The 70647-nt window shown below is 47.5% G+C and overlaps 1 protein-coding gene and 2 long non-coding RNA genes across 4 annotated transcripts; all 3 read left to right on the forward strand.

Annotated features, from left to right (window-relative positions):
- The first annotated feature begins 3134 nt into the window (after positions 1 to 3134).
- On the forward strand, positions 3135 to 11471 carry LOC136565300 (uncharacterized). Of its 2 annotated transcripts, XR_010784850.1 has the most exons (3): positions 3135 to 3470; positions 9003 to 9186; positions 9281 to 11471. It is a non-coding gene; the product is annotated as an uncharacterized lncRNA (long non-coding RNA). The 2 variants fall into 2 exon arrangements; XR_010784851.1 differs by lacking the exon at positions 9003 to 9186.
- A 295-nt stretch (positions 11472 to 11766) lies between these two features.
- ZBTB40 (zinc finger and BTB domain containing 40) lies at positions 11767 to 45733 on the forward strand. Its single transcript, XM_066564216.1, is given in 26 exon segments — positions 11767 to 11773; positions 12086 to 12300; positions 12302 to 12624; positions 12626 to 12846; positions 13445 to 13582; positions 18298 to 18317; positions 19888 to 20089; positions 20611 to 20706; positions 20709 to 20752; positions 29223 to 29311; positions 29313 to 29404; positions 31806 to 31979; positions 32452 to 32616; positions 33577 to 33615; positions 33618 to 33663; positions 37720 to 38121; positions 38123 to 38148; positions 39105 to 39212; positions 40738 to 40800; positions 40803 to 40823; positions 41825 to 41866; positions 41869 to 41913; positions 41916 to 41993; positions 41996 to 42031; positions 42757 to 42892; positions 42894 to 45733. Coding segments are annotated over 26 exon segments (2859 nt in total). The 3' UTR covers positions 42925 to 45733.
- Positions 45734 to 62502: 16769 nt separating this feature from the next.
- On the forward strand, positions 62503 to 65460 carry LOC136565298 (uncharacterized). Its single transcript, XR_010784849.1, has 2 exons — positions 62503 to 64083; positions 64279 to 65460. It is a non-coding gene; the product is annotated as an uncharacterized lncRNA (long non-coding RNA).
- The last annotated feature ends 5187 nt before the right edge of the window (positions 65461 to 70647 follow it).

Genomic DNA, 70647 nt, shown 5'->3' on the forward strand with positions numbered 1-70647 from the left:
TAGGCCCCTGTGAATCACAGACATCAACCAACAAACACCAATTTCAGTTCCAGAGCTGGTTTGAGCAAAGAGCCACCTCTTTATGACCTTTTGCTGCATTGCCTTGATCTGAGCAGGGACTCTCATCTTTTCTCTAATTTGAGCAGCAAGCTGTTCCCACACATGCCTGCTCCAGGTGCTTGTAGGAAGTAGTATCACAATGCCAGACAGGCAGGCTCACAAACCTCTAGTGAAAACCTCACCCATTTCAGTGCCAGAGCTGCAAGTTGCTTGCATAAGAAACAATTCTCAAGATATCAGAGACATCAGGACTCTGACATCAAGGATGGCCTTGCAGGAAAAGTTTTGCTTCTGCAGAGAAAGCACTTACTGCAACACAGAGTTCCTGATCTGCTGTGGCTCAGTGTGCCTCAGACAGCATGAGATGGCCCTGCAGCAAGTGTAGATCTGACAGTGATGCGGATGCTGCTTCTAGTGTAGCAGCCACTGCTCTTCATCTCATTAATACTCTTTGGCAAATGCCAGCCTCTCCCCCAGCAGCCTGGAGCAAGTCATTCTCACAGCTGGGGTGTCATCTCCATGTCAGCTGCTTTCAGCAGCCATAGAGCAAGAGCCACTGGTGGCTTCTCAAGCTATCACTTTGCTGGTGATATCACTGGTGACTTCAAGGTATCACCTTGCTTTGATCACCAGCCTGGGGATAAAAAAAAACAGATCTGGGTCCAGATCTCTCACAGGGATCTCTTCAATACATAGAATAGGAGCACTCAGGAGAAAACTTGTGGAGCAGCAATTGACAGCTGTAGTAAAGACAACTCAGTGCAGGAGACTGGCAAAGGACCATAATCTGAACAGGTCCTCATGAACCTCTCTCCACACCTCCACAAGAAAACAGCCTGCCCTGCTTTTGTTGCATTCACCAAAAGTGACCTTGAAACCTGCTGCTGTGATGTCATTTCTATTGTAACAGCAGAATAGCTGCCATGCCACTCTCGGCTGACAGGCTCACCAAGAGGCATTTCCCTGGAAGAGCATAGAGGCCCCAGAGCAGAACAGGTCTCATCATGAAATTGTGGGTTTCTAATTAATACCCATTTGTCTGCAAGCTGGCCTGCTTCACTACATGCCAGCCTCGGGATTTCATCTTCTTCCCTGAGGACAGGGCTTGGCAATTGCCAGGACCCACAGTCCTAGGCCCTACTGCCTGCCTGCTGCTGGTCACAAGGTCACACACAGACCAGGATATCACTCTTCACACCTCTGCATACTTATCTTGCAATTAACTCTTATTTATGCAAATGAGTCCATTCATTTGCTCTCCTCTGCAATCTATCAATAGATAGAGCAGATAACGCCCTTTCAGGCCTGGGAATGTGAATGGAAACTACCTTGCTTCTCCATGGACTGCCTGGTGAGATAGCATGGGGTTTTTTTTTTTTTTTTCCACATAAATTTCAGCCAAAATCTTTCTGCTTCTCCAATGACACGAGTCAGATAAAACTTCCCCAGAGCTCTGTTAGAGCTGAGGAGACAGGGACCAGCAGCTTTCAGGTGTGCAACCATACAGAGAGCAGAGAATGCCTGCTCGACTTTAGCACGTGGGAGAGGGAGTCTCTCTGAGCCGGCCAGGGCACGGTCCCCATGCAGTTGTGGCTTAGTAAGGCCACCGGGGACACTCGGCGACCTTTGCTGCACTGGCTCCTGGTAGCAAAGCCAGTCCCACTCACTGGGGCCATCTGGAAGCTCTCAGAGCTGCTGAAAAAAATGCTGTCGGAGGCCCTTTGTGAGTCACGGGCTGGGTCAGGTTACCGACAGAGGGACAGGGAACAGAAACACAGCAGGTCTCCGGGAGGAGCAAGAAGCTCTCCTGCAACGGCAGAAATACAGATAGGGGTCTCAGAGAGGAACAAGGAGTACCTCTGTCATGGCAGAAATACAGATAGGGGTCTCGGGGAGGAACAAGGAGCACCCCTGCTATGGCAGAAATATAGACTGGGGTCTTGGGAAGGAAAAAGGAGGATCCCTGCTATGACAGAAATATGGATCAGGGTCTTGTCACCCCTGCCCCAAGAGCAGGATGCCGGCACATGGGCTATGAGAACAGCCTGGTCCTACCCTGCATCCTGTTGCACACAGACTGACACATGGCTGACAGGCACAAAACATGGGCAAGCATTCAACATCGGGGAGCTTCTTAGCTATCTGCATATCCTAGGGGCAGCCACACATGCCAGGGTCCCTGCCTGTGACACACACACCCTTCAGCGCCCCAATTCTAGACCTGCTGCCCCAGGTGACCCTGGTGCCTCAGGTGTCCTCCCCAGCACACCATGGTGAGATGCTGCCAGGAAGGTACAGGGAGCTGTGCCTGCAACATGCAGAGGGAGCCAAAGGCTGGAAACTGGGCAAGCAGGTAATAAAGCAGCAGATCAGGACCAACAGCCAGGGCTGTGTCCACCTTCCCGATGTCCTACAGCCAGCACCCCAAAGTACACCCAGAGTATGGGCTGGAAGGTCCAGCACTGCCCAAGCATTCCCTTGGCCCAGGCCAAGGGCAGGTGACCCTGAGGTAGACATGTTTCCTGCCACCTCAGCCCCACACGCCCCTCACTGCTGGCTGCTTGCCCACAGCCTGCACTCGGCCACGACTACCACCTCCCTCAGGGAATGAACCTCCGTTCTAACACAGGAAGGTGATGTTTTATTACAGAATCACATGCTTCAGAGAACGAGTCCAACCTATGATCTAACACCGCCTTGTCAACTAGACCATGACACTAAACACGATGTCCAGTGTTTCCTTAAATAGCTCCAGAAACAGCGACTCCACCACCTCCTTGGGCAGCCCCTTCCAGAGTCCGACGGCGGCAGAGTCGTGCGGGCACGAGGTGGGGGTGGACAGCAGTCACCTTAGCCAGTGGGTCCCTCAGGGCTGCCCGGGGACGGGGGGCAGTGTTACCGGGTTAAAGAGCTCCCAAAACACAGACACAACGTCTAGTTCAGAAAGGAGACATCATTTAATCTGCACATGGTGTAAGGTGGAGTTTCCACAAATCACGTACACCAAGGGGTGAAAAGCCGTATCTTTTATGCAGTAACATTCAGACGAACCTGCCTATCTAACATATATTCTCCGCCTACCTAATGCATATTTAATTTCGGTGATGTGACCTTGCGCAGTGCTCGAAACAAAGAGTTATATTCTTCATTAAGCAACTTCTGTTGTAGAAGCTATCTGACTACATCAGTTACGTTTACAAAAGATGAGAAAATTCAGCCAGGGGACATAAAATTCGACTGGAAGACAGCAGGACGGAGGCGGCGAGAGGCGCTGCCGCGGCCCTAAGATGGCGGCGCCGTGAGGGGGGAGCGGGCTGGACAGGGACAGCTGTTGAAGTTTTATTGTTCCCGCTGCCGCCGCCGCCCGCCGTGTCCGCCGCGCCGTGCCCGCCGCGCCGTGCCCAGTAAAGGTAAAACCATGGCGGAGCCGGCCAGGCCCGCTCGGCACCGGGGGGTCGGGGCGGCTTGGCTCCCCCCTGACGCCGCCTGGCTGTCCCGGCTCCAGCCCCCCCTCGCTACCCCGCCTCGGAGGGGATGGGGCGCTTCGCCTCGTGCCGGGGAGCCGGGGGACGGGACGGGTGGTGGCTCCCCCACCCGGCAGAGAGGGACCAGCCCCTGCGAAGCCTCTCAGGAGGTTGAGGGGAGCCGAAGGATGCCTCTGTCTTCAACCTGGCTGGGTGCGGGGACCCCCACACTCTACCCATGTTAAATCGAAGTCAGCCTTGTAGGAGCTTCTCGAGTGCCCATGAAACGCCGTCCTTCTCATTTTAAACACTGCCCATGTCCCGTCTGCCATCGTTGCCTCGTGGCAGGGGCCTTTCCTTTTGAAACCTACACATAAAAGATGTTTCCTCTGAAATTTTGTCTCTACCAGTGAGCCAAAGCCTGTCTGCTGGGTTCCATTACCCTCCAAAGGTGTTATATTACCTGTGCATTAGGGTTATGCCCCTGCTTAGGCAGGTGTGACCCTCCAGGAAGTTTTTTAAAGGTGTGCATGGAAGGAGTTTTATCGTGTCCTTTGGTCACAGTAGATTCCTCTCCTTGCTTTGGACCACTGATCACATCTGTTTTTTGAGATTATCCATCAAGACTGACCTGTCAAGAGATAAAGGAACATTTTTTTTTTTCACTACACCAAAAAAATGAGGAGTCTCATTTGGTTTCCTCTGTGATCTCCAGCTCAATTGATCTGCTGCAGGGGAGCAGGGAGAAGAGAGCCTCGGGGCTGTCCCTGTCCCCAGGGCAGGTGAGATATTACAGAGAGGTGCTGTGGGGGGTCCTGACCAGGACCCACGTCCTCCATGCAGAGGGAGAAGCTGCAGTGAGGTGAGGCCTGGGGGCAGTTTCCTCTACTGTGCTGGTCAGGAAGGCTGACACACCTGATTTATGGGCTATACATAGCATAAGGCAGAAGGGTTCTGCAGGGTTCTGGTTAAGATATGCCAAGTGCCTTGTGTTGGAAGAGGAATTTGAGTTTACATCCTGGTTCAAAGACAGAATGGTGCAGGAACAACCTCTTGAAATATGGACCAGAACAGAGAGGTCCTTTCCCAGCCTCCGTGCCCTACTTATTCACTCTTGTTTTCTCTCTTTCCACTGTATTGTAACTTCCTGGACATACCACTTAAAGAAGGTGCCCAAAGTGTCCATGTTGTCCCTCAAAAATCAGCTCAGCAGTTATAAAATTATTCCAGGAGATGGAGGAGGCGTGTTGGCTTTGTGGGCAAACCCTACTTGGCTTTCACAATCTTCCTCTGCTGTTTTGGAGCATCTGCACTCATGTTCAAAGAGTTGTTGAAAGTCCTTTTGTCTTAGTGGAGTTTTGGGGCTGAGGAGGTGCCTCTCTTGACAGCCTGATGCAGGAGGTGGCAGTGGTGGAAGTCCAGGTATCTTGATAGACTCAGCTCCCAGTAATCCTGTGTACTTACAAAGAAGTCTGGGGGAATCAGATCCATTTTGGGGTAACCATGCCTGAGAAGTATAATTTTAAAGGCCTTTGCATCAAGGCACCTTAGGGGTGGCAAAGAGCCATGTCAGCCCTTGGCTGTGGGAACAAATGGCTCCTGTACTTCTGCTGATGCAAAATGGGTCACAAAAAACTGGTCAAAAACTTTGTTTTTCTTAATAAGTCACTAAGCAATTGCAACACACCATCATCTGTGATGCAAACCTACCTTACAAAAAGCAGTTCAGATGCCCAGCTTTTGTTTTTTGAGGATGTTAAGGGAACCTGCAAAATATAATTAGCACTTTTGGTGTTCTTGGGCACGGTGATCCATGGCTGAGCAGTGACTGGAGCAAACTGGCTGTTTCTTTGGGTTTGTGCAGGTTTCCCACTGCCTGATTTTGCTTGCTTTTTGGGGCAGTTCTTTGTTTGAAGAAAATTTGCCTTTAAGAGTTGTAGAAGAGCTGTTTGTTTTTTGATCTATTGTATTTCTATTCAGAGCATCAGTGCAGACAGCCAAAATGTGTGGGGTTTGAGTGGTATATTCTGCTGCCTTTAGAGACTGGGGAGTGCTGAATTTAGTCAAAGTGTTGCTTATTTTCCTCTGTTACTAGTCTGCACTGATGCTCTGAACTGCATCAAAATAGATTGAAAAACAAATTGGTGTGCCCTGGTTCCTTGTGCTGGATTTCACATTATCCTCTGGGTGAGCTGCCTGCTCTGCCCCTTTGGAGCACCCCAGAGACAAGTAATGACCCCTCAGCCTCTTTCAGCACTTCAAAGGCTGAATTACTTTTTGTGGGAGAGGTAAGAAAATTGAATTGCAGTCCTTGATTTTCTGGCTTTCTAATAACCCTCAGTGTAAGATCATCATCTTGGTAACAAGAAAACAGGAAACTGGTAAACAGCCGCAGAAAGTATTCAGATCGTGATTTAAGTCTGTCTCTGCTCTTAACTCCCCAGAGCTAAAAATAGAACATTGCCCCCTCACTCCGAGGCCACTGTCATGCCCAAGGGACTGCAGGCCTGAGCAACACAAGAGATGTATCCCAGCTTTCTATCCTACTTCGTTCACTGATTTCCGTGAGGATTGTGAAATGAGCCTTTGATTGAGTGCAAATGGGCTGGGATATGGTGAGCTCTTCTCACCGGGCAGGGAGCCTTCCTGGGCTGGCAACCACTCTCCTGCAATGACCACTTCGGATTTTAGCTCCCCAAGCAGAGAGCTGAGTGTGGGGAACAGGAGGGTTGTGGGAGTGCTCCTGTGAGCCCCTCTGATCAGCTCCAACAGAAGTGGCATTAAGTGGGGACAGAAAAGCTGGATACTTCCATTTTGCTTATCTCTTTCTGTCCACTTTTTTCCCTGCCTTCTTAGTTTTAGCTTTTTAGATCTTGCATAGGACTCCCTGTCTTATAGTTTTGCACTGGGTGTGCAGGATGATTTTATATAGCTTAATTATCCATGTGAGCACTGCAGGTTCCCTGTCTCTGCATGGCTGCAGCAGAGCAGTAGGCTGTGGGTCTGTGCCACACAGAACTAGTATGCTTGGACAGCTTCATCATTTGGCAGTGAGGCAATAGGTGTTGGATTTTTAACTTTTTTTTTTTTTTTTTAAGCTACAAAAAACCTACTCCATGTGCATCTCTGGTGAGAATTTCAGGCATGGAATACATCCTCAAGCTAGTCACTGAGATGGATACAGGAAGAGCTTTTGTTATATTACTAATGACAGCAGCTGTGTTGACCACACCTTGTAAAAGTCCTTAATTGTATAGCAAGGGATATACAGAATCCTTTTGCTTAAACTTTAGAGGCATTACAATTCTTTCTGTGCCTTGTGATGGATGTTCTGAAGGTGCGGGTAAAGTGGCAGCAGAAACTGTGAGGGTGGGATGGCGTCATCCGTGCACCTTTGGAGCCCCTGTCTCTGTAGAGTCTGATTGCTAAAGTGCTTGGTCCTAAATTTCAGTTATCTTTTGATGAACCTGGTGATATGCATGGCTTTTGAGTCTGTTGGATCTAGATGCAAGTAATTATATGAATAATGAAGAGAAGTGATTTAATTTGGGCACACTTTTCAGTTGTGGATAGAATTTCCTCTTTCATTCTTCCTTCAACTTCCCCCAAAAAAGAAAGGTCATTGCTATTGAGAGATCTTTTTCCTGTTCTAATGTAGTTTAAAGAAAACAACATGATAGCCTCAAACTGTGGAGGTGTGGGAGGACAGAAATAAGTGGAAAAAAAAGCATAAAGAGCTGAAACTGCACAGTAGAGGGTGATGTTTTCTGCAGACACGTTCTGGACCTCCAGTACTTCTGTGGTTCAGAAGGAAAAGAGTCATCTTTGCTGAAGTGGGTGTGCTGAGAGCAGTCGCAGATGACAACTGTTGCTTAAGGGTGACAAAGAGATATTTATCAAAAAGTTGTCAAGTAGAGCCTTAGAAATTGTAGGTACTGTTGAAAATTTGGCTTAAATGGATTGATCTTGCAGTTTCATTGGAAGTCAGTGGAAGGAAAACTCCTAAGCCACCTTGGTGCTTCCCCTGGAAAACTGACAGGAATGAGGCTTAAGATGTCCCCTCAAAGGATTAATTTTGCAAGGCGTGTTGTGCAGCTCGATTGGGCAAATGCCCTGTCTCCTTTGTCCCCTTTCTGACTCCAGTGAGTGGTATTTGGAAGAGGGCAGTTCTCATGTGGCTAATGTGTGAGACAACCCAGGAACAGTCTGCTTAAGCCATGTTTTACCTTAAGTTTGAAGTCCCCAGTGGGGCTGACTCCCAAGAGGAGTCAGAGAAGCCACTTTAAGCTGAAGAAGTGACAATTGGCTTTTTCCTACCAGTGGTGTTGGCAGAGGAAGACAGTGCAGGCTCTGTCAGCACTCATCGCTGCTGAAGTACCAGTTACCTGCTCTCAGAGAGAGATTCCCAGTTCTGCCCAGTTCCCCAGCCAAATCTCCCAAAAGTAATCTAGCGGATGGCTGGGAGACATAGTCACACAAAATTTAACTGTGTGATGGTGGAGGATACTCCACTTAAAAACCAGTTATCATGACTGAGCTTCTTACTGGAAGAGAGACATTAGTCAAACCCAAGTTACTGAGCCTGGAAATCTGTGAGGCAATGATGGATGAGCAATCAGATTGCTGATGGTGGTCCCCTCTGGCTCTTGGGTCCTCTGAATAGGGTGCAAATGCCTTGGGGCTGGTCTTGGCCAACACCCCTTGTTATAAATGCCTGTTCTCTTGGATGGTACTGGATGGTTTGGGTTCCTATAAATAAAGAAATAAAATGTATTTAAACAAATATGTCTGTGCTAATTACTCAGGACACATTTTCCAATACTCCGAGTTGCTGTAATGAAGAAGGGGACATGCTGGTAGGCTGCTTAGAGCTTCACTGTTTTGAGCTCTCATGAGCAAATATGTCTTCTATATTCCTGCCAGGAATAGAGGGAGCAGACGGTGCTGCTGCTTCCTCCAGCTTGCCACGGTGCAAGCAATAAGTTTCATGCAGGAGGCTGTTCATGGCAAAGTGAGCAGACGTCTCTTCCAGGACATCGATTTCTCCTGCTTATCATTTTGTAGGAAGAGCCGTAGCTATTATTATTTAACCAGCAGACTCAGTTTCAACTCAGCTGAAGGACTTCCAGTTGAAATCCTCTGAGGAAGGAGTGGGTGGACTAAAACCGCTATTACATGGAGTCTGGCAAAAGAATCGGGTTTGTCTCTTCTCCCACGACCAGCAGCAACTCTGCTGATGGCAGCTTGGTTCCTTGTGGTTTAAAATGGTGTGGGAGGAGAGCAGAGCCTGCATGTTGGATCGACTGGAAGTACAGGTGGTTGGCCCTGTACATGGGGGAGGGGGTGGATCTGGTACTTGGAAAGATGAGCTGCAGATCAGCCAGCCTTTGATAGTGATGTGCCTGAAGAAGCTCTGGCTTGTTGGGGCCGGGGCAGGAGGGTGGGCTATCAGCCCGCATGGTTCTTTCTGCCTTACAGAGAAGGACTCACCAGCCCTGTGCTCTTGCTTCAGAAGTACTGAGGAGCATAACACCTCTGCATTGAGATGATGTCAAAACCATCTATGATCTTCTCCCGGTGCTGGAAAACAAGTTTCATAGCACTTCATCTTTAAAGCCTGAGGGAGCTCTTGGCTGCACAGGAGAGCCCTCCTGCATTTCTGGTATCTACCAACATTGTTGTTCAGCCTTCTGTAGCTCTGAGATGAGGTGATGTCTCTACTCTCTTCTATTCTTCTATTCTCTGTCTTTCTACAGCCACCAAAAGCAGTGCCATGCAGAAGGACAGCTGGGGTCCTGCCTGCCTGTGGACAGGAAGTCCTGCTTCCCACAAAAGCTGAGCTCCAGAGGAGTTGGTGCCTTCAAGAAGTGAGATGTCAGCTCAGCCTGCACCCAGCATCTGCTTATGATGTGATTTGGTACAAGGTGGGAGATCCTCTGAGCCTGATTTCATGCGAGGCAGAGCTTTGAGATTGGTGTATGTACAGTGGCTGTTAAAGCTCGTACCCTGGTGATAGACTATACTAGTCCTGTTACCTACAAGAAAGCAGGAAGCTGAGTGCAAAGATGTTAAACGTTGAAGATCATGTTATTCGTGTCCATCCAAGGGCTCTTTCTCTAATGCTTATACTGTTCCCTTTTGCCTAACATGCCACTGTTAGGCATCCTAGTGTGTGGACAAGGCAGTAATATCTTTATCTTGTCTATCTTAGATAAAAACTCCAGATGACCCAATGATAAAAATTCTATTAGCAGATGTCCTATCTGTCCTCCCTCCTGCAGTGGGGTGGGGAGGCATAGAGGTTAAAGAGGGGCTCTGGTAGATGGGATTAGGTTTATGGACTTCTCCCAGAAATTACATTTTCAGGGAAAAGACTCATAAATCAATGAGCTGAGACCATGGTGTGCTGAAGGCCCTGGGATGCAAGCAGAGTCCTGTCTCTAATGTTCACATGGCCCTGCTCATCTTACCAGTGATTTGGGGGAGAAAATTAACTGGTCCCAAATCACTTAGTGCTTTGCAGCTTCAAACTAACACCTCAGATTCTCCTCTGTAGTCTGAACAAGTCTTCATGCCCTACTTCCTGTTGCGGCACGTGTCCGACTGCCAGTGATCTCTCTGACCTGGCTAGCAGCGGAGTGGCTGGAGACGGGCTGCAACACGTGGTGGAGGATGTGGGCACCCAACATGGGGCACTGAAGAGTGCTGCCCCCCAGTGAACATGGGGTATTGAGGACAGCTCAGAGAGACTCCCAATGTGAGGCCCTAGAACACCGTGGGCTTTGGTACTCGGGAGCGAGGTTTCGTGAGGATCAGCAGAGGAGAGAGGGGATGTAACCTTTCAATTTTAAGTCTTGCTTTCGTTTAAAAGCTGCCAAAGAAGACCCTAAAACCATTACATCAACACTTTAAGATCAAAATAATCAACCCCACTCCCCTCTAGAATTTTTCTTAAGTTCAATTGATTTCTTTTGAGATGCATTTATTGTGTTGTTGTTTTGTTACGTGGTCGGGATGCTAAGAGATTATTTTTCATTTCAATAAGGTAATAATTTAAATTTTAGTTTTGATTTTGCAATATTTAACAGACTTCCTTTCCCAGTTTTTGCATTACACCCCCCATGTCCCTGAACCCACTGACCCTGAGAACGGAATGGGAGATGGAATCTGCCATCTCCCCTCCTTTTCTGTCCCCTACCCAGGACAGCATGGCCAGTGCTGTCCTGGGTAGGCAACAGAAAAGGAGGGGAGATTGGCCATTCTACCCTAACCGCTTTCCGTCAGCCCTCAACCCTACCCCCACTTTCCTATTATATTTAATTGGCAGTTCCTGATTTTTGTTATAATTCATGTTGCCGAGATTGCTGTTATTTCCTGTTTAGTTATGTGGGTGACCCTCGGAGTTAGGCCAGTTGACCCATTTGTTTATTTATTTAACTTATGAACCCACCTGTTTAGTTGTAAACTTTATTCAATGTATTTTTGTTCTCAAGTTTAGTTAACTGGATTATAAAGTCCATTAAGTAGAGTGTCATTTTTGTTAAAATAAGACTGTTATACTTTTTATTTTAAATGAAAGAGGAGGGAGGAGTTGTGCAAGTTTGTCCTGGAAGGGATGGGCTAGGGACTGGCCACGCAGCCACACCCCACCATGCACCCTCAAGAAATAAGAAGCCACAGCTGATGACATTCAAGCAGCTTATGGTGAGGAGAAAAGGACTTGCAAAGGACTCTGGGACCAGTTGGGAGTGGCCATGCAGATCAACAGCCCATGATTGGCCAGAAGGCTTCTAGAACATTCTGAGAGACTACATTCTATGAGAGACTATATATATGCATGTTGGCCTCACTTCGATGTCTTCTGAAGTAGCCTCTTTATGTTTTGTTTTGCACCCATGTTTACGCCCTTTTATTTATTTAATAAATATCTTCAGTTTTGGCATTTCAGCTGTACCTGTCCCTTCTTTGTTGCTGTGCCACTTGACCACACCATCGTCGAGCTCCTGAGACCAGAGGGTTTCCCCATGTGCCCCGCAGATCCCTGGCGGTGTTGTTGCCGACCCGTCTCCAGCCGCTCCACTGCTAGCTGGGTCAGAAAACACTGGCGGTCTGACACGCACCGCAACAGCTTCTCTGCCTGCCCTTTCAGAAACCAGCTGCTGAATTCAGCATCAGCTCCAGCCCCTGGCTGCAGGCACAGCCTGGCACTGCAGTGCCTGATCTGATGGGCACTCACACCTCCATGAGATGTATGGCACATCAGGGAGGCTCTACTCCTTTTTTATAGCTCCTGGGACTCAGTACTCAGTCCATATCTGCTCATTTAGGTTTGAACACTATCTAGACTCTTCAGGTGTCAGAGTAAGTTGCTGAATTTGAGGAGTGTGAGTTCAGAATGAGGATCTTGCTGTAACCAAAGAATTGAAGCATTGTAAACTACTAAAACGTGTAAACTGAAAAGTCATTTTCTTACTCTTTCTTTCTGTCTTGTAGAGAGAAATGCTACCGGGATCCATTTCCTTTTCATTATTTGAGCTTTGTAAAAGCAGTGTGAGACCAAGGCAAGAGGAGGCCAGTAGGAGCTTCCCAGTTACGGCTGGAGTTGCTGCCCTGGTTGTACACTCTCTGCAAGGAGCAGTCCTTCTGTGACTGCACCATCTTCATTGGGAATGTGCATTTTAGAATGCACAAGGTGGTTTTGGCTCCTGCCAGCCTGCCAAAACCACCTTGTGCATTCTAAAATAAATCCGTGTTGGACAGCACAGACACCATCTCCAATTGATGCTTCTGTGGTAACACCTTAGGAGTTTCCACTCTTACTTGAGATTATGTACAATGGCAAACTCCCACTGAGGAAACACAATTTCACCAAAGTAATCTCTGTGGCAGATAGTCTGCAGATGTTTGATGTGGCTGTTAGTTGCAAAAACCTCCTCAGGGATCTCATAAGTTGTTCTGCTCAGGACCAAGTAGTAAAAGGAATCTTCAGCCAGGAAGCAGATTCATCTGGAAACCAAGCTGAAGCTAATTACCTGCCCCAGTCTGAAAGACCTGATGAAGAAAGAACATTTATTATCCTCATTCAGAGAGTTTCTTCTTTACCCTGTAGAAGCAGAAATGGAAGCAGGTGTTTCTCCTCCTGGCTAGGAACTTACCGTGAATCATACCTGGGTTCATCAGGACACAATGTCAAGTGAGTGCAGGTCCCTCCGGGAGGATTCAGGCTCTGGCCCTGACCAGCCTGCCCATGCTGAGTGGAGTGGCTGTATGGAAGAGGAGCTTGCTGAGCTGCCAGAGGGGAAAAGGCGATCAAGGGATTTAGGTGAGATGTCATGGGTCTGGACACACCATTACCTCTTATTTGCAACACGTTGGCTCACATTTGCCTGTTTTGGGGTAATTTTTACTCTCTGTTTAATCTTTTTAGTTTGTCCTGGGTTGGGAGAAACCACAATGTATCCTCCTGTTCTGCAGAGATTTTCTTCCTTTGGCTTTTGTAGTTGCTTCATGCTCATTGCTTTGCCAGAGCTGTAGTGAGCAAAACTTTTATTGGCCGGGCATGTGATTGCCACGCAGTGGGATCTGTGTTACTGCAGGACATAGGGCTGATTAGACAATCTGTCTAACAGCAAGTGAACAGAGTTGCTTGCTAATGCTACCTTATCCTTTAAACTCCTATTCAGGATGGGAGGAAAACAGAGGCTGTACTGGGTTTAAAATAAATGTTCCATTTATAACTGGTGTTAAATAAACTGTTGGTTTTCCCTCCAGGCTGTGTCATGTCTTCAGAAGGGATTTATAAGTCACAGTTTTCCTTTTATAGCCAATGTGCTGGTTACAAACTGATGCCTTTCAATCACATCATGCTTTCTGCGAATCCATTCAATTAGCAAATAACTAACCTTGTTTCTCTTGCACAGCAGCAGAGAGCAAAAGCTATAAAATGGATTTCTTTGTTTGATCTGAAAATGTTTTCTCTGAGACTCTTTCTGATGCCCAGGCTATGCTGAAAAGACTCAAAGAGTGGAGAGAAATTGATGCCTCTCAAAAGGAGGTAGGTGTGTTTACGTCCATAAATCATGAAAGTTTTTTCTTCACCCTGCGAAGGGCTGTAATATTTTGTGCCTTGTTTAGGAAATTGTTTCATGGGAAACTGCTGCCTGGCTGTTTGAAGGGCAACATGTGCTCACCTGAGAGAAGCGTCTGTAAATGCAGGTTGCTCAGTCATGCAGGTAAAGAAGTATGTCCTGCCCTGAAGACATCCTTGTGTTGTAGGAGAGCTCCAGCACAGATTTCTCTTCTCCTGTTTTTGGCATTTGCTTCAGGAATTGTATCAACTTGTAAATGGCTGACATATGAGATCCTAAAATAGATATCCTGAGCCCTCGACACTGTCTTGCTGTGAAGCATCTGCTGCTCTCTGTACGGCAGAGCTGCTGAGGGAGGAGTGGGACAGGGTGTGACAGGGGGAGCTGGGAGCTGCCCCGTGGTGCTTCTCCTGCCAGTGTGCTGATTTAGGAGCAGTCAGAGTTGGTAAACTATGCTTGATTCCTGTTGGAGGGGTTAACTGAGCTGGACGTATGCTGAGTGGTTCTCTGGGCTCTGAGCTGTGGTAGCCAGATGCCACTCATTGTCCCAGCTCGAGGGCAACACAGAAGCCGAATGTGATGTCTGATGTCTGTACTGGTGTGACAGTGGAGCAGGAGGACACAGAGCTTGTGAATGATTGTGGTGAGTCTAGGTGGGCACTCGTGCTGGCTGCACACTGCTGTGCAGTGGCAGGGTCTGCAGAAAAGCTGTAGCCAGTGTAGAGCAAGGATGGGACTGTGCTTGCTGTTCTCAGCCCAGCCATTTCTGGTAGAGCATTTTTCTACCAAGCTGCGTGAACTGTCCTGCATGCCTTTCTGAAGGGGAAAAAGTATTACTGTTTCATTTTACCATGGTTCCCTGGTTATTCAACCTTTGGAGCAGTGCTGTTCTGTAGGCTGGGGGTTGCCATGCTCTCTAAGTTCCCATGTGGTTGCTGGCTGGAAGCTGTCTGGATTAAAGTCCCTCCAGTAGCAGTGTGTGATCACAGGACATGATATGTTTTTACGATTGTGGCATTCTGCTTATAAAAGCCCAAGACCACATCTTTATTAGAAAAAAAACCTCAAACTTGTGACAGCAGGGAGGAGAATTCCCTTGAGTTGGGGAGTGCAGGATTGTTTTCTGCTGAGCCCTTAAATGTTCATGAAGGGAAGCTCGTGTTCCCTAAGCAGCTGGTTCTCCTGATGTTGTGGAATATAACATATTAGGGGTTTTAGGAGAGAGGTGTGGGTCCTAATCCATATTTGTAGTAGCAAGCACAAGCCCAGCTGGGCAGACAAGCACCTCCAAGTGCCTTCTCAGAGAAGGATTAGATTTTTGTATGTTTGTTTTTCACCATGATCAGATAAGTGTGTCAGGTTTAGGGTTTTACCTGTTGTGCACTTTTACGAATGGAGCTGCACTGGGGTGGGTGCTGTGCAGTGTGGATCGGTGCTGCCAGAAGGGATCTGGCAGCTTCATGCCCCCATGCCAGCCGGCCCTGTCCCTGTTCCTGCCTCCCCTTACTGCTGGTGGCTGGGCAGAGCTGTGCTGGCGGAGTGCCCAGGCAGGTGTGCTGCAGCATCAGCACTGCACAACAGCCCTGTTTGCTATTGCTTTGCCGTCGCTGCCGTTTCGTGTTCCTTCACCACTTCAGACCCATTAGGGAAGGTTTACAGATCCATTCCTGGCCTTTTGTGCTCCCAAATGAGCTGTTACAGCAGGAGCCAAGGGAGAGGTTGTGGAGCTCAGAGCCAGTTTGGGTGTCTGACCGCAGAGTGGTAGCTGGACAATTTTTCTGCAGCTATAAATAAGTGCTGAATAAATGAAAAATGGATTTTCTTTAAGGCTTCCTGAAAAATCACTTTTCAACTGTGACAAGCATGAAGTGTCAGCCCCAGGGCAGTGGAAGAACAGGCTGCAGCCTGTTATAAGCAAGGGCTCAGCCAGACCTGTCCCTCTCCAAGCTCCCCTCTGGGACCAGCAGGACCTGTGGACCTTAGCACTGAGTCTGTTTTCAGCACACAGAGCAGCTTTTCCCCACAAGAGCCTGGTGTTTCCTTTGGGGGGAACCACAGCAGTGTATTTTTAAAGTCATGCTTGAAGTGCAAGTTCAGCTCCAAAGAGCTGAACTGGGATGTGTAACTCGGGCTGAGGTTGTGCCAGTGGTAGATGTCAGTGGATTTTTCTTCTCTCATTTTTCCCCCCTTCCCTTTCTTTGTATTCTTTTGCTAGTCATTTGTTTGAAGTCTGAGTGCCTTGGGGCAAATAAAAGCGTGTCTTCTGTGTAAAAGTCATTCTTGCTGGGTGTGCTTGCCCTCCTGCAGGGGAGATCTCCCATTCAGCGGGAGTATTCTCTCGGGAGCCTTTTGGAAGCAGCTGATCTCTAGGAAAGCACCAGTCATTTTGGGAGGTAAAGCCTGGGCAGCATAGAAGTTTAGGGGAGTTTTGTCAGACTGCCTATTGGCACCAAGGCTGTCCTGGTGTTCAGGCTCCTGTGGTTTTAGTGGCATTTGGCCTTGGATGCCTCTCTATTTATTTTCCTTTGCTGGTGAACTCATCCCTGCATGGTATCTTGTTCTGTGCAGCACTCTGTTCCTGCCTATTTCCTCCTACCTCCAGTGGAGACTCATTTGGTTGTGAGGTTTTTCCCCAACAAAGTTTGTGGTGTGGGGCTGGCTTTTGTGAGAACTGTTGCTTCTCTCTGAATTTGATATTCTGTTCTGCTCCCCAGACTGAAAAATGCAGATGAATTGCTTTTCAGTTTAGGGAGATGTGATTTTTGATTCTGATTTTTACTTTCTCTGTATATTTCACATAAACTATTCCTATCTAATTTGGTTTTGGCTTGGATGAAACCTGCTTGGAAACGAGAACAAGACTGAAATTGCAGTAATTTAGGGAAGCGTAGAAGAGCTTTGCTGATGTCAAGTCTTATCTTCCTGTGCTCTCTTAGAGAAACTCAATTCAAATTATTGCACAGCTCATTTGTTCCCTCTACTACCAGGTTTAGATGAAGAGGGGGAGCGTTGATTCTCCCAGGTAGAATAAATGTCACTGTGTTTGTGGTTCATTTCCATTGCCTGTGGGCCTGTCCAGTCATTGTCGCCCTTCATTTGCAGATGCAGAGATTTCTGGATGAGGCAGAAGAAAGAAGTTTCCTGTTACCTTCTGCATCCTGATTAGGGGAGAGAGCTTGTGAGGATTTGGTGGTTTTTTTCATGGTGGCAGAGCTAGAGAACTTTTTTTCCTCTGTTCTGGTATATTTTTGTAGAAGTTTGGGCTGAGTTTTTGTTCTTGTTGTGTGGATCAAGCAGGGGGTCAGTGTTTTCCACAGAGCCTTCCTGGGATCTCCCTCATGAGTCATTTACAGATGCAGGCTTGAAAAAAAATCCCTTTAGGTTTCTGAAGGAAAAACATGAACATAGTTTTTCTCTGATTATTGTATGCACAATACAATAGTTGATTGATGGTTGACTGACTTAATGGTGGGGTCATAGCCACGGGGCTTCTCTGAGGGTGAGGTGTGTGGAGCCAGTCCTGAGGTTGTCCACGCTACTGACCCTGTGAGCAGCAGCAGCCTATGGAACAGTGCTGCTCAGCTTCCAAAGGTTGGATAACCATGGAGCCACAGAAGAACCAGCAGTGAAACAGTCCCTAACCCTGCAGATTTCCAATCACTTTTTTATATTTTCATCACCACCTGTACATCAAAACCCAAAGCAGTGTGCATTTACAGAGGACTGATGATTATGGCTATGGAAGTTTCCCCACAGTGCCTGACGTCCTGCAGTGTACCTGAGTGTCCCTCAGGTCTGAAGGGAGTCAGCTTTTTCTGCCACCCTGAGCTGGTGCTTCTCAGTCTGTCTCTGATCTAGGCAGATCCCTACCCACCATCCTCTGGATGCTTGCATTCACTCTAAAGCTGATGTTTGAAGGAGATCACTCAGAAATAGTCAATAAAGTGGCTTTTTGCTGGGATGTGCTCTCATGGTGGGAGCAGGAGCATGGATAAGGCATGAAAAGCCATAACTGTGCTCACCCACCTGCAGAGAAGAGTTAATGGCCACCTGGGCTAATGACTGTGCTGCATGCCCTCCCTCTCTCCTCACATCCCTCTTTAGTCTCAGTTATGGGCCACTGCACATTGCTCAGGGGAGGTGTACATTGCACATGTGGTTGAGATCTCTGGAAAAACAAGGAAGATGTGGAGATGCTATGGAGACAGGGGACCTATCTCCTAGATCCTTAACCTGCAGAGGTTAACCTGTTCAGAGCTTGCCATGGGGCTGCTGTGGACATGGGCATGTTTGAGATAAGCTGGGAAGGCTGTTCCATGGTGTGTGATGTGTTCTATGGTGCTGAGGTGGGAGTGTTTTGGCCACCAGAACTGATATTCTCAATGGGGACCAAACCTCTGGAGTGCCATGGAATCTGTTTGGTGGCTCAGCTCTGACCACGCTTAAGCCAGGTCTTGGTGATGCATTTTCCTGGTGCAGAAGGCAGTCTCTTCCTCCCAAGTGGAAGCTGGGTGTTTGCTAATTTGTGCCAACTTGGCCATGAAGAGTTTTGCAGTGTCCCAGGCAGTGAAAGCCTGGTGGATCAGGCTGTAATGTGGAAGCACATTACAGACTAAGTGGAAGCTGGGATTCCTGCTGGTATCAGTATTTCTCCATTTTTTCCCAGGATCTTTGGGAATTGTTAGTGCTTCGATGTAAGTCTGAAGTATACTGTGTGCTCTTTCACAACAATGCTAAAAGGCTGTTGTTCCCACTGAGCAACTTGTCTAAGGAAATGTCTTCTGGAAAGAGCCTATAAACAGCAGAATATTTCAGTTACTGAAAACTCATTTCTATTAACCAAATCCATGTGCTGAGGAAGGGATGTTACCTGGGGCTCGGGGTAGCAATGCTGTGCTGATTTTAATTAAAAATCCCTAAAATTGAAAAATATATTGCAACAATGCAAGTTACTTTTCATCCATATTAGTGCAAACATGGATTTGGCAGGATATGAACACCTTTAAGGTGGTGAGAGTGGAGATACTTTGTGTTTTACATGCTCATTTTGATCTGGAAGGGGCCAGGCACGCAAACCTGGAGAACAAACATGATCTGGTTATCAAGTCTGATTACAAATTAATGTTGCATTTTAAAAATACCTTTACGTTTGTTCTTCAGCACATCTGTGTTTTCTTTACACCAGAGCCCTTCACGTCCACACTCTCTGTTTGGCAGGCAGGCAAGCTGCTGTGAGTGGGAAGACCTGGGACTGCTGCAGTTTCCCCTCTGCGGAGTCGTTGCAATAGGTCATTGCACTGCCACACTGCCCTAATGTATGACCATTTACACCTGCTAGGAAAAGCCAGCCCACCGGCCCTGGTGCAGCCACAAGCAGTTGCATACAGGCTTTTTATCATCAGAATAAAAATGACAATGACAGCAGAAAATGGCCATTCTCCCTGGAGCTGAGCTGAACTTCCCATTTCAAAGGTACCTTTATCGAATCCCTGGAGTCTCCAATAAAGGCTGCCTGCTCTGAAAGGCTGGCATCTCTCCTGGAGAGTTGGGGAGCATGAGTCTTCAGGGGCAATATTTACAGCATTAAAGGACTCCGGGGAAATGGGAGTAAGAGTTCCAGCTTATTTCTTTGCCTTTTATTTCCATAGCTGTACAAGCATGTCTGCCTCTGATTGCTGTTTCAGGTCACTGAAGTAGATTTTGGAGCTCTGGGTTTGATTGCCAGGTATGCTGAGAGCCCAGAGCACTCAGAGTTTATGTGCCTCCTCTCCGGAGTTTTCTCTAGGAGACAGAATTCCATTGTGGTTGAGAATGGAGATTCCTGAAAGTTCCGCTTGAAATGGTCTCTGCTTTCTGTGCAAGTGATCCCTTCTTGTTCTGCAGTGAGATCCAGTATCTCTTGTCCTAGCTTTGCCTTCCAAAGTAGCAGTGTTAAATTCATGCTTTATCAGGTCTTTTTCACTTAGCGGTCTTTGGCTAGTTGGACATGAAGAAACATTTGGTGCTGGAACCAGCTCCAGTTCATGGGATTTGCTATATGGATAAGGGCTGGCAGCAGGGCTTGTTGCCCTGCTTCCAAGGGCGAGTGGCCACAGGCCAGAGTTTGCATTCAGTGGTATGTGTGTGTGGTTATTTTTTTGTTCTGTTTAATTTTTTGTCCCCTGACCTAAATGCCAGGGTTCAACCTGTTGTGTCTGTCTGTATAGGGCAGTTGACTGCTCTCTAAATCTTCCTGCATTTCTGTTCTGCTGTAGGGTCTGGCTGCTCTGGCCAAGGCAGAGGATCATTCAGTGTTCAGGAAGCTGCTGGGCAAAGTTAAGGATGCTCGCACCCAGGATAGTGACACTTGGGATGCTCAGCCCCTGGACACTCAGACCCTTGTGTCTTTTCTGAAGCTGTTTCAAGACACAAATCCTGAGCTGAGGGTGGCTTTGCTGGAGAGGGAACAGGGCAGTGGAGAAGCCCCACAGTAAGCAGGTAGGAAATTGGGTGCAGGTAACACCCAAGCAGGTAGGAAATTGTGAAAGTGTGGAGGTAACATTACAGAGAAACCCTGTATCTGGATGTGGGAGGTTTATTATGTGCTGGCCAAGATCCTGGAGCATTTCTGCCTGTAGCAGGAGGTGTAGCTGCGCAGGGCTCTCCCCACTGCTGCCTGGAGGGCTGGATTAATGGCTGGCAGCCAGTGTGAGTACAGCTGAGGCTTGGGGTTGAAAACTTCTTTTTACTCGAGTTTGACACAAAACAGTGGCCTTGCAAACCTGGTGTTAAACTTCCAGCTTGCTTTATGGCTTTGTGCTCTGTTAGATAAATGAGACATTTTCCTTTCACAGAGTTTAAAGAGAATAGTAAAGTGATTTTCCTCTGCTGCTTGTGCTTGGGATGAGCTTTGCTATTCACTTAGATCTTTCAGAAAGTCTCCCTTGCTTCAGGAACCTGTCAGTTTCTTCAGACAGACTTATTTCTTCTCTTGTGTTTCTGAATCTTTTTCCCCCCAGAGAGCATAGCTGATGAAGAGATGCTGACCGCTCGCTCGCTGTGCTGCAAGGAGGAGCTGATCTGGAGCATGATGCGGCTGAGCCCCATCAGAGAGTTTTGGAGACAGTAGAAGAGGGATTCCTGACTGCCTCAGAGAAGCGGGTAAAAAAATCTGAAATAGGCAAACTGTGTGGACAGGGTGGGCTGTGTGTGTCTTCAAGGTAGCATCATACACATAGTTCACCAGATGATGGGCAAGCCTCACCTGGCCCTTCTCCCTGCCTTCTGCACAGCATCGACTGCACGTGTGTGGTCTCAGGTCCTTCTGTGCTGGACTGTGGGAATAGTGAAAACTGAGCAGTGAAGGCAACCTGGAGACCAGGATCAGTGTCAGACTACCCCTGCAAGGGGAGCCTGGGCCAGAGGAGGTACCTAGTACTCCTCATACCCTGAAAAAGCCTTTTTGGGAGCAAGGACAAGGTTCTATAGGGGAGTTTGAACAGAACCACTAACCACCTCTCTGCTACCTGCTTGTCAGTTCCTGGTCATCAGCTTCCCTTTCGGCTGTCTCCCAGCTTTCTGTCATTTTTGCAACTCTTACCACACAGTTGCCTGTAACATCTACTAGAGCATCTACTAAATAATTTGGTTTTATTTCTTATGTGTTGCGGGCAGCAGTTGGTGGGGAGGACTGTTGCTTTCCTTTTCTATAAGCAACTGCACTCTGTATGCTGATTTGCAGAAGTCATAAAGGACAAAACGCTGTTTATAACCTGCTTTCCTTTGTCTTTGAGGGGAGCTAGCTGTACCCTGTGCAGCTGGAAATTACAGGGTGCCCTCACAAGCTGTGATCAGGATGCAGCTTGACCTCCTGTCCTAGTTTGTCACATCACTGAGCTCCCCTGACACAGGATTATAGTAAGTGGAAAGTTTTGCTCAGTGGCACGAATGAGCTCTGCTTTCTGTCTGAGTAAGCCTGACCAGAGCCACAACAGGTGGGCCTGAGAACTTCTGCCCAGCTCATAAGCCCCTCAGTTAAGGTCTCATGGTCCCTCACCACATCCAGCATGGAGAATCCCTGAGAACAGGCACAGATTGGAATAGGGTACCTAAAGAGGTATTGCCAACAGAGGCATCTGTCCTATCTTTGTGGGCTGGGGTATGACTTATGTGTTGCAGGCAGCAGTTCGTGTGACTGCTGGTGTGACTGGTGTCTGATGAATTTTTGCCTCTGAAAGCACAGATGAGTCTGGAATGGAGATGTTAGAAGAGAGAGCAGGGTGTAAGTATAGCAAAGGAGTTGGCATCTGCTGGGGGCATTAGGGCTGTCAGCAAAGACCCATGTTGGGGGCCTGGAGCTGAAGCTTCATCGGCAGTGGGGAGATTAGGATCTTCATATATGCCTGTTCCTGTTGCAGTGCAGCCTTTCTTTTAAAGGCTTCACTTTTTCCCTGCTCACTTCTCTTTGTCTTCACAGAATTAGATGGTTAAAATTCAGCAATTCTTTTTCTCCCTTCACATTGAAAAAACCAAACACAACACCCCAATAGTAAACCAAAACCATTCTGCAATCATAATTCTGCTTCTTGGGAACAGGATACAGCCTGTAACTGCATCATCATGTACTGCCGAGCTCCTGCTTCGTTTGGTGGAGGAGCAGTGTTTCTTTTCATTCTCACCAGTCACTGTCTGCTCCGTTTGCTACAAAGCCCCCAAACCCTGCTTCGAATATGAAATCCTGCTCCTCTCAATGGGATCCCTTCATGCTCTTGTTTCAGCCCACAGTTTCCATCAAATGACAGATCTGTTTGGGGAGCACTCCAGTGAGGCTGTGGGCAGAGCTCTGTCCTGCTGCAGCACAAGAAAACAAGACAGAAATTGCCAAGCGTAGACTGACCTTGGGGGGTTTATTTGTTTAATTCCACTCCTTCTTCCCCAGACAAGTGGGAAAGTGTTTAATTATTCCAGAAGTTAAACTGATAAAAAATAATGGGTCCATGGCATGTACGTGGGTGTAATCCCCAGTGTCTCAGGTGTAGGACTGGGAAAGCAAACCTGGAACTAACAGCCATCTCTGAAGGTTTTGTCTTATCTGGTTCATCCAGTGTTGCACTGGAGATCTGGGCTGGCAGGGATGGGGTCTAGTTCTCCAGAGGTTCATAAAGATGAGGCTTTCCTTTTTCTTCTCACTATCACTGTGTCATTAGCTACACACTTATTCAGCAAGACAAGTAGAGTTTCTCACAGAACAGCCTTTTTTCATGGCAACAGGGTTCTTTCTGTACCTGGTCCAAGCTGTGCAATGGAGCAAGTTTGATTTTCTTTGCTGGAAAACCAGTACATGATATTTTGTGAAGCATCTTTGTAAATCTCTGTTTTTTCTGGATAACTTTTGAATATAGCCTTTCTCTTTTTTGAGTGCTTAATTTCTGTGGCTTTTTTGGTGTTTCTGTAATTGGGAAGGGACAGAGGATTTGGATACAAGTTATCACTTAAGAGAAATGAAGTGGATACAGAGTGGGTAACTTCTCCTGCATGGTGCACCACACCGCTTAGTTTGTTTCAGAGTTCCGTGATCATTCCACAATACAGCACTGAACCCAGAAAATCAGAGTAGGTAGTAGAAACATCAGCCTTTTCCTTCTGTTTAGGCTCTCTTTTAGAAGGCACCTGGGTATTCTGAGCTATGTGGTTTCTCTCCCTTTTGACTCCAGTGCCTGCAGACCTTGATGCTCAAACCAAGCTGCTTCAGAGCTCAGACAGGTATTAGGGATAGTGCAAGCAGGTTGTTGGCCACTGCAGGAATTTTAACTAGTTACACTGGTGATGGAAAAATCCTACTGCAAGCAGAATTGGGGGATGTTTTCTAGTTGTCTCACCTGGTGGTGTCAAAATAAGTCTTAAAATGTCACTGCTGCATCTCCCACTGCCAGGGACATTTCTTCTGCTTGGGAGCAGTGGTAGGTTACTGCAGGAGCTCCCTGAAGGATGCTGCTCTTGTACCTCTTCTTGTGTTTTCTCAGAAGGGGACTTCAGACTAAGGGATGTAGAGGCAGGTCAGTGTGAATTAAAGAGGAAAATACATCAGCAGGTTCACTAGCAGAGTTTGGTCTATAAAAGGACAGATCTTTAGAAATGAGAGAAACTAATTAAGGAGTTCAGGTGCTCATTAGAGCGCAGGAGGAGCTGTTGGATTAGTTTCTTTTATGTTTAAGGTAGGGGAACTGTCTGAAGTTTGCATCCTGAATGAGAGAGAAGATCTTGTATGAGCGGTTATATACCTGAGTGAGTGAATAACTTGAGGAAGAGCTTTAGGAAGTTCAGGGAATGGCTGAAAAGTCTGACAGGCAAACAAATGTACTGTGGAGCTATGGAGAGGCTTGTGGCACATCAGGATGCTGGACATCACAGCACATATTGTCTGACCAAGAAAAAAATAAAAGAGAGGAGATGACCTTGGAAATTCATGGTTTAGCTTGGAGCCTGATCTAGGAGAAACACAGAAAAACAAATTTCCTGCAGGTAAAGGAAAATCACAACTCAAATGACATCCCTCAACAATCCATTAGGACCAATCTGAAAGCCTTCTATGATGGCAAGGCAGGATGGGTTGACGAGGGGAGAGCAGTGGATGGTGTCTACCTCAGCTTCATCAAGGCTTTTGATACGGTCTCCTGCAACATGCTCATAGGTATGCTCTGACAATGTGGGTTAGATAAATGGACTGTGAGATGGATCAAGAACTGGCTGAATGGTAGAGAGTTGTGAACAGTGGAATAGAATCCAGCTGGGGGTCTGTAGGGAGTGGCATTCCCCAGGGATCAATATTTATTCAACTTATTTATCAATGCCCTGGATGAAGGGATAGCCTGAGCAGGTTTGGTGATACAGAACTGGAGGGAGTGATGGATATACCTGTAGGCTGAGCTGCCATTCTGCAGGACCTTGATAGGCTAGAGAACTGGGTGGAGAGAAACTGAATGAGGTTCAGTAAGGGCAAGTGTAGGGTCCTGCACCTGGGGAGGGATAATCCCTAGTACCAGAACAGCTTGAGGGCTGAATAACTGGAGAGCATCTCTGCTGAAAAGGCCCTGGGAATCTTGGTGCGTGACAAGCTGTCCATGAGCTGGTAGTGTGTCCTCTCAGCCAGGAGGGTCAGTTGGATCCTGGGGGGCATTGGGAAGACTGTGACCAGGTCAAGGGAGGTCATCCTGCCCTTCCACTTGTCCCTGGTGAGGAGCACCTGGAGTGCTGTGTCTGGTTCTGCCCAAGAAGGATAAGGGGCTACTGGAGAGGGTCCAGCAGAAGCTACAAAGGTGATGAGTGGCCTGCAGCATTTCTCTTTTGAGGAGAGACTGTAGGAGCTGGACCTGGATAGTCTGGAGAAGACTGAGAATGGATCATTAATGCATACAAATATCTCAAAGGAAGATGCCAAGAGGATGGTGCCAGACTGTTCAGTGCTGCTAGGTGACAGAACAAGTAGCTATGGCCAGAAAATCAAACATAAGAAGCTCCACCTCAACATGAGGAAGAACTTATTTTCATTGAGGGTGGCAGACAACTCTTACTGGCTGCCCAGGGAGGGTGTGGAGTCTCCCTCTCTCTGGAGACAGTCCAAATCCCCCTGGACGAGTTCCTGTGTCACCTGCTCTGGGTTGAACATGGGGGGTTGAACTAAATGATCTCCAGAGGTCGCTTCCAACAATAACTATTCTGTGATTCTGTGAACAGATGGGAAGAACTGAGACCTGTGCTATGCAAGTGACAGAAGGCTTCTTATTGTTCTCCAAGCTCAGAGTGGTCCCAACAGTTGATGAGCAGGACCAGACATTTCGGAGAGAAAGGCAGTGATCTGAGCTCTTTGGGACAGGCAGGAGAGCACATATAGGTGAAACTTGAAAGGAAAAAAATTTTAAAAAATAAAAAAAAAAGGGGGAGAAAATGCAGTAAGGGATATCGTCCTGTTCTGCTATAAAAGGGGGAGGATTCTTCTGATAGATTTCTTGGACTAAAAGTACAAATGCAACAGTATATCTGAGAACTGTTTATTGATAAAAAAGGTTAAGTGTTACTCCTAAGGGGGATAGGAAAAGGAGCAGAGAGAGGAAAAGAGAGAAGGAGAAAGAAACAGAAGACAGGGACAGCATTACCTCAAGAACCCAGGTGGTCTGTCGGCATCAGCTTAGCAGGCAGAGCGTGTGTGCTGTGAACCGCGTTGCGTCTCCGTAGCTCCTCTGGTGGGCCAGGCACGATTTCCAAACAGTAGCATACTGCGTGTTCCTTCCTACTCTCGGGGAGAGCGGGCTGCCGTGGCCACGGGCGCGTCCCTGGAGCAGCCGCGGGTTTTGGGGGTCGGGGCGCGGCGGCTGTGGGCGATGGTTGCGGCTGGGTGCAGGCGGCGGCGACAGGCCGGGCACCGGGCACTAGCACAGCCGGGCTAGCGCTGCGGCAGGTCCGTGCGGCGGCAGCGCCCCAAACACAGCGGCAAGCAGGCTGGGGCTGCGGGCGCAGCTGGGTCAGGCTGGCGGCGGCCGTGCCTGGGACGCATGAGGGCCAGCTGGCTGCAGCAGCGCCTGCTTCACTGGGGAGGCAGCAGAGCACCAGGTCGTCGCGATGGCGAGCTGGTTTTTCGGGAACGGTGAAGCAGGGAAGCAGGACCACAGGGAAGAAAAGGCGAGAAGGAGGGAGGAGGGCTGAGCGGACCCTACAGGCACACCCCCCTCTCTCCAAGGTACCCAAAGCAAATGGGGGCTCAATAACTGGAGAGCATTTCCAGTTGTGTCTGGGGGAGGTCCTGTTGTGTTGCATTTAGCTGCTTTTGTGTGCTAACGTTGCTCCCATAGTCTCATTTCCTGGGCATTGGTCGCCGGCACCCGGGCATTTGCCCCACTGGCAAAATGGCGGAGGGTGTGTGTGCGTGTGTGGGTGTGAGTGTGCATGTGTGTGTGTCTGTGGGTGTGTGCAGGCGTGCATGTGAGTGTGTCTGTGTATGGGTGTGTGTGGGTGTGTATGTGTGCGTGCGTGTGTGGGTGGGTGTGTTGTCTGTGGGTGTGGGTGTGCGTGTGTGTCTGTGTGCGCGTGTGTCTGTGTGTCTGTTGTGCGTGTGTGCGCGTGTATGTGTGCATGTGTGTGTCTGTGTGCGCATGTGTCTGTGTGTCTGTGTGTGGGTGTGTGCGCGTGTATGTGTATGTGTGCATGTGTGTGTCTGTGTGCGCATGTGTCTGTGTGTCTGTTGTGCGTGTGTGCGCACGTGTATGTGTATGTGTGCATGTGTGTGTCTGTGTGCGCATGTGTCTGTGTGTCTGTGTGTGGGTGTGTGTGGTTGTGGGTGTGTCTGTGTGTGTGTGTGTGTGTCTGTGTGTGTGTGGTGTGGGTGTGTGTGTGTGTGATTCACAGTCCTATCGTGGAGGCCTTCTCTGCCTTGATTGGCTGCCAGGCGAAGCCTTCCTGGGGACAGGGTTGCTAGCACATGTACAGCCCCTATAAGAACATTATATATGTTGCGGCATAAATAAAAATCAGATTGGTCCCTCTCAGGTGTTAACTAAATTGCTTCTGCTTGACCTGGGTTCTTTATTTCATGAGATGAAAATGGGGTTTTTTTTTCCTGCCTTGGTCTAGATCTAGAGCAAAGCATTTGAATTTCATGTAAGGAAGTTGTTAAACTAGGAGAAACTGTGATATTGAAAAGGATGCATTTCTTTGGGAGACAACCACAGATTGTGCTGAAGGCAGGACTCACAACTTGTAGCAGTCACTAGTGGGATTCTTGGTACTTACTTAATATTAGTTAATATTATTACTTACTTCATAGTAACATTATGATGTTATGGACACAAAAATACCAAGGCATGTTTATCAAATTTTGATGATGAGCACAATCGAAATCTTTTGTCCACACAGAGGAGGATCTGCAAGAGAGAGAAGAATGAATGGTGTTCAGTTTTGAGCCCGTTATGACAAAAAAGTCACTGAAGAGCTGAAGTGTCCAGAGAAAGAGCACAAGGAGTGGCTGAGGGAGCTGGGGCAGCTCAGCCTGGAGAAAAGGAGGCTCAGGAGGGACCTTCTCACTCTCTATAACTCCCTGAAAGGAGGTCCAAGCCAGGTGCGAGTTGGTTTTTTCTCCTGTGTAACAAGTAACAGGATAAGATGAAATAGCCTCAAGTTGTGCCAGGAGAGGTTTACATTGGATATTAGGAAAAATTTCTTCACTGTAAAGGTTATTAAGTGCTGGCATAGGCTGCCCAAGGCAGGGATGGTGGAGTCACCATCCCTGGAGAGGTTTAAAAGATATGTGGATGTGGTACTTGAGGACATGGGTTAGTGGTGAACATGGTGGTGGTGCTAGTTGATGGGTGATCTTGATGATCCTAGAGGGCTTTTCCAGCCTAAATGATTCTCTGATTCTGTATTCCATGAATTCAGTTCTCCAGTTCCATGGCGGGAGAACTGAGTACTGAGAACTGACTGATGTGGCAGTATGAAGTGAAGGGGGGGCGTTGGGTGTGGTAATGACAACTAAGAGTAGAGACCTCATCCAAAATTTCTCTTCCAGTCTGGTTCAAAAAAGGTGAATTCATACTGGAACTTTGGACAGATATGCAGTGGGAAGTCTAGGGGAGTGTAGAAGCTGTTTTATAAGAGGACTTGCCTTATTTAGACAAGGGGAATGAAGACTGAGAGGGAATATGATCATGCTCTTATAATGAAATCAAAGAGGAAGGGTAGGGTAAACGCCTCAGAGAGTTTAAAAGGCTTTTAAAACTAAAAGATAGTATTGGCACATGAACAAACAGGCATACACTGGCCATGAATAAATTTCAGCTGAAAATTAGAAAAATCAGTGGGGGAATGAGGCTGTGGAAGATCTTACCAACCAGGAAAAAGGGAGCAAAAATGTTTTAGGACAGATATTAATAATTTTATAATTTAATTTATAGGACTCTGTAGTGCTTATTGACATCAGGGAACTGGGCTGGTGCCCTGCAAAGGTTCTGCTCAGGAGCACAGTGCTGGTGGAAAGGAGGTCACTTGTATTTGCCAAGTGCCTCTCCCTTGTAGGAGCCTTAGAGGTATTTTACTGGCATCCTAGAGCTTTTCCAATCTACTGCAGTTGCATCTCACATAAGAGATGTTTCACATGGCCTTGTCAGAGAAATAATAATTCAGTTAATAGCTAGCTGCTTATTTAAATAATAAGAGTATTTTCTTCTGGCCATCAATTTTTTGATGGCAAGCAGAACAATTGCAGAGACAAGCGAAATGAGACTGACAGTTTTAAAAAGTATTCACTAAAAATATTACATGAAATGTTGCTTTGAATGCTCTCTTTAAGTCTACTTTTGTTTTTTTTAAAAAGTAGTTTTTTTGCTCGTCAGCCACTTCCAAGAGCTGGACTTGGTGGAAGAACCCACCAGGTTTGTTTTCAAGGTGACATGTCTATTACACCTCGGCCATGTTTGGGTGTTCCTGTAACTGCCACCCTATAACGCCTTTCAGTTAAATTGTGTAAGCAGTGGGTAGGGATCTAGTGCAGTATTGTGGTACTGTTGCTGTTTTTCTGATCTCTGTTCAGATGCAGGAGGTTGTAGGAAGTTGTCAGAGTTTTGTGGCTGTTTCTTTGTTACAGGTAGCTTTGGATTGCTGTGAAGGCAGCTCTCAGAGGGAAGCCATGGACAATCTGCTCAGGAAGGTGGATGAAGAGAAAACCCTGAAAGTGGAAACTTCTGGAGGCTGTGAAAGCATCCTTCCCTGGACTCCAGCCTCTGCCGGACAACTTGGTGGCAAGAGCAAACATCTCTGATGGTAAAGGTATGAGTAAACTAAACTTCCATTGGTGACTTTACTCTATGGTAGTGACTGCCTTTGAAAACAAATACCTAAAATTTCCCCTAAGCTGGAGATGTCTTGACATTAAATACAATGTCTTATTTGGAATTCCTTGTGATTGGGGAAGATGGGGGGGGGGGAAATTTATTTGGGCTGTGCTTCTTTCCTTGATCCAGGTAGCATTTCTGCTTATGTTGGTCACTGACTCGTGGTCTCCTGTGTGGAGCAGAGTGTGCTGATGGGAATCCTACACTTAGTGTCCCCATTACACATCATTCTGTTGGATGGCCAGGCCACTCCTCTTACTCGTTTTGGTGGGATTTTATTGTTTGCTGCCTGCCTGTGATGGTTCAGGGATTCAGGAGCCCCCATCTTTTGCCTGGTGGGACAACCTTCCAAGTTTAGATGGGTTTAGGCACACTCTGAACAATTCAAATCAAGAGACTCTGAAGTCATATAAAATTTAAATCTAAATTAACATGCAGTGAAATGTAAATGAAGATTTAATAGAAAGCAAAACTGCACTCATAATGCTGATAATTTCCTCTGTAGCAAACATTCCCAACAGGCACTTGGCTTTGTCATTTGTTAAGCACGATTGCTTTCTCAAAACACCAGACTCCCAGCATGGTTAATTATCTTGTGGTAATACCCATTCCAAGGAGGGGCATTACTTAATTACACAGAACTGAATTTCATCAAATTGCAGCTTGAACAAACAGAAGCACAGATATTTCTTATGATGAAAATGAAGAGGGAGGGGATGATTTGAGTCTGCTGGCAACTGATGAATTAACTGGTGGTACCTTTGGTGTCCCATGCTGTACAGCTAATAGGGAGCAGGAGGTCCTGCACTGTGGCACATGGCATGTGCTGGTTCTCGAGATCACCTTGGCATGGTGGCAGAGCAGTGAGTGCATTCATAACAACTCAATTTTATGTCATAAAATCAGAAACATTCTGATGGGAGCAGAAGGAAAATATTGCATCTGTGAATTTCCCTTGGCTTTCCTGGGGATCAGATTGATGTGTCCAAGAAGTCTTTTTCAGGGAGCTGTTCATAGTAGCTCAGAATCTTCCACTGCATATCCCCCCAGCCTGCTATTGCTTCCTTCCTATCCCAGAGAGTTTTCTCTTCTTACACGGCACTGTGTATTTTCTGGGTCCCAGGGATTTTACCTTTTTTTCCCAAGCTGTACTTCCTGCTTTTCTCCCAGGTAGTGCTGTGGGAATGATGGATTGTTCTTATTGATACTGAACCAGAATGATTAAAAGACACAAGCACAAAATCACGCATGGATGTCTGGGATGAACTACAGGTTTTGGGTTTGATTTCTCCCACTGAGGTACAACTGTGCCTCTTCTTCAACATAGTAACTGCAATGGTGGTGAAAAAATCCTTTCCAGATTAATATATTTGCCAATTTCCAGTTTTATTTATCAAGTGACAAGTACAATCCTAGATTACTTTTGGGACACAATAGATTTTGCCCAAGTCTCTTCATTATCCTGAATAAACACTGTTCCTCTTCCTGACTTAGTCTATCATGTCCTGATGCTGGGGTGTCTTTAAAGGGTTGGGGTTTTACTCTGGAGTCATCATTTTTCTGATTCATCAAGGCAAACTCAGCAAATCCAGCTTAGAATTAGACAGGAGAAAGGAATGAGGTTAAAGTTACGTTTTTTTTGATGTAAGAGGGAGAAGAAGGTGCTGCAGCTGCTCTGCAATTGCAAGTCTGGTTTGTGTGCCTTTAACATTTTCACCAAGGGCAACTCAGTCCACTGGGTTCTTGATTACCTTGGACCATCTGAATATAAAATGTTGGTGTGTTTGATAGTCAAACAAGGGCATGAGAGGGACATGAACCAGGGTATTTCCAAGCTCCTTCTTGGTGGAGTGGATCAAACACTGACTTACAGACCTCTTACAACGAAGCTCTAGTTAAGAGTCAGTAATGGGGTCTTTGTGATTCCACAGTATCAGAAGAGGCTTGAAAACATCTTGAGGTGTTGGCGGTGTTGCCTTCACAGACAAGGCCATGTGTTCATCTGCTGAACACTGAGATTTTCTTCCTCTGGGCTCAGACTGGGACTGATACTCAGGAGACATTTGGGTGCCAAAGATGCATTTCTTTGCACCCAAATTTCTGTTTGCACATGGGGGTAGAAGATAGTCTATATTGTCTCTGCATTGGAGAAGTTCTGATTTGTCATGTTCATCCTCTGCTGGAATGTGTATCCGAGTGTGCTGAGCATAAGGCCCTGAGCATTAGTGACCTAGGGAGGACTGCATGCCTGGGCCTTTCCTGTCTCCCCTACCTTTGAAGCCCTTTGGGAAAATGCTGCAAGCTGAGCTGTTTGTTTTTCCATTCATTGAATTCAGGCAAATGGAGCCCAGAGGATTATAGGGCCCAACTGTTGAGACAATACTGAGAGAACTTTGTGGAGCTCCTGACAGACACCCAGGTGCTGCTGCAGGACATCTCTGCTGCTTGGAGCCTGGCTCCTGCAGAGAGAGATATGAACAGGCTCCTACACTTGTGCAAGCAGATACAGAGTTTTCATCCTCATCTGGGGGGAAATACTGGAATTCCTAAGGACTTGATTTACTACCTGCCATTCTGGGTTTCAGGCAGTCTTCCAGCAGGACTTGGTTTAATGATTCCTTAGTATTCTGTAGTGAGAGTGAGGCAGGCTAATGTATATGAAGCTGAAGATAAGCAACTAAGAGTGGCTGATTTGGGCTCTGAGGAAAGATGCTTGTTCACAGCAAGCTGAGGGAATGGCTGATGTGTTTAGGTTCTAAGTGGTCCCCACTTCAGTTGCACTGTGAGCCAGGTTGGCAGCAGGTAGGACCAAGGACAGGCTGGGTCTGGGTGAGCCTCAGTCATGCCCATGTTCCTTTCAAGTCAGAATATTCTCTTCTAGGGGATTCTGTGTCTGAGTGTGAAGCGGGAGGCAGGTGGGAGGGGTCCCTGTTAGTGCCTCCCTAAGGGTCTCTCCAAGGTGATGGAGCAGGTTGTGAGTAGGAGGCGGTGGTTTCACCTGCCTTGTGTTGGCAGTGCTGGAGCAGCAGTCCTTGTCTGTCTCTGCTGTTTGGCAACTGCTGATGACTGTGCAGGAATCTGCATCCCCGAAACTGTTCATGAAGGATATCTAGAAACAACCCAGCTCAGAATTTTTCTTCCTCACAAGTGTCCTCCTACTCTTTCCCCGAGTTTCTCCTGCTGCTGGCAGCAGCCGCTTTCTAATTCCTCATCCCTCCCTGGCCAGTAACCTCTTTTCTTCTAGTGGCTCTCAACACCCATGTCCCTGGTGAAACAGTTATAGCTGGAAAAGCACTTTGGAAAACATAGCTGTTTTGCTTGTGGCTCTGTGCATGCAGGTTTTATAATGAGCAAACCTTTGAGAGCTGGCCACCATTCTGTGGTAACGGTCAGCTGGAGGCACATCAGTCTGAGAGCCCAGGGCTCATTGGAGGTCTCTGTGCAGCCACCATCCTGTCCTCCCCATAGCCTTGGCTTTCAGTTTTCCTGCTTTAAAACCTAAACCATACTTGTACCTCTAAATTGTTGTCAAACTCTTACACAAGTGTGAGGGGTCCTCAGTTTTGTGGTGTCTGCAGCAGAGCTTGACTCTGTGTGCTGGCCCTGTGGGCACAGAGATGGGGCTCACCTGCAGCCAGGTGCCTCCATCTGATCTCCCCCACCCCCTCTGTGTTCTGAATGGCAAAACCAGTGCCTCTGATCCCTGGTGCATCCAGCCAATTTTCATGTGGCTGTCCTGAGATGAGTCAAATTGTGCCTAGGAATGCCTGTTCTCTGCAGAAGTTAGAATCTCTGTAACTAGGGAGAGAAGAAATCCTGACTCATGGGAGAACCATGCCTTGCCTTTTGAAGTTGTCACTGTCTCTTTCAGCAACATACCTTAGAAAACCTGATATTTTTGCCCGAAGTTGCACACACAGTGAGAAGGGAGGTCTGCAAGGCTCATGCTGGATGTCAGTGCTGCGATTAGTACAACCAAAGCTTGAATGTGGTAGTTTGGTGTTTTCTGTGCCATGAAGAAGTCACTTCTGTTAACAGCTCAGGTTCTTGGGTTTGTGTTCTTAATACCTTTGCTTTTTATTTTCACCTTCAGTGGCTATCAGTGAGAACACAGCCTTGAGATCATCCTGCGGCATGGCAAGCTGATCTTCAAGCCATCCAGCAAAGAGAAGACCTGAAGGGCTTGGCTTTGGGGTAGGCAGGGCTCAGGGAAGCAGTGAAAGAGGTATGATGGGATGTTCTCATAGCAGGCATGATTTGAGGCTCAAAGCGTGGGCAGGTCCCAATGTGCCTACAATGTGCCCTTGAGATCAAGGGTCATTGCTTAAGTTGGGAAGCCATCCAAAGTTGGAAGTGCCCCTTTGCTGAAGTGAGAGTGTGCCGGATATTTTATTGGGTGTTTTATAAAAATGAGGGCCTACAGGAAGGCTGGAGAGGGACTTTTTGTAGGGGCAAGCAGTGACAAGACCAGGCCAAATGACCCTAAGCTGACAGAAGGCAGATTCAGATTAGATATGTGGAGGAAACGTCATGACAGAGCACACTTGTCTAGTGCAAAGATGACCATAACAATGCAGTTTGTAGTCCCAGGCTATTTTCTGAGTTAATTTTCTTAGAATGTTTTAATTTAGTCTTGCTCTGTATGCACTTTACAGATAAATACCTCCCTGTGAGGGTCTGACAGCAGTAGGACAATGTTACCTGCTATACTAGTTTGGCAAAGTTGTGGACAATACACATGCAGATAGCAATTTGTTAACTCCAGAACAAATGCAGAGCAATAACCACATGTGAGTCCTGCCCTGAGCTGTGGGAGGCTTTCCAGCTGAACCCAATTGTAACTTTGCATCCATCATTTGAAAGAAAAATGCTTAACTGAATTTGGTGCTTTAATGACAAGGATACCTGAGGGTCATGAAGGTAATTGCAGGTGTGTATTCTCCTGGAAAGGATGCAAATGTGACTTGCTTATTCTGTTTGCTTACATATATTTTCATCTGTTTCCCAGCCTATCGAGATTATTTGGACTGCAAAGTCCTCTGGGATGTGCACAGTGTGGGTTTTAGCCAAGTACAGGCCCAGTCCATTCCTATTTTCTTACAGTGCCAGAGCTGCTTAGCTGACAAGCAGTGTGGAAATACCATCAGATTGCTGAGGAGTTAGAGGAAAAGCAGTTTGCTGTTAATATGTCGGGGTTTTTTAGGGATATAAGGTTTGATTACTTCATATGCAAATTTGGGTCAAGGCTGTCGGTCTTTATGAATGAACACAAGCCTCATGGCTTTGACACTTGCCATCGTTTCATGTGTGGCAGGGACAGGCAAAGCCTGTCCCCCATGTGCTGGGGGCAGGTCAGCCTTTGAACCCTGGGCTTGTTGGCCTGCCTATGGTCTTGAGCAGTGAGGAAATGCTGCTGGGGTGGAAGGTGGGAGTGGGTGACTGGGAGCAGGGCACAGGCAGAAGAAACCAAGGATCTCGATTATACAAGCAACATGATGCACAGTCCCCAGGCAGGTGCAAAGGAGAGCTGCTTCATTGCAAAAAGCAAGCCTTTTTAAGCAGTTAGGACATTATCAGTTACATTCCATTGAAGTATAACAAATATAATTCAACCAACCACCATAAACACAATGTGAGCACATAATGGTTATATGCTTGTTTTTCTACCTCCAATTCAGCTGAGTCACTTTCCCATAGCCCCCTTCTGCTTAGCCAAAGTAGCAGGCCTGAGCCATGATTCTACAAGGGTAACAAAGCCCTTATTTTATAAGGTTTTACCTATATTTAACACATGATGACTGCTATAGTTGTAGGGTTTGGAGGATGGCAGCACATGCTCCACTCCCATTCCTTGCCTCAGTGGTCTCCTGAGAGAGGTCTTATGCTGCAAATCCAATATTCATTCCCGGTTCAGATCTACATTATCTCTCATAGCTGTAGCAAGAGCTGCCACCGATCCAGCTGGCATTTTCACCTGGTCATGGCTTTGATTTCTGGAGAAAGGGTGATTCTTTCTTATCTGCCATTGATTCTGTCACCTTCTGATGCTGCAGGCACTTGTCCCACTCCCCCTGACTCTGTGTGTCCGTGGGATGGGCCAGGGCTGATGCCCTGATGACTCTGGAGCAGATGAGCCAAAAATTCATGTGTCTGTGAATGTGCAGCCTGAGTGAACTCCTGGACACCTCGGCGTGTGTAGCAGAGGGGCCTGGGGAGTCAGTGTGACTGCTCTGGCAGCTGCTGCCTCTCTGGCAGCAATATCAAAGAGAGCAGACTGCTGCCACTGAGTGGCTTTTCAGGGCTTCAAGCCAAGGTTGAGATGAAATCAAGCAAAAAGCATCATCAAAAGCAAAAGCCTTGGAAAATGTTATTTACTTGGCAAAAACATCTATTCTAGATGAAGTGTCCAGAGGAGGATTGCCAGATAGCAGCTTCTTTCTGGCATCCTACAGATCTTTGCGCTGAATTTCCATATCTTAATTTTGAGGCCAGGCCAGTCTACTCAGCTCTGACATCACTGATTACCAGGCCCACATATTGCAAGTGACTTTATGGACCTTGTAGCTTTTGGCATGAGATATGAGTGATAACTTCAGGCCTCATGTTAGGGAGGTGTGAGCTTCCTGTTATAAAACTGAGGAGACCTTACATTTCTGGGAATGTATGTGCTGCATGGAGAGCCATTCCATTTGCACATCCACAGGAAAACAACCGTTTTTGCATCTCGACTGCAAAAAAACCTCAAAAAACCCTCTAGTGATTAAGTTAGGTGAACCAAAGCACTTGGAAGGCACAGAGCATCCCTGTGGAAGAAACTGCATCCATCTCCAACCACGCTCAGCACTGCAAGTAATGGATTGGTTTCTTTGGTGGGGGTACAACATGGAATCTCTTGGCTTCTCCTTTGAACCCTGCTGTAGTCAGAGCACTGTCATTTTTGGCAGCTGGTGCATGCAAGGGCACGGTTTGGCTCTTTCAGCCAATTCCATAACCTCCTCCCTAGCCTTCTGCTTTCCAGGGCTCTCTACAGTCATTTAGGAGATCATATTTGTCAAGATTGGTCTTACTCTCAAATATCAGAAATGTGTCAAGAGCTCTATAAAAAGGCTTTTGCTGTTGTGGTCTTGTTTAAATAAAAAGACATTTGCCATCTCACTGGTAGATTGAAAAATCATTCTTCACTTAGGTCAGAAAAACTGTCAGGATTGGTTGAAGGGATGTGGAAAGAAATCTTAGAGGTCACGAGTCAAAGTGACTTTGATAGAACAGGACAGACCGGAAACCAGTTTTCCAGTCTGCTGTTCTCCCTTTATGTGTTTGCAGATTATGGATCACCACTTGGTGTCTTAAGATTTCCAGATCCATTGAAATATGTCATCTGGTCTTTAGTTGTTGGAAATCTGGGGCAGTGGTGCTGTGCGAGGGGACACTGTGCTGAGCTCTTCCCGTAGTGAGGAAGGTAAAGATGAAGTTTTTCTAGCACAGGCTGAGTTTTCCTGTACAGTGGCAAAAGGAGAAGTCTGTGCCAGTTTCCACGGTGACACAGTTCCGGGTTCTCATTATAGTAAAGAAGACAAATGTATCTGTTTGTATTTTGATTTCTCCCATACATAGATTTCCTGTGGGTCTTTTCAGTAGATTGAGATCCTGGGTGAATTTTCCAGCTTGTGCTTTTTGAGATGATGGTGTTAGAGGGACTCGGGAAGGCATTTGTGCTTTCTAAGAAATGAACATAATGAGTGGTTTAAAATACCTCAGGGCCCTGAGCAGAGGACTCAAAAGGGTCATAGCAAGATTATCTGTTCCTTTTCAAAGGGATTGTGTTTGTGAAGTTTTTCTGAGATTTCTTGTAATTAAGGGCTGGATATCCACTCTTAGTGGCAGATTTTGACAGTATCATACCTGAGGCTCAGGTCTGCAAACATGACTGTAACTTCATGTGTCTGAGCAGAAGGCAAATGCTTGGAAGCAAGAGTTTGAGAAACAAGCTTTTAGGAGAATCTGGCCCTGGTTCTTGGCATCTCATGCAGATCCTTGCATGTGTAGTGGAGAAATTCAAGGATCAGTCTTTATGTTTCTAACCATGCACGGCCAGAACCACTTCTAGGCAGACCTGTGTGTCACCATTGTGATGGGACAACATGTCTGATGTGTGTCTGCTGCGTCTGAGCGGGGAAAACTATGTAGGAGCATTCAGGAGATGGGAGACTGAGGGGCAGATACTCAGTCCTACTGGTCATCACCAAACAGTAATTGCATAGGTCTCTTGATTGAGGGAAGAGGGCAGAAACCTGGGATCAGGAGGTGGAAAGTGAACAGTGAATCCCAATTTGAAGTTCTGGACAAAGATAAGGACAAGGCAGGAGGTGCCAGTGCCAAAGAAGCACAGGAATCCCAGGACAAAGCTTCTTCCAAGAAGAGTTTTGTCTGCAAAACCTGTTGCAAAGCCTGTGATAAGGTCTTTCACTTCTACTGCCGCCTGAAGGTGCACATGAAATGCTGTCAGGTTGCCAGAGGAAAGCAGATCCAGCATAAAGAGTGTGGCGAGGTCAAGTCGACAAAGAATGAGCTGGAGAAGCATCAGCTGGAGGTCTGTAGGATGGTGGGGATGGCCAAGAAGAAAAAGAAGAGGCTCCCCATGGCATGTGACATCTGGAAGAGAGTTTGCTCTTGCCTCAGGTAGGGTTGCTGGGAGCAAGGGTGTTTAGATGGAAGTTTGGACAATATAGTAAAGTAATAGTCTGAAATCTTGTCCTCTTCTTCCCTTCAGCTCTTAGTGACTGAAACGTGTGAGAAACATGTGCTCCATATGTGAGAAACACAGCTCAGCTCATTTTTCCTGCCCCACTGAGCACAACCACTTTCTGATTAGTTCTTCCCTAATTGGTTTTCCACATAGCTCATCAAGGAAAAGTAGGGCTACTGGCAAATTTGAAAGTCTCCAAAAATAACCAAGCTGTTCTAGTTCCTGGCTGCTTTAGCAGGATGTGTGTGAGGAACCAAACCTCTTTGCCCTTCCTGGTGCAGTTCACAATGTTGTGGCAGACCTCCACATTGCTGCAAGGGAACAAGAATTCACACCAAAAGGAGATCTGCAGTGAATGAGACAAGGATCAGGGATTCAGCTGTATTCAGCTCATCAGGGACAATGGAGAAACAGAGTGAGGTGTTAGCACTTGTCCAGTGGGAAGACAAGCAGGTCTTGTACCTGCTGAGCACAATTCCCCTGTTCTGTTGCTTTCCACATGGCTTCTGGCTGTCATTCTGTCCCTGCAACAGAATCATAGAATGTCAGAGGGGGTTGGGTTGGAAAGGACCTTAAAGCTCACCTTGTTCCACTCCCTGCCATGGGCAGGGACACAGTCCACTAGCCCAGGTTCCTCCAAGCCCCATCCAGCCTGGTCTGGACACTTCCAGGGGTGGGGCAGTCACAGGTTCTCTGGGCACCCTGTGCCAGGGCCTCACCAGCCTCCCAGGGAAGAATTCCTTCCCAATATCCCATCCCATCTAAACCTGCTTTCTTTTGGTTTAAAGCCAACGGCTTTGGATGGTAACCGTGATTTGATCCTTGTCATTGCAGCAGTTGTCAGGGCTATGTTATCACAATAGGACCCACCACTCTGATGTCTCTGCAGCTCAGAATCACTGCTCCTCCAAGTTCTCCTCCCTGCGGTGCGGGTGCTGTGACAAAACCTTCACCAGCACTGCTGCTCACCAAAAACACGTCAAGGCAGAGCACACAGGTAAGAACCCGTTGTAAGTGATATAGTGACTGCTTGGAGAGAGAGAATCACAGAATCATTTAGGTTGAAAAAGCTCTCCAGGATCTAGTCCAACCATTAACCCAACACTGCCATGTTCACCAGCAAACCCTGTCCCCAAGTGCCACATCCACACATTTTTGAATGCTTCCAGGGATGGTGACTCCACCATTGCCCTGGGCAGTTTATTCCAATGCCAGACCATGCTTTTAATGAAGAAATTTTCCCTGATCACAGAATATGCTGAGTTGGAAGGGACCCACAAGGATCATTGAGTCCAGTTTCCTAGCCTTGCACAGCACCATCTCCAAGAGTGTCCAAGGGTATTTTCCAAAGGCTTCTTGATCACTGCCAGGTTTGGTGCTGGAACCACTTCTTTGGGGAGCCTGTTCCAGTGCCCGACTACTTTCTGGGTGAAAAGCCTGTTTCCTGATATCCAACCTAAATCTCCCCCGACACAGCTTCAGGCCATTCCCTCAAGTCCTGTCACTGGTCACCACAGAGAAGAGATCAGTATCTGCCCCTCCTCTTCCATTCATGAGGAAGTGGTAGATGTGATGAGGTCTGACCTCAGTCTCCTCCAGGCTGAACAGACAAAGTGCCCTCAGCAGCTCCTTACACAGCTTCTGCTCAAGGCCCTCCACCATTGCCATGGCTCTCCTTTGGACACACTCTAATAGTTATCTTTCTTACTTTGTGGTGCCCAAATCTGCTCCAGCACTCAAGGAGAGGCTGCCCCACTGCAGAGCACAGCAGGACAATCCCCTCCCTTGCCTGGCTGGCCATGCTCTCCCTGATGTCCCCCAGGACATCCTGGCTGCCAGGGCACTGCTGACTCAGATCCAGCTGGCCATTGACCAGGATCCCAGGTCCCTTCCTGCAGCTGCTCTCCAGCCTCTTGTTGCCTGGTCCACCCACACATCCAGGGTTGCCCCATCCCCAGTAAGGAATCTGGCACTTTCTCTTGTTGAACTTCACATGGTTGGTGATGGCCCAGTCCTCTATTTTGTTGAGGTCTCTCTGCAGGGCCTCCCTGCCTTTGAGGGAGGCAACAGCTCTTCCCAGTTTTGTATCTTATGTGAACTTGCCCCATATTCCTTCCAGTCCTATCTCCAAGTCATTTATAAAAATGTGGAAGAGCACAGAGCCTAATTCTCCCCTGGTGCTATTTGTGATCTCTTGTCCCATCACTTGTTATGTGGGAGAAGAGACCGATGCAGTTGTAACTCTGATAGCACAAGGCTGCACCTCCTGTTTGCAGGAGGCTGCACCTCCTGTAGATTCTTGTGAACTGTAGTAGTCTCTTCTGGCTCTTGCATCTTGCTCAGCATCACATCTCAGCATCTCAGCATCTTGCAGCTTGCTTGCTCCTGGCTGCTCCTCTGAGGATGCTCCTCATGCCCGTGTGCAGGTGTGGTGGTGATGAAATACTAGAGAGCTGTGGTCTAGAAGGTCTCTTGTAAAAGACCCTGAGAGCATGTTTTTGTGTTCTTGGCTTTGTTTGCAGATGTGAAGTTCTATGAGTGTGAGTCATGCATGGAGCTGTTCCCCATGCTGGCTCTCCTGCAGGTTCAGTGAAGTGCAGGCACTCAAGTCTGTCACCTTTGCTGCTGTTCAGGTTACCTGTTGAACAGTGATGGTTCCTCTTGGTGATGTCTGAAATGTAAACAGGAGGGTGAAGAGGGACATGGTAAGGAAAAAGTGTGAAGAAACAGAAAGTAAGGATGAAATGGAAAAACACTGGGTGAGGCTGGGACATGTTAAGCTTTTGGACCTACCAGAATCATGGAAAGTTATGGATTTCATTGTTACAGTAGAGAAGAGAGCTAAGTGTAGGTGAGGACACAACAGCATGAGGAGATGATGGATGGAACCCCAAGCACTAGGTTTGTCTACACAGCTAGTGGGAGACTGAAGAAAAAGTGAGTGTAGCACTAGAAAGATGAGAGACAAACCTGGGCTTGGGGACACTGTGTCAAGGACCCTTTGAATCATAGAATTGTAGAATGGTTTGGGTGTGAAGGGACTTCAAAAATCATCTAGTTCCATGCTTTGGCAAGTTTGCAAGCTGTAAGGGCAGAGTGAACTGGCAGACCAGGCTATGACAAATGGTGGGTCCCCACGGCAGAGCATGGGATAGCAGGAGAGAATATAAATCAGGAAACATTGGAGGAGACAGCCAACAGCAGCCTAGAGAATGAGGAAGAAGACCTAGAAAAAGCTGTCTCTGAAAGTGGAGAACCACTGAGTTGGGTAATGATTTTGGAATAGCTGGATCAGGAGATATGCAAGCTAGGCCAGCAAGGAACAGTGCTGGATGGTATAAGGGAACAGGAAGAAGGGATTCCTGTGAGCAGGGTCAGCTACAGTTGCTGGTAAACCAGCTGGGCTTCTTAATGCAGGTGCTGCAGGGAGCCAAAATGAACCCAAGCAGCCATAAACTGACGGCCAGTGGTGCAGCCAGGAGGAGGGACACTAGCACATGCCAGTTCCTCCTGGGTTTCAGCCCTGTGTGCCCTGCCCATTGCAGCTCCCTGTGCTCTCAGGCTGGCCCTGGTTGTCCAGGCCAGACTTGGACAGTGCTTCTCCCATAGCTTCCCAACCATTGTGCTGCTTGTACTGCTTCATGGCCTTCCGCTCCCTGGGGCCCTGCAGAGCCACGTCACCAGCCAGCACTTCACACAGAAGATAGCACCTTCATGGGTGAGCTCTTCCCCTCCCAGGGCAAGCTGGAGGGGCACCTCAGCACTGAGCATCATCATCCAAGGTGACCTCCCAAGCCACCACTGCCCAGACTGTGCATATAAGGACTGCTCTGTGTCACATTGTTCACCCATCCTTCTCTCCTACGCTTTTATTCTTCCCAAATCCACTCTTTGGGCCCTGTTGCCTCTTCTGCTCCATGATTTCCCATTCTTGGAGGGATCTATGATGCAAACCCCAGCCCACAGTACTCTGGGATTTCTGTGCTGGCATGAAGCGGGTTTGCTGGAGAGAAAGCTGCTCAGTCATGACTTTAAGGAGCTGAGGAGGAGGATTGGCAGTATGTGTGGAGGTGCCTGGTTACTCAGAGGTTATTAACACCTTGATGATGCCCTGTGACACTGCAGCTGTTTTGTTGGAGGCCCAGTGCTAGGTTTGAACCCAGCCTCATCCTCTTCCATATTTCATCCATCAGTCAAGAAGAGTTCCTTGGATGAGAGAGTCCAGTGTGCAAGATTCCCTGGGATGGCATTCCTCCAGTGGATAATCATAGAATGTTTACTGTCTACGATTGCTTGTGGAGCTAAATTATAGCAACTTGTGGAGAGAAATATTTAAATTATTGTCCTGTCTTCTTTTGCATCATTGGTGTGTGTAGTTTGATATTCCCTATTAGTCTCATGCCTGTTGTAATTGCAGAAGCCGTAGTGTGAAGCTAAATGTTATTACCTGAGCTGAGGCTGGGAAAGGGTTGAGCAGCAAAGGGATCCAGGGGAAAGTGGTGCTGTACATGTCTGACTCTTGGGTCATCTTCCTTCCACACAGGTGACTCAGACATCAGAGCAAGGAGCAGCAGAGCACATAATCTCTTTCGATGATGCCAAACTTGTGACGTTGCCCAAATCCCAAATGAGACAAACTGGCTCTGAGGTGGTAACTGTGGAGCGTTTGTTTGATAACAGTCACTCTGATGTGTGAAGAAATCAAGTGAGGGACACGGGAGGTTGCCTGTGCCTGGCACCTGGTATCCACTAGGCTTGTTCAGGAGCTCAGTGTGCTGCTTCACCTGGGAGATTTGGGGCTTCTTTGGGAAAACAATCTCAGGCATGCAGCAAGCACAGCATAACCACGGACAGGGGAGGTTCATAGACGTTTACTGCCTGAGAAGTCTCCCTGCAGTCAGCCGCTGGTAGAACACTCGTCTCCACCAACACATGAGAAATAAAGCAGCAGAGGAAAAGATGGGAATCAAGTGTGATCCTCCACTGCTGTGAACAGAGAGCAGAGGACTGGTACAGGACAAAGCTGGGGCTTATGGATAAGAGAAACAAAAAAAAAACTGTCCTGAGAATTTAGGTTGGAGATTTTTATGGCTGAATCAGTGATGTGCTCACAGGTATTTTCTGCAAGGTGTAAGGGCTGCTTTGTTCCTTCTGCTCTCACCTGTATTGCTGTGCAGCTGGAGAACTTCTCCAGAGAAAACAGAGCACAGAGCTGAAGAGCTGACCTTTGGGCCTCTCCTCCAGTAGAGACTTCCTGGGAGTTGTGCTAAATTACTGCAGCACTGTTTGGATGGCACCTTGTGCCACACAGGTCTAATCCCATCCATGTTTTTGCTGTGGTCTATTAGGAAGGAGGCTCCCAGGCATGTCTGGGCATATCCATCCTTTCTGTGAGCAAACATCCCTGAGATCTGCCTCTAATTCACCAGGGACATTCTGAAAAAAGGGAAGGAGCTGTGCCTGTGTGTCAGCGTCCTTTGTGGCATGGCACTAATGAAGGTGTTGGAGTGTGGGATAGCTGCTATGACTGCACATGAACCTTCCCCTGGCACATGGGGCACTGCTTTGTAAAATGCACTCAGTACCTGCTGTAAAGTTTGCTTCTCTGGTGCTGGCATAATGCAACAGCTTCATTGTGCACACCAGTTCCTTTGAGACTAAATTTCATAAAGCTTTTTTATCTGCAGCTTCCTAAAATATAATCTGATAATTAATGGCTTGCTGAATCCATTATGAAGTGCAATTAGATGCAGGGTTCCTGTGGCTCCGAGGGGACTGGTAGCATTTATCTTCTTTTTCCTCATGCCAAAAGGTTGAGCCTGCCACTGCGATATTTACACACAGAGGGGTGATCCTGCTGGATCCTGGAGCCTGGGAGCACACTGTGAGCAGTGCCTTTTGTATCCTGCTGCCCAGAGCCACAGCAGGATGGGAGGGGGACACGTTGGACCTTTCCAGAAGCATCTTGCACCAGCTGCTCAGGGCCACCAGGCAGAGATGGTGGCACAGGAGCGCGCCAATGTGGCTGTGCCAGTGTGAGAGTTTGTTCCTGTCAAAACTTGGAAGGAAGAAGAGAGCAGCAGAGCTCTCAGGAGGGGGGCTGGGGGAGTTCATGGCATTTTGTGTGTGTGGCAGTTAGCTTATAAGTAACCCTGCTGAAGTGTTGCACGTCTTGAAGGGCTCTCATGTATGGTCCCCCCAAGCTTTGTGGGGATGGTGACATGGAGGAAGCAAGGAGGTTAAGTTGCCACTAAATCCATGAATGACCAGGAGATGGTGCTCAAGGGCCTTGAGGATTAGTGCTAGTGCCCAGGTGCACCTTTGTGGAAGCTCCTCTGAGCCTTCCCAGGCCTTCCCCAGCTCTTGGGCTGCCACCTGTGCAGAAATCTTGAGCTACTGCCAGGCTGAAGGAAAACTCCAAGCCCTTGACAGGTCACCTCCAAACCCTGAATATATCACTGCTTAAAGAGCCTGAAACTGGGCCTTGGCCACCTCTGGAGAGAGTGAAATGCACCTGTTACTGAGGTGAAGAGGTGAAAAACCTGGGATGCCCCTTGGCCAGGAGGAGAGGGGCCAGAGGGTGAACTGCTGGAGCCCATCTCTTGCCTGCCTGGGCACTGTGCATAGCACTTTGGATGAGCAACGGGGATAATGACAGAACAAGCAACTATGTCTTGGTGGTTTCAGAACAGATGTGTTGGGAGGAAAGCAGTGGATTTTGTCCCACAGGTTGGTGAAGTTGGAAGCTGTTCCCCATTTTCTGACTTTGTGGGGGCTGGGAGTTGTGGAAACCGTGCACAAGCTGTGGGAGTGCTCTGGCATGGGAAATGGGTTTAACAGTGCTTTACAGGTGTCCTGGCCTTTATGTGTGAGCAGGGAGCACTACAGTGAATATCTGCAGGGAGCACTACAGTCAATATGATCTCTCTTTGTTCCTGGAAAACTGTGGGGGGAGGAAAAAGGTTCAGCAGGGCTTGAGGAGAAGTTGCTTTATTTCTAGTCCTGTCCTAGGGCAGAGGCAGCTCAGACAGGGCAGAACATGAGCATGGGGCCTGTTGGCTGTGCCCTTTGGGCCCTGTTGCTGGAGTGTTATCACAACCAAAAGAGGACAATGTAGGTGTTACATCAGGAGTGGTTCAGGCTCACCTGTCCTGTTTGGGGCCATCTCTCCTGCCTTCCTGCCCAGCAAGATCCTGTGTGGATGTATCCTCAGCAGAGTCCTGACAGCAGCACACACCCAGCAAGAGCTCTGCAGCTTTACAGAGTCCATTGAGCATCTCCAATATTATTATGAGGAGATAATAACTCACATCCCCCCATTCCAGTTCCTTCTTGATGGATGAGATGTGCACAGCAGAGCAAATTGCAGTGTTAGCAACACCTATGTTTTACCTGGGAAGGAGATTAATTTCCCAGGACATGTCCTGGTCTGGTGTGTACCACACTGGAGGTACTGATTGCTGGTGATTTCTTGTTACACTATGATTTTTTTTTCCTCTGTAAAAATAAAATATGGAGAAAGAGAGATGCGGCTGTGGAGTTTCATGTGAAGCAATTCTCTGGAAGGAAAAATCCTTCATTTTTGAAAACATGATTTTTTCAAGTCTTGTCCTGGGTGCGGGGTGACCTGTTGAGTTTTGGGGGGGTCCTGTGCCCCTCTTGACCTTGGTGCCATCCTCTAAGGAAGCACAGAATCTGTTTTAAGGTCAGGCTAGATCATGAGACCATCCTGCCCTTCACTGTGTCCTGTTGCAGCTGCCAGATGCATTTGGGGAAATGGCAGAGTGCCTGAAACAAACTGGGAAGTGACATCCCATGGAGGATGTTAGATCAGGTAATGGTGGAGTGACAGGACAAAGGCGAATGGCTTTAAGCTGAAAGAAGGTAGATTTAGAATGGAAATTAGGAAGGACTTCTTCCCTCTGAGGGTGGGGAGGCCCTGGCACAGGCTGCCCAGAGCAGCTGTGGCTGCCCCTGGATCCCTGGAAGTGTCCAAGGCCAGGTTGGATGGGGATTGGAGCAGCCTGGGATAGTGGGAGGTGTTGCTGCCCAAGGCAGGGGTGGGACTGGATGAGGTTTAAGGTCCTTTCCAACCCAAACCATCCTAGGATTCTATGATTTATACATCTCTGTCATGGTTTAACCCCAGCCAGCAGCCAAACCCCTTGCAGCCACTCGCTCACTCCCCCACCAGTGGTATCGGAGAGAGAATTTGAAGGGCAAAAGCTGGAGAACTTGTGGGTTGAGATAAAGACAGCTCAACAGGGAAACCAAAAGCTACACACACAAGCAGAGAAAAACAGAATTAATTCCCTGCTTCCCATGGGCAGGCAGGTATTCAACACATCCAGGAGAGCAAGGCCCCATCCCATGGAAGAGCAACTTGGGAAGACAAGCGCCATAACTCCAAATGTCCCCTCCCTCCTTCTTCCCTCCAACTTTATATACCGAGCATGATGTCATGTGGTCTGAAATACCCCTTTGGTCAGTTGGAGTCACCTGTCCTGGCTGTGCCTCCTCCCAACCTCCCCTGCATCCCCAGCTTCTTCCCCAGCATGGCCTTAGGAAAAGCAGAAAAGGCCCTGGCCCTGTGTAAACCCCACTCAGCAATAACAAAAGCACCTCTATATTATCAACCTTGTGTTCAGCACAAATTCAAAACACAGCCCCACATCAGCCACTATGATGGCAGTTAACTCCACCCCAGCCAAAACCAGCACAATTTCCTTGCATTTAGGGTGCAGGACTAAGCCTGTGACCATTATTAAATGTCTGTTTTCTACACAACTCCCATTTGTGACCCAGTGTCTGTCCTGTTGCTGTGGGATCCTTTGGAAGAAGGCAGAGTACCCTGGGTACACTAGTGGCCCTGAGCAACCCTCACTTGACATTTCCCATGTAAAGTGTCATTTCACAGCCCCCAGGTGTTATTTTAACACAGTATACGCAAATTTGGTGCTCTAGGCTTTGTTTTGGGGTTAAGGTTTTATTATTTTGAAACCCAACCTGTCCATAATTAGGTGCAAAGATCTGCTGCTTGCTCAGAAGTGAGGGATGGCAGTGGTGGGAGCACAGAGGCAGTTTGGATGTTTCTTGAAGCCTCTTGTGAGGGAGAGCAGGAGAAAAATGGTACCAGTGGTCTGAAAACCCTCCTTGTAATTTGGACAAGCCCCGGCAGCCCCAGCTGATGCTGATGTCTTGGCAAATTCTATTATTGATCTGGCAGACTGCCAGCATGTCCCCAGTTAATTTGAGCACTGGAAAAGGGAAGTGATATCTCCAGTGGCCTCCATCCAGCTCAGCAAACCTGAGTGCCCTTTCACAACACAGACATGAGCTGCTTCAGCAGCCAAGGCGCTTTCCCAAATTTTGGTGGTTTGCTGCAGACAGTGAGATCTGAGGCATGTCCCCAGGAGATGGGCTCGGTGACCTTCTGTCCTGGGGAGGAGCAGGCTGGCTGGTGGGTGTTCAGCTGCCTCTCCAATTTATGTGCCTGAACCCCCAGTACTGTCAGCTGCATGGGGCCTCCTTCACTAAGTCACCACAATTCCTGATTTCCTGTGTTAACACAGTAATTCCTTTTATTGGGAGCAGAAGCTCTTGCTTTTCTTACCCTGCACTGTTTATGATCACTCAAGGTAGGAAATCTACCCAGACTTCTAATCACGTTAAGCAAATTTGATAAAGTGTATTTCTTAGTCCATGTAATAGCAGACACATGGATGCTCTGAAAGTCATGGCACAGAGCTCTCATCTACAATGGGAGACACCCGTGGATTGGGCCATGGCACTGGTTTCTGTGACCTGCAAGGAAACAGAAAGCCCTTGCTGGGACAGAGGCTGAAGGAGCAGTAAGGAGCAGTAGGATCTGAATTGCCCAGCACATGGGCATAGTTGAGCACCTCAGCACTGCTAAATGTCAGACCGTGTGCCTGGGAAGAAGCGATGCTGGCTGCATGGGGACAGGAGGGAACTGGTCAGACATGTAACCGCATCCTGAAGGCTGCTGGTCAGAGCTAGAGGCATGCAGAGTCCTGAGTGATGTTTGTGGGCTTTAGGAGCTGCTTTTGGCACATCACAAGACATTCTCTGCTGCCCCTGCTCTGGGCGTTGCTGCAATGACATGTCATTGCCTACAGCTGCTCACCCATAGCAGCACATGACATGTAAATGACAAACTGGAGATTGCGGGAAATGACTACCAGCACGAGTCAAGAGGTGGGAAATCTGCCAAAGAGTACAAGACTGAAGGAGCTCAAGCTGCTTGGCATGTCTGGGGAGTGAACTGGTGGCAGCCTTTGCTCCTGTGCTGGTGCTCACTGCCATCTCTGCTCTCTGGCAAGTGCTGAAGAGCATCAACACTAGCCAGGGTTGATCTGTGCAGAGCACAAATGCTTAGATTGGCCTTATTTCCTTTGTCTTGGACACCCTGGGGATGCCCAGCATTGCAGGTAGTCCGGATGGTGACCTTTCCACCTCTAATGGGAGTAGTCAGTCCGTGTCTTGCTCCCAGGGAGCTCAGGGTCAAGTTTGTTGGCCTGTGTTCCTTCATCCCATGGATCAGGGATGCTTAGAGGCCTGTAGCATATGGAAAGCTCTTCTGTGTGCCTCTTTCCTGCTGGCCCCAGAACCTCCTGCTAATGGGGAGGGTTGGCCAGGATGGGTCTGGTGTGCATATCCTCACTAGCAGCACAAAGGAGCTGCCAACAAATGGGTCTGTCTGGATAGATTAGATCTAGTTTGGGACTGTGCAAAATTGTCTCCACTCATAGGTTTTCCATCCACTGGAGGCTTCCTGCTGGAGATGGAGTTTGCCCTTCTCCTCTTGGCTGAAATAAGAGCCCTGCCTCGGGTTTCAGGCTGCCTGGGGAGATAATCTGTGCCCCACCAGCTGTGCTGAGCCTGCTGACGGGTATGATGTGAAGCTGTCTTTCTCTGCCCAAGGAGGCCAAGGCCATAAGTCACCTACTTGATGGCCTTGGCCTTCTGGCCACCACTTTGAAAGGGAAAAGTTAAACTTCAGCCCTTGCCAGCCACCCTTGTCCCTCCACTTTGCTGTCCTTCACCTGGACTAGGTCCCCAGCCACTCACCCCAGCCCTCCGCCCACATTCCCCTGGTCTGCCATCACCCAGACCTTCTTCACAAAGCTCATGCTGCAGAGGGGGCACCTCTCAACATGTGTCTGCCCATGCTCTGCCCTGTAGAGATGTGTAGAGGCACATCTGGACAGCCTACAGCTGCAGGTAAATAGTTCCCATTCTGGCCTTCTGCAGGAGTCACAAGGAGGGCTCTGTGCTGGGTAGAAGATGGGTGGGATGACTGGTAAAAGAAAACCTTGGCAATTACAAGTGAGGGGGTTGTTCCCTTTATCCAACTTGTGTTCTTTTCATTTTTTCCAGCTCAGAAGGTCCAGTGAGACATTGCTTAGAGTGGAGCTACCCCATCTGTTGATCCTTAATGCTGTGCTAACATCACCTTGGTTTAGTACATTGCACTTCAGACCTGAAGTTGTTTCTTTTGTCTCTGAGCATGTAAAGCTGTTATTATTGAGCTGTCTGGTAGACATGGGGCTTTCTCCAGTGGGATTATAGATGATGGTGAGTTTGGTGGCACTCAGGAGCAAGCCAGATGATCCCCATGGTGAGTGTGAACTCCTGTTTATCACCACTGCGTTCCCCTTGCCACATGACCGGTCTCTGTGAAGAGAGAATTCCTTCCCCAGCTCCCTCCAACCTCTCACAGACTAACCCAGATAATCCTTTGCTATCTGCCACATCTCAGTAGATCTATTAAATACACATGAGTTCTTGTGTCCTTGTGTGTAACCAGGATATGCTCAAAGATTTCAAATCCCCCAGTGTAGGATTCTTATCAAAGTTTCTGTCAAAGTCTAAATAAATACACCTCTTTTACTCATCCATTTCTCTGTGGCTCTGAGGGTTTTTCTGTTTTAAAGGCAAGGCATTGCTGTTCCCCCCAATGAGCTGGTTCACATAATTGGTGGTACAGCAGGCCAAGAGCTGATGGGAATCCGTGGTAGGGGATTGGATTTGGGGTTCCAGGAGCTTTGCACAAGTGAGGTTGTGTCTCCCTGCAGCTCTAGTGGAGAATGAGGACAGAGTGGACTTGCTTTGGGGGTTGACAGTGATTCATTTAATGGTGATGAAACTAAACCCTCAGGCTTGCCATGCATCAAGACTCAGCCTGTGTCCCTCTGGGATGTGCCCAGCTGTTTGCCAAGTGTTGGCACTTAGAAGGGCCAGCAGAGCAGGTAGCACAGAGAGCACATTCCTGCTGATACTCTCTTTGCTGGGTGGCCAGTACCTGTCCCCGCCTCCCTGGCTCTCTGCAAAGGGCTCTACCACTCCTGCATTCCTAATGCAAACGTTGCAGGAAGATGATTCAGCACTTAGCAAAGAATTGCAGATGCTCCAGAGATTATTTTGAGCATATTGGAGCAGCTCTGGGAAGTGACGGAGTGCTCAGGTCCCTGCACTTCTTGTGTCAGCCACAGCCCACACAGGCATGTGGGACACAGCCCTGGGACAGCCCCACACACTGTTGATGCTGTGTTCCTGTCCCTGCCTGGCTCCTCTCCCCCTTCCAAAACCCTGCAACACTGGCAGGGATCCTGCGCTCCCCTTTCCCCTCAGGGAGCAGGCAGCTCATCTTGCCAGAGTGATCGAACACAATTTCCTTTTTCTGTGTCACAAGCTCATTCCTGGGGTTGTGCTCAGGCCAGGTGCTTGCAGGGAGAGGTCTCCTGTTGGGAACAATCCCTTCCCCTGGGCTGGGGGGATTCCCCTGGCTGTATTTTGAGTGGGGACTAACTGGTGTTGGTTTAAATATGGAAACTGATGTCTGCCATGATGGGAAGCAAAAAGAGTCCAAAAGCAGCTGGAATCAATGGCTGCAGGTGAGGGGGTGCTGGTGATAGGCTTCAACAGGAGTTGTAGGATCTTCTCATCCCTTAGGGACACTGGCTGGGTTCTGAGGGTTCTCAGTGGCATCTCCAGTGACCTCTCATCCTCAGAGCACCTCTGCTGGCTTGGCCCTGTGCCCCACTGAGCCCCAGCACTGATGGTAGTGCCCTGGATGAAACCACACTGCTGGAGCTCTGAGGATCCTGAACAAGCTGTTTAATTTGGGGTAGTGATGAGGGCTGGCGCAGTCTTCCTCCCTGCCCTGAGGGGAGCTATGTCCACCCTCTGGTCTTGTGTGTTTGGGGCAGGTCTCTGTTCATTGAGGGGTTGCTCCATTTTCTTCTGGCCCTGCTCACCATGCCATGTCACTCCCTGACTTCAGTGAGCTCTCCTGCTGAGTCTTCCTCCATGCTCTTTACTGCATGTCCTGGATGAGGTTTCCCTTCACAACCCTGTGGAATCATGGCCTGCATGATTCCCCCGTCTGCTGAGCCTCTTTGCTTCCTGCCTTGTCCTGGCATTGCTGATGGCCCTGTTGGCACTGAGAACGGGGACTCAGCGTGGTCACTCTGCCCTGGAGGCAGCGGGGAGCTGATGGGGGGTCAAGAGTTTCCCAGCTGCCTGTCCAAGGGATGGTCTAGGAGGGCATCTTATATGCATGCACAGGTGGATCAGGGCACTGGATGGTTCCAGTGGGAAAGGGGGGAGCAGGAAGGTGCACACACAAGCCTTATCTCAGAGGAGGGGCAGGGGCAGACCCAGGCAGCTGTTGCTGGGCAGGATGATGGAAGAAGAGGATTAGAGGATTATGACAAAAACCAGTATTAACAGGGTGTGCTTCCCCCCTTCCCCCACCTCACTTTTTTTTTTTTTTTTTTTTTTTTTTTTTAATGTGAGCTCAGGTAATGCAGAACACAGCCACAGAGATTTTGGCTCAGAATTCCCCAAAAAAACCTTTAATCTGTGATGAAGCTTGAGACATCTCCAGCACAAAGAGCTGGGGTTTTTTAAAGTTGTTAACGCCTTAAAAGAGGGGTTTAGGAGAGAACAACATTTGGTGTTGGCTATAATCTCAAGGCATGAGTCTCTAATATCCCCTGTTCACACAAATAGATATACCCAGCTACCTCCAAAGCATCCTTCAAGAAAATCGATGAGGAAATGGGATTTGCCATGTTGGTCCAGCTCACTCAGGGTCCCCTCTTCAGAGGTGACTGGACTCATGCACTAAAGGTGAAAATCCTCTACCACCCACATGAACACTTCTGCAGCAGCTTGAGAGGGAAAGAAATCCCTTTGGTGCACTGTGTCCCCTCAGATTTTAAGCAAATATTTTGGCTATCACTGTTGGAGGGCCAAACCCTGTTACACTGCTGCAAAGCCTATGGTGTTGTCCAGGTTGGAATTAATTTAGGGATTGGTTGGCAGGACTTGCTCCAGGCCCCCCTTATCTAGGGGGGCAGTTCCAGGAAGCTCCAACAGTTAAATCATTACTTCAAAAAGAGCAAAACAGAAGTGAAATCTGATGGGCACTGTTGATGTTGATGTCACCCATAGAAGGATGCCAGCTGCATGTCCTGCTGTGCCTCTCTGCTGTTACACCCTGAGATGTGATCAGCACCACCAGCGTGCCATCTCTGAGGGCTTAGTGAAGTTGGGAGAAAAAGGCACAGCAATGATTTGAGCAAGGTGTTGTGGTGAAGTAGGTGATTTTCAGAGCTTCTGTCCAACCTCCATTTACTCTGTGATTCTGTGATTGCAAATTTTTGACATATCTCTTCAATTTTTCCCCTGAGGATTGAATCCATGGCTTTAGCTGTGTTTCTCTAACTGGAACAGAGAACTATCATAGAAGCTTACAATGCTTTGGATTGGACAGGACCTAAAAGCCCACCCAGTTCCACAGTGGCAGTTCCACCACCTGCCATGGGCAGGGACACCTTCCACTATCCCAGGTTGCTCCAATCCCCATCCAACCTGGCCTTGGACACTTCCAGGGATCCAGGGGCAGCCACAGCTTCTCAGGGTAACCTGTGCCAGGGCCTCCCCACCCTCAGAGGGAAGAAGTCCTTCCTAATTTCCATTCTAAATCTACCCTCATTCACCTTAAGGCCATTTCCTCTTGTCCTGTCACTACAATGCCCCTAAAAATGTCCTTCTCCAGTCTAAGCAAATCCTGAACTCAAGAGTGCTGCTTCCGTTCTTCAGCTAGAGAAGATATGGAGCAAACCCAAAAGACTTTTAAGTGTGGGCGTCAGTGCAATCCTCGTGCCAAGACAGGTTGGAGCAGGACAGCTCAAGGTGGACAGTTTGTCTCACCAGGTTCTTGAGGAAGGAATATCTGACTCAAAGTTATGCCACTTATCCAGGGTGTGCGGTACTTCAGCCTACTCTGTGCAGAGCCACAGGGAGGTTTCCTGCGGTTCAGGTGACCATTTGACAGCTCTGTTCCCACTGCAACAACCGTGTGAGAGCACTGTTATGACTGTTCCTCCTTTTATGATGAAACAAAGAGGCAGTTTCTCACCTGTTCCACTTCCCACAGGTCCTAGCAGCTCTGTCTTAATGTGATTTGGACCCAGCTCTGGAAGTATCAAGCGATAGGTTCCTCTGTCCTGTTCCTCTGTCCCTCTGTCCCTCTGTCCCTCTGTCCCTCTGTCCCTCTTGTCCTGGTAATGTTCTGACCATGCAGGTACCATGAGTATTCAGACATCCAGGTGGATAGCAGCCCTGTTGCAATGCTGGGGCCTCAGGCTTGTTATCACACCACGGTATGTCCTAGAAGTGGTGGGACCACACACCTGAGCAGTGCATCACATCCTAGCTGGGGCAAGCAGAAACATCAGCACTTCCCTCTGTGTTCAGCCTCTGTGCTGGCTGTGGCTGTTTGCCATCCTGATGCTGTACTTCCAGAGGTTTCCTTTCTTTGAGGAAGCTGGTGTTACTCAGTAGTGCCTAATGCCTGTTCCTCTTTTCCCTGGCAGGGCCAACCCTCCTCCCACCCACACAGTTGCTGCAGCTCCAAGCCACATGCTCCATCTGTGCCAGGGACACAGTGGTTCTTGCTGCCTGCAGGCGTGTCCCAGCATTCACAGAACTGTTCTAACTTTGCCCTTCTGCCTTCTGTTCACCACCTTCCAGATCTGCCCTTTCTGGTTCTCTCCACATCGTTGTCTCCAGGACTTTTCCAGCTCCAGGATGGTGTCTGGTCCTGGATGCAAGACATTCCCATTCTGGACTGTCCTCAATGGGAGTGGACAAAACTCTCCTGGTACAAAGGTGAGCAGTCCAGTAGTGTTCACTTCAAAACCCCAGTGCTCATCCAATCTGTAAATGCTCCAGCCACTGTTATTTCTACCAGAACCACATCAGGGGTTAGCTTGAGTTTCTTTCTTTTAGCAATCACAGAATCTCAAAGAGATTTGGGTTGGAAAGACCTTGAAGCTTATCCCATTCTACCCCCTGTGTTCACCTTCCACTCTACCATGTTGTTCTAAGCCCTGTCCAGCCTGGCCTTGGACACTTCCAGGGATGGGGCAGCCACAGCCGCTCTGGCAACCTGTGCCAGGGCCTCACTAGCCTCCCAGGGAAGAATTTCTTCCTAATAATATAAATTTTCTGTCTCAGTTTAAAGCTATTCCCTTTTGTCCTATCACTACATGCCCTTGTATAAGTCCATCATGCTGCTCAGAGCAGCCTGCTGACTCACTGCTGGTCACAAAACTGAGCTGCAAAACCCACCCACTTGAGTCCCACTGCTGCTGCGGTGCTTCTGCCTGCACTTCCTCTGGGTAAATCCAGTCCACTTGCAAAATTTCCTCTCCAGCAGGGTGCACAGAGGCATGTGAATTTCTAATGACAGCTGAGATTTGTGAGTATTGACTTCAATATTCAGTGATTAAAATATTCCAACTTCATTGCAACACAGGGGTGCATTAATCATTTATAGTATTGCATGTTGATTTGACACCTTAGCAATCTTTAAAAGTGGATTGTGCCATGGATTCTTCTGAAATCTGGAAATTAGATCTTAAAATTTAGCAGCTCATTGACTTGAAAGGTAGGGCAGTGGACTGGACACAGCAGAGGGGTATGGTGGCACCAACTGCCTGAGGGAGTGGCCGGTGCCTGGCGTGGCTGTGCTGATTCTCTGTCATTCTTGAGGGACCTTTTTCAGAATTTTATGTCTTTTATAAAGTGATGGGGTCCTGGGAGCACACAGGCTTCCAGGAGTATTTCTGGGCCATGACACTTCTCTCCATGCCTCTGTCCCACCTTTCCATGGGACAGAGCCCTGTGACCATCTGTCCCAGCAGAACACCCCAGCCCTTCTTGCTCCTCTAGTGAAGAAGGCTGAGAATGAGATACAGCCACTTGTGTCTTTGCTGTCCCTGCAGGGAGTCCATCACTGAGTGTCCATGTCCATCTTCTGCCTTACCTGTTATTATCAGGAAATGCTTTGAGACCTGCTTGTACAGTCTCTTGTACACAGTGGGGGTCCCCATCGATCACTTCATCTCTTACCACTGCTCTTAGCAGACTCCTGGGGCTGTGTCTTTTCCTCTTGCCTGTGTCCTGAGAAGAGCAGGAGGGACAATTTCAGAGGTACAGATGGGAGGAGGGATGTTTCATTCCAGACATCCCCGTTGCAGAATTTCCCCCTTGAACTGATGCCTGCAGCAGCCTCAGCCCCTGGGGACCTCCAGGCCCCTTTTGGCAGTTTCATCCTATCTCCTTTTATCTCCATTCCTTCCTATCCCAATTAGCTGCTTGTTTAAGGTGCTGCAAACTTCACTTGATAAGTTTACCTAATTGCTTCACTTAAGTTAATTACTTCTTGGCTGAACAAGAAAGCAACATAATTGATGTCAAAGCATATTTGTCACTTTCATTAATGTCCCTGTCCATGGGAGTGGGAGAACTTGGGCCTCTACCACCACAGCACCCTTCCTTGACCAGGCAGCACCCTGCTCCCCATGGCTCCTGAAGGCTGTAGGAGAGTGGAGGTGGGTGCTGCACCTCAGGCAGCCCTGTCTACCTGTGTGCCCCCATGGGCAGGTTACAGTATGTTGGTGATGCTGCCTCCTACCCCCAGTTCTTGCCAGACCCTGGGAACAGGCAGCAGCTTTGAGGCATTCTTGGTAAATCCCATTATCCAGCACTGCCTGTCTGATGCATAGGTAGGGCAGGTGAGGGCAGGGAGGCTGCCCAGAGCTCAGGTAATGAGCCCCATTCCAGGCAGCAAACACCTCTGGCATTAACTTATTGTGGGTAAAGGGATGATCCTCATGGAACCAGCCTGCCTGACATGGGGAGCAGCATCATGGGGACACCCTTGGCCAGATCCAGAGCAGACCCTGTACAAGGCTAAATCCAGTCCCTACTCTGCATGCAGGCTGGATTTGGGCCAGGATACTGTCTCAAGTGACTTGCCTTAGTCCTAGCTGTTCACTGGGAGTTAGGAGAGCTGGCAGGATGCTGAGCTGAGGTCTTTGCTACTAAATGAGGCTGGCAGTGATTGTCAGGGAGTTTGCGTCTACTTCTTTCTTTTGGAGGGTTCTTATTTTTGTTCCCTTTGCATGTGAAAGGATTTGAGGCAGTAGGTTAGCTCATAAAAAGGTTTCCCTGGGAGCAGCTGCCTGCTGGACTTGAGGTGAATGCCCTGGAGAAAACGCCTCCCACTCCAGTGAAATCTTCCTCCCGTGACCTGCACTGGGAGGTGAACTTTTGTGCGAAAGAAAGATAATCCCCTTTGCTCACCGGGACTGAAGGCGCTGTGATAAAAGCTTTATTCAAGATCAAAGACATATGCTTTTTTTTTTTTTTTTCAAACTACTACCTCAAACAAAAAGTTTGGTTTATGCTGGATTGAAGCTCAGAGTGGTGACAGCTCCACAGCTCATCTTCCTGGCTGGTCAGTGCCAGTGGGGATGGGGACAGTGTGGGGATGGAGGGCACCATGACCATTATCCCAGCACAAAGAGGGTTTAGGGGCTCAGCTCCATTTCCCAGTGCACAAAACCACTCAGGGTTCAGGTTCCCTTTCAGTCAGAGGGATTATCAGGCAGCTGGAGCAGTCAGGGGGGGGAAGCCTGGGGAATGGTTTGTGTTTGATCTTGCTCAGCAGTTTCATCTGTGCGAGTGTCCGGCAGGAGCTGTGCTTGGGGGTCCAGGAAACCTTCTGTGCTGGAGCTGACATAAAGGGCTGGGGCTGCTCCCAGGGTGAGCTGGGTAATGGGGGGTGTTGTGCTGGTTTGCACTTCAAAAGTCAGACCATGGGCTTCCAAAACTCTATGCTCAGATAGAAATTGCAGGGTTGTTTCTTCATTATCAGAGCCCCAGTGCTGGGACCTTTTTTGAGGCTTTCTGCCCAGCTGCAGATATTTCCCTGCAGCCAGCCAGGCTGGTATCCAGTAAAAGTCCACCCAAAGTGTCTCTTCTCAGGGTGCTTAATGTCTTGTATCAATATCTGTGTTGTCAGGACTTTCCATTCTCTGGGATACCCTGCAACTGAGGATAACTTGTGTGGTAGGGTGTATCACAGGATACCCAACTGCAGGACTTCCACTGTCATGGGACACCCCCAACACACATACCCCATGTCCCCAGACACCCTTTGGTGTAAGACACCCCATGGCCCATCCTGCAGAACAGAAGAGCAGCTACAGCATGAGAAGCTTGATTACCAGGATCACGTGTTTCAGTCAGTGAAATAAGTCCTACATAACCCCACTTTCACCCTAGCGCTGATTTTCACATCACAGCCGTGCAAAATGGCAGGGGTTCTCTCTCTTCCACTGCTATATCCTCTCCATGTTTAGCCCTTTGTAAAATGAAGGATCACAGGCCGAACTATGTGCTCAGGATAACTCCTCTGAAGCTAATGGACTTATTATGGTCCCTCATTTCAGACCTAAGCTCAGCAAACCTGGTCTCAGGGGGAAAAAAATCTTTCCAGGGATGAAATTCATTCTGTTGTGTGCAACACATTTTGCATGGAGATAAAGTTCCCTCTGTGTGGCTTCTGCAGGGCCTGGTCCCCTTGCTGTCCCCAGGCACTGCTGGGCATGCAGCCCACAGCCCAGATCCAGCTCTGCTGCAGTGAAGCAAAGTCTGTGTCCCAACTGTGCTGAGGCAGGGACATCAGATGATGTTTTCCAGCTTGTTCTGGTGAAAATCTAGCAATCCACAGGTCAGGGCATTGGGAAAGACCTACTTGCCTTATGCTGTTAGTATTTAGAGAATTTGCTCTCCAGCATCCTCCAGCTGGCTTAGGCACAACTGTCTCACCAGATCAGCATTAGGCTGGGAGAAGATCCTCCCTGACAGGACCAAGGAGCCAGGAAGGGTGGACCAGCAGCTGTATTGCTGATAGGATGCCACCACCTGCAGCTTGAAACCTCCTTACCTTATGCTCCTCCTGCACAACCTTCCCCTGCACCCATATACAGATGCCAGCTTGGATGTGTGAACATGGCTACTGAGATTGAAATGAGAAAGCAGGAAGCCCAGAGGGCTGGCTGAGTTTGGGATCTCATGGCCCAAGCAGAGAGAAGGGGTTAACTCACACAGATTTGGGAAAGGGGGATGTTTTCCCCAGGGAGCTTATTGAGACTGTGGCCATATCACAGGCTGTTGCAAACAAATATGTTTTGAGAGGCTGAGATAGAGATTGCTCCTGATTCCTTCTGGGAATCCTCAGAACAGAGTGGAAAATCAGTACAACATCCTACATCCCTCCAGAGACAGGAGTGACATGGACACCTGGTCCCACTGAAGGGTTGCAGGGCTCTACCTTGCAGTTTTGAGGTCTGTCTTTAATTAAAGAAGAGCAGCTGAGCTGGGATAGTTCCCAAGTCTTGGGGAGGACTTCCCTTCACTGGAAAGAAGATGCAGGAAGTTTTTGATGTGGGGAAGGGCTTTCACTGAGGCCTTGGCCAATACCAAGTTCTTCTGCTGTGCCTGTGGGGTGGAGCAATGCCACACTCCATTCTTGTGACTGCCAAGGATGTGGACACGAGCCTCACAGAGCTGTCTGACAGAAGTCAAGGAACAGGTGGATAAAGGAGAGGGGCACAACCCAGACCTTCTCATAGGAAAGCTGTCCTTTTCTTTACAGTCAAAGCTGCACTGTCAAAGGGGTCATTCTGGACACAGGGGACTGGCAGCACGGTGGCTGATGGAAGCGCACTCTCACTGGGTAATCCAAGAGCTCTAATGATCTGCCTTTGATCTCCTATTCAACAGGGAGATTTATTACAGCTTTCATTTCAAGTCAGAACTGATGAATTTCAGTGGACCTGTCGAGTGGCTACAATCTGGAGGCATTTATCTTTCAGGAGGAAGAAACCATCTCCTCCCTCTGTCTCTTGAAATGATGGGGGGATACACAGTACCCAGCCAGCGAGCCTCAAATGATGCCTGCAGCGTGACAGCCAAGTTTGCCTTGCTCAGGGCAGGCTCTCTGCTCCAGCTGTGGACCAGCAGCTGCTTCAGGGATTTTTCTGCTCTGACACAAAGTTAATCTGCTGATTACATGTTGCTCTCCCTCTCCCCTGCTTCTGCAGACAGCCCAAAGGGACTGAGATCCAGCATCACAGGCTCCCAGGGCCATTTCCCTGCAGCTGAGGATCCTCTGGATCTGAAAGATGCCTCTGCTTCTCCAGCAGAATGTGACCTGGAAACCTGGTGTCCAAAACTGTCTTTTATGTTTTAGATTGTGCAAAGGACCTCAGTTGCATTTAAACAATTTTCTGCAGTTTAATCAGAATCTACACATTTTGCTTCTGGGTGCTCATAGGTCCTGGGGGGAGCCCATTCCAGACTTTTCTTGTAGGTGCAGTTTACCTGTCCCATCTAACTCTATTTTCTCTCAACACCCCTCTGCTGATGCAGGTCTGTAGCTGCAGACCCCTTAGAGGAGTTCCAGGATGGCATGTGCCATCCTGCAGCAGGGGAAAAGCTGGGGCTCTTTGCTGAGTAATGCCAAATTTATCATTCCTAAGGGCTACAGAAGGAGGCCCTTAGGAATTTAGCAGCAAAGGCTCATTTAGCAGCAGAGACCATAGGCACTATTTGCAGCCTATTCTCCAGCAGCTCCTGGGCAACCCTTGATGATGCTGCTGCTGGTCTCTCTCCACATCATGTGGCTGCAATGGCAGGAGTGTGTTTCTGCTACATGTTGGCACTGGTTTGGGATTTGCACTGAGAGATGCAGTTCAACTACATCTGCAGCTATTTCTCCCAGTCTCCAGAACTAGTACCATTGCTTTAGTTCATGCTCTACCGCCTCCTGTCCCCATCTATCCCTCTGGGGAAGAGGCTTTCCCCTGGACAGAGGCTGTACCTTCTTGAAGCTCTGTCTCAGTGCAGCAATGAGTGTCCCAGGAGCACCACACAGATGAACACAGCATCCATGTAGCTCCTGTCTGAGCCTACTGTTCCAACCCTGGAACTGTAGGGGCACATGGCAGAGTTACAGCCTACCGGGAATGCTGATGCTGCAGCACATCGCTGTCAGAATGGCAAGAGGACACATTGAAACATGGAGATCTGTTGGTTATTACTGTGTGCCCACCTGCTTACAAGGACTTGGGCTACTCTGTTATCAGAGACCTGTGGAGAGTGGGACAGGAGACTGTCATTCAGTTAACAGGTGATGCTGCACACTCAAACCCCAGAACACAGACATCATTACCAGAACTCTGTTAAAACTAACCTTGTTTTTTCAGTGAGTTGTGGATTTTGACAGGATTGTTTACAGGAGAGATGCAAAGCTAGGTGTGTGAAGGTAGTGTCATTCCTCATGCTGTTTGCATTATGCAATTTCTTGCTTTGAGGCTGCTTAGCAAGGTCTAAATTCTTCAACAGAAATGCTGATATAGTGCATGATTGGTAAAACTTGCCATGTGGGATGAATACTCCATTTTCAGGAATTTCAATTTAAAAGTCTGATTGGACTGAATTAATACCAATCATTTGCTAAGTTATAATGATGTTAGCTGTTACCATGAAAATTAGAAATTTGTATACCTGGAAAAATATTTGCAAGTTGATATACTCAGAGCCACATTTATCACTATATGGCTAATGTTTTAGTTTGTGGACAAGAAGATTCATATTTGTAAGATATTGTGGCTCCTTAGAAAATTCAGTAGATCCCTCCTTGGAAATATTTCAGGTGGATATGAATGTAATACAATGTTAAGCCACAGCAATTAATGCCACTCATAAATCAGGCATTCCTGTGCTCACTTGAAGGCAAACCCTGAGTGTTATCTGCAGAAGCTATTAGAGAATTAGATATAATTAGCTCATGACTCTCCACTGTAAAGGCAGGCAGAATTGTGCTGGCTTCACCTGTTCGCTTGCTTTTTACCTCACAGCTTTGATAAAGTAATTTTATTGTGAATCTTTTGCCATGAAGACACATGTGACACCATTTTGGTTAGGTACAGCTATTTAGTGATTCAAACATAGTTATTCTTCCTTGCCACTTATAAATTGAAATTGTACTTGATATTAAAACAGTTTAAATTGATGGACCACAAGTACAGTAAACAGTAGCTCATTCCTTTAGAATAATCTGAAACCATGACTTTGTAGCAGTTTAGTTCCACATGTCACTCTTACACACTCACTGACCTAACTGAGCTACATGTGCAAAACTCATGGCAGTATTATATAGGTCCTTGATGTTTTATTCCTAAATATTTGTATCTCATTACCTTTAATAGTCCAAAATCTATTGCACAGACAGTCTTGAAAAGCTGTCTTACCATCTTGGAACTGAACAGGTTTGATGTACAATTTGGCAAGATACACACTGTTGTCATTTTTTTGAGTAAAGCCGCACCTGAATAAACCCTGGCAAACTTACACCAGAAAAGCCCTGACTGTGAACAAGTATTTTCAATAATATTTGCACTTACCATGAGCTATTCTCAAAAATAAATAATATAAAATCATTTAATGCATTTAATGCATCATAAATGCATTTGCCACACCTTTATAATCTCTCCAGTAAATCCATGTTGCTGCTATTTCAGTTACAAATCAGTTGGTTGCCTGCATATTGTTCATTGATGCTTAACTGTTGTATGACAAATTTTCAACAGCTTTCTTGTAATGATGGAGTCAAAATTAGTTAAATTCTTTTGTATCTGAAACTTTTAAAGGAACACTCTCAACTCTAACTTTAGTTTTGTTAAATTTAAGTGATGTTAATTTTCAGTTTTGTTATGTTTCAGTGATGTTGAGGTTCATTTCTGTTAAGTTTAAGTGTTGTGAAATTCAAGTGATGTTAAGTTTTAAGTTCTGTTACATTTAAGTGATGTTATGTTTACATTCTGTTAATTTGAAGTTCTTTAAATTCATTTAAGTTCTGCCAAGTTTAGGTTCTGTTAAATTTAAGTTCTGTTAAGGTTAAGTTCTGTTAAGTTTAGTTTCTGTCGAGTTTAAGTGAAGTGTTGTTCAGTTTAAGTCCGTTATTTTAAGCTCTGTTAAATTCTATTAAGATTAATTTCTGTTCAGTTTCAGTAATGTTAACTTAAAGTTTTGTTAGGGGTACTTTTTGTTATGTTTGGGTGACGTTAAGTTTAAGATCTGTTGAAATATGCTCATTTAAATTACAAGATACAGTTATTTTGTTGTAGAGATAAGATGGAACTGACTGAAACAATTATAATGAAGAATTTGGTAAGCAACTGTTTAAGAATATAAGATACTAGATTGTGTAAAAATATGTGAGGATGCAGTTTATTAGATCCTTAATTTCAAAGAAAATTCTATGAGTTTAAACATTCTACATTGATCAATTAATGTAATTATTCATAACAATCTTTGCTGTTTTATCTTCCATAGGTAACACAGAGGGATGAGTAACAATTCCAAATTATGGCTGTTATTAATTGCAAGCTGTTTAGAACTTTGTTTCTTGCTTTTATGTTGCTTTAGTTTCATATATGCATAGATGTGTGGAAAAACATACTCTCAACTTCTTAGGATGGTTACTGTTGATGTATTAATGATTCTGAATATGTTGTGGATGTCACAGTGTGAATTCACTGACTTTTCATAATGGGCATTATCCATAGGATATTATTTGAGGTTGACACATGCATTGCTTTGGTTGTTTGGAGTATGTTTGTGGTACCATGACTGCTTAGCTAAGGATGAATGACAATGCCAGCTGCTTTACAAACTTTCCCGTACTGTTGGTAGCTATCTGAAGGACATGTATAATTTTAAGGAACTTTCCCAACTGCTATTACTAGAGGCTTGTTCATAGGATATGTTAGGTAAAGCCTTCCAGTTAAGGCCTTCACCCCAGCCAAGCCCCAGCCCTAGCTGGTTGGAAGTATGCCAACAGACCCAGGTGTTTTCTGCATTAAAACTGTACTCAGGTCACTTTGACTTGCCAATTTGGACTTATAAAAGCTGGACCCCCTTTTGAGGTAAACCTAGAAACTTTTCCCAGGAATGGTTCTCTGGGTCCTCATTGTGAATCAGGGTTTGCCAGCTATTGCAGACTCTCGGTGATGGTACAGTATTTAGGCAATTGATGATGCATCATTCTAAATAACAATGCTTTTTCTTGTGTGCTAATTATTACATGTATTAGCTTGCTTATTTTTGCTTGGTGTGAGTTTATTGCTTTGCCACATGTATTGCTTTACTTTTATGTTGCCTTCATGTTCATAGTGAGAGACGCGCATGTTGAAAAAACAAAGAAGGGGGAATACGGCTCCTCAAGAACATTTAGATAATGCAATACTTATACAAGAATTTTTGAAAGCAGATCATCAATTTTGATTTCTGGCAGAGTGATACTGCTCTGAAGATTTGCAGATACAGAACCTGTGGAGGCCGGAAATCTGGCCAAGCAAAAGCCTGCTGCACTCCCCTGGAGGACTGACCCCTAAGCCACAACCCCTGTGGTTATGGTGAGCAAAAAGAGCAGCCCCACTGCTCCTTGGTTTTTTATGTTGATTCCTTGTATCCTATTGGCCCTTTCCCCTTGCTCCACCCCTGTGCCCTCATCCCATTGGCCCTGGTGTTCTGTCCCACCCCTCGAGATCCCTATATAAACCCTTGCTTTGCCTGTCTGAGTGGCTCTTTTGTCCTTGGATTCCTTTGAGGGGGAAGTTGCATGAAGGCTCGGCTCTCCTTGCAACCCCACACCATGACCCTGTCTCTCCTTCTGCATTGCCTGGACATAGAAGAGCTGAAATCACCTGGTGTGAGCACAGATGTGCCTGTGCCCCCAAGGTGTCTTTTTCAAGACACTTCTTCGGGAAGGTTGCAGCACTCTGAACAATGCTGCCCATGACAGACCCAGTTTCTGGAAGTTTTACATAAGGATCCACAATTGGATGTGCAATGGCAAGGCTGAGCTGATTTACTAACCTAGGGGAGGACGTAGGCATGTGTTTTTATTGCCAACAGGTCTAAAGTGGTTACCTGCTTGTCTGGACAAACATTGATTGCCTCCGAGGAGACGAGGCCCAGTGAGAGGAGAAACAATCTAATCACAATCCGGCCCTCGTGCCAATGCAGGAGCAGGGGTAGGACTGCCAGGACATGGCCTTGTCTGGAAGCTTATGAAGGCAGCCTGCTTGTGTCACACTGCACCCACTATCACGTTATTGTGTTCCTGATGACCTTCTTCAGTTATTCCCTGTTCCATGCTTCCAGAAGGACATTCAGTAATGTCAAAGACAGCATTTCTATCTAATGGACTTCCTCCTACCTAAACAGCATGGCCTCTGAGCTCCAGCCATATGAACTTTGGAACAGGAGCCATTTCTTTCTACTTCCTGGGGACATTGGACACCATCTTTTTGTTTTCCTCTGCTGTGAGTGTCTTTGTCAGTGGCATGGTTATATTTGATGGGTTTTTTATTGATTGTGATCTGTATTCCTTGTATCTTATCCTGTGTCCAGCAGATGACCAGTAATAGTCTTAATAAGATTATGGCCTTACAGGTGCAGACTGTTTTGGCATTAGGGTACATGAACCCTTCACACAAAAAACAAAGGGGGAGATGTTGCATATAGGTAAAAATTTACAAAATAAGGGCCTTGTTACCCTTTTAAAAATATGGCTCAGGCCTATTACTTTGACTAAGTAGGACTATGGGAAAGTGACTCAGATGAATTAGAGGTAGAAAAATAAGTTATATAACTACTACATGTTCACATTGTCATTTATGGTGATTAGTTGAATTACATTTGTTGTGCTTAAATGGAATGTAACTGATAAAGACCTAACTGCTTAAAAAGTCCTGGTTTTAGAATAAAGAGTTCTCTCTTGCACCTGCCTGGGGAGTCTGCATCACTCTGCTTCGTAACTATGGACCTGTTAAACTCATGAACAGGCAGGTCCTGCGTCACAGGGCACGGCCAGGGAACACTTTTAACAGTTAAGAAACAAGTCTTCAAAGTCCTTCTTGTGTTACCTTTACTGTCCCTTTTCCTGGCCACAGATCCATCAGAACCTTTCTTCTCCGGAAAAAGCCCTGGGAAAGGAAGAAATTGAGAATCAAGGAGCAAACCCAGCCAGTGCCCAGGAATGCAGGTGCATTGCTGGACTCTGAGTTTTTTACAAGTTCTTCCCAAGCCCTGCTCCCCATAATCAGATTATGAAACCTTTGACTCAAATTAATGCAAACAAACAGATCATGCAGAGAGCCATAAAAATAAAGTATCATAATAAAAACCCTAAATTGAGAGCACCTTCTGTAAACAGAGCACTGTAAACACAGTAATTTGTCTCTCTGCAATGATATTTGGTGAGGTATGAAAGAGCCCCAAGAGATGGCAGGAAAACACAGCTGTTCTGTTCTTGCAGGAGATGAGGAAGGAGAGGAAGGATGGGAATGCAGCACAGCTCCAATGGCTCCAGGGTCAGCACAGGCTCCACTGCGCTCCCGGAATGGCAAGAGGGATCCTCCAGGATGGGTCAGATTGGAGGGACTACAGTGGGTCACTGGTGCCACCTCCCTGCTTCAGCAGGGCCATCCCTGAGCACAGGGCATAGGATTATGTTCACACAGCTCTGGAATATCCCCAGGGAGGAGACTCCACAGCCTCTCCGGGCTCTACTCAGGGCTGGGCACTGCACAGAGAAGTTCTGCCTCCTGTGCAGGGAGAATTCTGGGATCAGAGCCTGCCCATGGCTCAGGTGCCGTTGCTGGGCCCCAGGGAGCAGAGCCTGGGCCCTGCTCTGCCCCTCCCTGCACACAGGGACACCCAGGGTTGAAGGCCCCTCTCAGCTGGGGCTCCTCTCCAGGCTGAGCAGCCCCAGCTCCCTCAGCCTTTCCTGGGCACCCTGATGCTCCAGGCCCTTCTTCACCTCCGCAGCCTCTGCTGACCCCGCTCCAGGAGCTCCTGTCCCTGCTGTGCTGAGGAGCCAGAGCTGGGCACAGCACCCCAGAGATACCTCCCAGGGCTGGGCAGAGTGGCAGGATCACTGGCTGACCTGCTGGGAATGCTCTTCCTGATGGTCTCAGGATCCCAGTGGCTCTTTGTACCCAGGTCTCTCTGCTGGGCAGGGACACCTTGTTGTCCCTAGGTACTTCTCCACAGAGCTGCTCCAGCAGGTCCCCCCCAGCCTGGGGTGGTTGTTTCTCCCCAGGTGCAGGACCTGTGTTTCCCTGTTCTCTACTTCCAGACAGTTCTTCTCTGCCCATCAACATTTTGAGGTTCTTAGTTCCTCATGTTTTCCTTCCATTTTGCTCTGGCTCATTCCTCTCTCCACAATCTGATGCAGAGTGTTTAAACCAACACTGGGCCCTGATTCCCAGCTCTCTGGAGTCAGCGCCTCTTCCTGGTGCCACAGAATTGTTTGCATTATTTGCAGATTTGGATGAATGTCTGAGTGACTTCTATGTGGAAAAAGGGATTTCAGTGATTACTGAATTCCCAGGCAGGGAATCTTCTGGAGATAAGAGGATGAAATGGTGCCAAACATCCTGGGAAGGCTTGTTCTGCACAGGGAACACAAAAGTTCAACATTTGTAAGGAATATGAATAGCGTTTCCATGGAAGGAGATGAGGTGGAGCAACTGGAAATTTCTCTCTGGAAAAGGATGGAAGAGGGTGACACCTGGAAGATAATGTCAGTCCAGGCATTCTCCTACATTTCCCACTGCTCATCCCCAGTTACAAATTGCCATTTAGAGCAGAGGGAACCATCCATTTCCAGCACTCCTGAATGGACTTTCAAATCCAGGATTTTGACAATTGAACCTTCAAAAGTTGGGATTGGGTCAATTCATTGAGAGCTTCTCCCTGAGCAGAATTCCTGCTATAAAAAATGTTCACTTTTCCTGGTCTGTTATTACTATTCCTGTTCTTGAACTTCCCTGGAAAAGCAGTTTTCCACCTAGGAAGGTGTCTTAGGTTAGAAGATGTAGCTGAGGGTGTCTATTCTATCACCATCTGTTAGAGGTGGGGCAGTTCTCTGCTGTTCATGGGGCAGTTTCCTTTATCTCTTCCACAACCAATCCTCCCTCCAGGAGATCTCTGCTGTCCATGGCCACTGAGTGTCCCTGCAGGGCTGATCCAATTCCATCATCCCATGGGGAGATGCTGCGCCCAGGGGAGGAGCCAAGCATTCCTACCTGGGTACAATCTGAGATTTGGGACACCAGGGCAGCCTTTGCCCAGTGCATTCCCAGAGGAGCAGCTTCTGCTGCCCTGCATTGCCAGAGGGAGCCCAGGCCCATCTCCAGCAGCCCTGGAGCTGCAGAGGAAACTCCCCCCTTGTGCAGGATCCCTGCTCCAGCAGAGCCACAGCTGGCACTGCAGGAGGGCTGAGCCCCCATGGGATGGGACTGCTGCTAACAGCCTGACCCACAGGGTGTCAAGTCCTATTCTGACTCTGCCAGTGTTGTTTTATATTATTGCATTTTTAATTTTATTTTTATTTTCTTCCCTAATAAAGAACTGTTATTCCTACTCCCATATCTTTGCCTGAAAGCCCCTTAATTTCGAAATTATAATTCAAAATGTAAACCTCCTCCTCGAAATCTGGACAGAGGAGGTTTACATTTTGAATTTCAGGGGAGGCTCCTACCTTCCTTAGCAGACACCTGTCTTTTCAAACCAAGACAGGTTGGCTTTACAAGTCCTACTAAATAGTAATAAATAAAATTAGTAATAAACTTATTACCAATTTCTAATAATATCAAAAAAAGAAACTTTTCAAACAATGTCAAGGATGAAGTTTTAAATTATTTACATTTTTCCTCCTGAAACTCATGTATTGATTTTAAAAAATTCCGGGCTTGGGAAATTTTTGGAAAGATTTTGAACCCTTTCTCCCAGTTCTTTGAGAAAGCTCCAAACTGTGAAGGAGGATGAGGAGCACTGGGTTTCCAGCTGGGTTCCCACAGGGAAGGGAGCTAAGGGGCTGCAGCTGCAACCAGGGATGGCATTCTAGGGGGAAACAATGGAATTTATCCACTTATCCAGCTCTTCTGGTGGTCCATGAAGATTCAAGGCAGGTTGGACAGTCATGAAGATGTTCAAAAGGTGTCCAAGGTCAGGTTAGATGGGACTTGAAGCAACCTAGGATAGTGGAAGGTACCCCTGCCCATGGCAGGGGGTGGAAGAGGATGAGCTTTAAGGTCCCTTCCCACCCAAACCATCCCATGATTCCATAATTGAAACATCCCAATTTCTCCCATCTTCAAGGGCAGCTCAGGAAAAAGGAGTAAATGATGCCCATGGAAACTTTGCCGCTGTGGGCTGTGAGAAGGGACCAGCACAGGCTCTGCTGCCTCTCCAGAGACTGGCATGGGAGGAATGATCTGGGAATGATTGATTTGGGAAAGGAAGGTTTGTGAGAAGAATTTCTGGTTTGGAATTATTTGGGAAGGGATGATCTTGGAAGGGAATGTTTGAGTAAGGAGGGTTTAGGAAGGAATGATTTAGGAAAGAAATTATTTGGGTAGGGGTGATGATTGGGATGATTTGGGAAAGGAAGGTTTGGGAAGGGATGATTTAGGTGGGGATGGTTTGGGAAGCTTTGGCAGGGGATGATTTAGGTGGGGGGATGATTTAGGTGGGGAGGATCTTGAAAGAAATGTTTTGGGAAGAGAAGGTTTTGGAGAGGGAGGATTTGAAAAAGGAATGACTTGGGTGGAAATTACTTCAGAAAGGAATAATTTGGGAAGGGAAGTTTTCGGTGGGGAGGATTCGGGAAAGGAAGGTTAGGGAATGGAATGTTTGGAAAGGGATTATTTGGGTGGAAATGATATCAGTGGGGGAGGTTTGGGAAGGGATTTTTTGGGCAGGGAGGGTTTGAGAAAGGGATGACTTGGGTGGAAATGATTTTGGAAGGGATGACTTGGGAAGGGATGTTTTCAGGGGGGAGGATTTGGGAATGGAATGTTTGGAAAGGGATGATTTGGGTGAGGTGGTTTGGGAAAGGGATGATTTGGGTGGGAATTATTTGGGAAGGGAAGTTTTGGGTGGAGAGGATTTGGGAAAGGAACTTTTGGGAATGGAATGTTTCTGTAAGGAGGCTGTGGGAAGGGATGATTTGGGAAGAGAATATTTCAGAAAGGGATGGTTTGGGTGGCAATGATCCGGGAAGGGAAGTTTTTCATGGGGAGATTTGGGAATAAAAGGTTAGGGAATTGAATGTTTGGAAAGAGAAGATTTGAGAAGAGATGATATGGGTGGGGAGGTTTGGGAAGGCAGTGTTTGGGAAAGGGATGATATGGGTGGGAATTATTTGGGAGAGGTATGGTTTGGTAATGCAAGGTTTTGGTAGGAAGAGTGTGAGAAGGAGAGAGCTTATTTGGGCAGGTGTGGTTTGGGTGGGGATTGTTTAGGAAAGGAAGATCTGGGTAGGGATGATCTGAATAGAGATGATTTGGGTGGGAATGAGTTCAGAAGGGAAGGTTTGGAATGAAATATTTCCTTAGGGAGGATGTGGGATGGGATGATTTGGATGGGGATCATTTGGGAAGGCAATGTCTAGGTAGGGTGTTTGGGATAGGGATGATTTTGGTGGAAATTATTTGGGAAGGGAAGTGTTTGGTAGGGAGCACTTTGGAATGGAAGGTTAGCAAATGGAATGTTTGGGAAGGGATGATTTGGGTGGGGATGATATGGATGGGGAAGTTTTGGGAAGGGAGGATTTGGGAAAGGAACTTTTGGGAATGGAATGTTTCTGTAGGGAGGCTGTGGGAAGGAATGATTTGGGTGGCCAGATTTTGGTAGGGAAGGCTTGGGAAAGAGATGATTTGGGAAGGGAATATTTCAGAAAGGGATGATTTGGGTGGGAATGATTAGGGAAGGGAAGTTTTGGGTGGGGAGGATTTGGAAATGGGAGGTTAGGGAATGGAATGTTTGGAAAGAGATGATTTGTGTGGGGATGATATGGGTGGGGAGGTTTGGGAAGGGAATGTTTGTGTCAGGAGGGTTTGGAAAAGGGAAGATTTGGGAATGGATGGTTTTGGTAGAGAGGGTGTGGGAAGGCATGATTTGGGTGC

Source organism: Molothrus aeneus, chromosome 21 (genome assembly GCF_037042795.1).
Source record: "Molothrus aeneus isolate 106 chromosome 21, BPBGC_Maene_1.0, whole genome shotgun sequence".
In the NCBI taxonomy this organism is placed as follows: domain Eukaryota; kingdom Metazoa; phylum Chordata; class Aves; order Passeriformes; family Icteridae; genus Molothrus; species Molothrus aeneus.